The sequence below is a fragment of the Papaver somniferum genome, chromosome 9 (assembly GCF_003573695.1).
Source record: "Papaver somniferum cultivar HN1 chromosome 9, ASM357369v1, whole genome shotgun sequence".
NCBI classification, from domain to species: Eukaryota; Viridiplantae; Streptophyta; class Magnoliopsida; order Ranunculales; family Papaveraceae; genus Papaver; species Papaver somniferum.
The window spans coordinates 104,527,195-104,588,142 of NC_039366.1; the positions used below are offsets into that span (position 1 = coordinate 104,527,195).

At 37.2% G+C, this 60,948-nt stretch overlaps 2 long non-coding RNA genes across 3 annotated transcripts; one reads left to right on the forward strand and one right to left on the reverse strand.

The window, feature by feature from the left end:
- Positions 1 to 22,997: 22,997 nt before the first annotated feature.
- On the reverse strand, positions 22,998 to 24,176 carry LOC113308723. The gene is made up of 3 exons (XR_003340008.1): positions 24,027 to 24,176; positions 23,632 to 23,758; positions 22,998 to 23,488 (listed from the first exon to the last, which is right to left on the reverse strand). It is a non-coding gene; the product is annotated as an uncharacterized LOC113308723 (long non-coding RNA).
- A 24,080-nt stretch (positions 24,177 to 48,256) lies between these two features.
- LOC113308704 lies at positions 48,257 to 50,089 on the forward strand. Of its 2 annotated transcripts, none has more exons than XR_003339992.1 (4): positions 48,257 to 48,541; positions 48,841 to 49,191; positions 49,372 to 49,431; positions 50,068 to 50,089. It is a non-coding gene; the product is annotated as an uncharacterized LOC113308704 (long non-coding RNA). The 2 variants fall into 2 exon arrangements; XR_003339993.1 differs by having other exon boundaries at positions 50,039 to 50,083.
- Positions 50,090 to 60,948: the final 10,859 nt, after the last annotated feature.

Below are 60,948 nucleotides of genomic sequence, written 5' to 3' on the forward strand. Positions count from 1 at the left end.
GTGTTACCGAGGGAATATCTCCTACTCCGCTGGTGTTGGTGGTAGAGGACGTAGTTCCACGAGATGCATTGATAGTATTAATAGGTTGTACGGTAGCGCGACTGACAAAGACATCAACGCCGAGAGTGTTGTCAGTGCTAGTTCCATCGGAATTGGTTGCCGATCCAGACCTAAGATCCACCATTTTGAAATCAGGAAAATCAAATTTGGTATTGAAAAATTGACTTTATGACCGAGAGATTAATATCTCACTGTGGTCGCCAGTTGTTTTGGGGAAACAACTGATTCTGCTGGTTTTAGTAAATTTGGGTGTGCTGACGAGAAACGAATTCAAACCCTAAACAAATGCACTGCACGGGAGTACTTTAGATTCGAGAGATCAATCTGTAAGACTCTGGCCTAAACCAAAAAATGGTCGTTCCAGATTCAATTCGGTCACAAGGTGAAGGAGAAGGGTTGATCTTAGGGAGGGAAGCGAAGAAGGTGTTTGAGATCAGAGTGTTGAATTATGAAGGTGTGGTTGTTTATAACTTGCGTATCAGAAAAATGTTTTCTGGCTACTTGTGTTGATAAAACTTGTCCCCTCTGGAAATAGATTGAGAATCTATTTATACAAGTCATTGAGCACACCCTGATCTCTTAGGAAGTGAAGTAGTGGAGAAGTGGGTTTTTGTGCGGAAGATAGTGATTATTGTGTCTCTGTTATGAGGGATGACTGATCACACGTTCTCCCACTACTCTCATTACTGATAATCGTCTGTCTTTCCTGAAACGTTCTCGTAATAAACGCATTGCACGCCGCACGTTGTAAACCGCCAGACCAATACCCCACTAAGTATCCCCCGGTTTGTGACATGTTTGATGTCTCGAGTAAATGGGTCAAGTCGTGGTACTTGCCGCAAAGAATAGCATATGGCACTATTAGGTTAAACAACTAAGTTGTTTGTGATGCCGATATAAAATATCGTAGGTGTTCGATGTATGTAAAATATCGCTTTTAAGTAAGCAGCTCAAAACAATCGACGTGTTTGAAGCATTGTTGTTTTAGGGCCTATTAAATAAGCCGCGGATTGAGCGTCTTAAAATGGAAGCATGTCAGACCACCTTTGGGTGATCGTTTGACGGCCACCTGGATGAGCCACCACCTGTTCGATTGCTCCCTATGACAGAGTGGCGGTCGGTGATCATGAGGTACCTCATTGATCGCCTAATATTTAATCCAAACTGTCCGACCAGGCTGGCGAAGTTGGACGGACGAGATGGTTTGCGGCACATGTCTGCTGCCGTTGATATAATTTAGGATTTAGGGTCGTGCGGATGTCCTTACTTTGGCTAGTCGAATCCAAACATTGGGTGTTGATTCGAAAGGATCGTTTGGGCATGTATGGAGACAAGCCGTCGGCGTGCATGCCTACATCTCTTAGTCCATCAAAAATCGGATCTAGGACACTCGATTCGGCCGGCGAAGATGAGTGGTCACGATCGATTTACGTCAGAAATATATTACCGCAAAGCGTAAATTAGGGTTTTTGGACAGCCGCGACTACTCCAGTTCGATCGAGCAATTCGATGCTTCATTGACCTCCCACATGTAAGTCGATAGAACATAAATAGGGTTGGGCCGGTGGTGAACTCGTGTGCACTTCCTTGATCATATAAAACGCGATCTAATCCATCCAAACAGGCCGACTAAGTTGGATGGTCGTGATCGATTTAAGACGCTAACGTATTTCCGCGACCCAAATTAGGGTTTTAGAAGCATCACGCTTGCCATAATTTGGGCAAACGATTTATTGCCTCATGGTCTTGTCGTGGATAGACTGATCGAGTGGGGGGAAAGTTGGGTCGCCGATGTGTGTGCTAGCACTTCCCTATTCACTCGTGGAGTAAACCAAGTCGTCCAGCCAGGCTGGCAAAGTTGGACGGCTGTGACGCTTTTAAGACTATTTTAGATAGTCTATGCTCGTTCGAGATTCTTTCAATAGCGCGACCACCCTACTTAGGGTTGGTGTTTGACAACGCTGGGATGCGTTTAGGCAAAGTCCGGTTGGTTGGGACATTGGTGGGCCCACAGGCGGTCGATGCAGTAATTACCTAGTTCTGCCAGGAGTGGTCTAGGTTTGTTGAATTGCAAGGCCAAATTATGTGGTCGTGATCGTTTCTGAGACTGATATTAACAATATAGATTTTCCTTAAGGAATTCAAACGTGATCGAGATAACTTAAAAGCACGTCGATATGAGATTCCCTTTGTCAAAGAGTGATGTAGCCCGTGTGGGTATTTTCATGCAGATCTCAATATTGGTACTTCGGGTGATTCATGCTACTCTGCTGAGAGTGAACATACTTAATCGTCATGTCATGTCAATAACGAGAGTTCGGATGGGAACATAGCATAGGAAAATACCAGGCGAGTCATGCATTAATTAATAATGCTGGCATAAAATAGAATTCACATAATATTTGGGACTGCTACTATGCGCACCATTCTGAATGAATTTCATATATATACATATATATACATATATATACATATATATATATATATATATATATATACTGAGTTTGTTCAATACATGTGTAAGTAAAGAGGTTTGAGCACTCGTTACTTTCAAGTGGCTTTTATTCTTTTATAGGATCACCGTGATAAATGTAAAGTTTTACGATTTTGACCCTGAACTAAAAACCACAATCAACAGGGTTCTCTTGTGGTTAATTTAATTGAGTTTTCTAGATACAAATTCATGTAACTTTTTAATGTCCAAAGAAATCCTTCTTTTCTTGTAAAAGTAAGGTCACTCTTGTTGTTCTTTCGGGAATGACAATTTATGGGGGGGAGTTCTTATTTGAACTTGTGCTTAATTGCCAAATCTTTGTGGGGAGTGCGGCTGTGAAATATTGTAGGAGTTTTCTTGTATCTATATTAACTCCTTGATGAATGCATTTAGTTTCGACTATATGATTGCATCTAAACAAAGATGATATGTTCTCTTTTAGTCATGAAGAATCTCTATGAGAATTTCATTATGATCCCACTAGTTTTCGTACCTTCGCCAATTTATATTGATAAAAAGGGGGAGAATTAATGTGTAGTTCACACTACAAATACATATGGTTTACAGATCATTATGCAAGTGGGAGTGGTTTTCATGTGAGATGAAGTATTGACTAAGGGGGAGTGATACATATCACCATAGTATTGTTGTCAAAGTTGTGATACAATTGGACTTTGATGATGTGTAATAATACTATGACACTGTATGACAATAATTGAGAACAATTGTTTTCTTATTGTTATGGCTACGGATCTTCAACAACTAAGATGCTGAGTTGAACGCGTTCAGAATCACTGGAGTACTTGGAGTGACGAAAAATTCAAGGAATGTTGAAGAACCAAGGAAATCAAGCATTTGGATGAGAAGCTACAAATTTTATTTCTTTTGTAATCCATATGTATTGATAGTTTTGTCACTAAAATTGACAAAGGGGAGATTGTTAGAGCATTGCTCGGTCGAACTCGCAAGCGTTTCTATATCAAGCTTGTTTGTCAAGTTTAGTTGATCAAAACTATAAGTCTTGATTTCTAGTCTACTTATAGCTATGTCTCAGATTAGGATATAATGTGTAGTTGAGCTTTAGACTTCACGACGTTCATCGATTGAAGACGAAGATCTATTGAGGAGAGCTTGGAGGAACTTCATCAACAAAAGGTATGTAGATACTAAAACTTATCTATCAATCAGAAGTCTATTATATTCTATCTCCTAATGAGACTAAGTCTTATGGCTATATAGACTTTTATATTATACACATTTGATATTTCGGGATGAGTTCAACTCGGTTATCTATTTCTCGAAATATATGTTGGAAGCTTTTTGGTTTAGCTACGTTCATCATATTCTTGACAAGTTTAGTTGGAAACAATTTATTCGTTGGAAACTAAATAATAAGTCAAAAGATGATCATTAGAAAATCGCCTTGAAACTTCTTACATGATTTGTGTGAGACAATCATTTGATGTCGACTCAGAAGGTTTCGTATTGATCATTTAATCACTTGAAAATTACTTATAATCTAATAGTTTGTGTGAGACAGCTTGTGTACTTGTATGCTAACTGTTGCATGTTATTCCAAGTCCGGGAACTATGCATACCCGTATGCGTACTGGTTGGTTAATGAAAGTTCGGGAACTTAGTATGCATACCGGTATGCGTACTGGCATGAGGTTCAAGTTCCGAAAATTCAACTGAGTTTGGAAGGTATGCGTACCCGTTCGGATACTGGCGAACCCAAACTAAATCCAACTACTTAGGTATGTGTGCCCGTTTGCATACTTGAGTAGGTTATGTTCTAAAATCGGTTTGTTCATGAACTAATACATTTATATATTAAGGAATGTAATCTTTTGCAAACCGTGGCTATAAAGTTCATGGATAGATTCGAGTGAATCAAAATCGATTTTGCTTCAATTATATCTTGTATACTTCTATGAGAATATAAACAAATGAACAACTCTAGAACTAGTTTCATTTGACTCATTTGAACTAGTTATGGTTAAGATGAATATGGTTGATATGAAAGTGTTCATATGGCTAACTTTGGTTAATTATTGTTGAGCCAACAAGGTATACATGTTTAGGTACGGTTACTCATATCTAAATGAATTCACTTTTCATTTGTGTGTAACAAGCTAAGTTCGATCTAATGGTTGAAAGATATTAGCTTGAGTCTAATCAGGTTTTTATCTAACGGTGAATATGGAATGCTTTATTATCAAGGTAACATTGATTGCAAACCGTGATTTGAAGACTATATAAGGGATAAATCTAGCAACTGGGAAACCTAATCCCCACACCTCCTGTGTGATACTAGTTGCGACTAGAGTCAATTCTCCTTTAACCTTAGGTTTTTCCAAAACCCAATAGGTTAACGACTTGAAGACTTCATTGGGATTGTGAAGCCAAACCCAACTATTTCTCTGTAGTTGTGTGTTCTGATCTTGTTGTTTTCTATCAAGATTGAGTACTATCTTCTCGAAGATTTGCTCGAGATTTAATCTCCGATAGGCAAGATAAAAAGTAGTCACAAACATCTTCGTTTCATCGTTTGTGATTCCACAATATCTTGTTTCGCTACCATACAATTAAGATTATTGTGAGGTGATTGATATTACCAGGCTGCTATTCGGGAATATAAGTCAGGTGTATCAATTGGTTCCTGTTCACCTTGATTTATCAAAAGACGGAACAAAGCACATATGTATATCTGTGGGAGACAGATTTATTTATTCAATAGACTCTTATGTGTGAGACAGATTGGTTTATCAAGTCTTCGACTTTGGGTCATAGCTACTCTTAGTTGTGGGTGAGATCAGCTAAGGGAATCAAGTGCGCAGAATCTGACGTGGTTCTAGAGGCGTAAGGAACGCGACTGTACCTTGATCAGTGTGACATTGGTTAGGGCTCAACAACATTCCAGTCCGAAGTTAACTTGGAGTAGGCTAGTGTCTGCAGCGGATTAATACAGTGTGGTGTTCAAATCTGGACTAGGTCCCGGGGTTTTTCTGCATTTGCAGTTTCGTCGTTAACAAAATTTCTGGTGTCTGTGTTATTTCTTTTCCGCATTCAGTTTGTTTATATAATTGAAATATCACAGGTTGTGCGTAAGTTCAATCAATTGTGAATCCAACCTTTGGTTGTTGATTAAATTGATTGACACTTGGATGTTGGTTTTTGATACCGTCCAAGTTATTTCTTATATTCAATCGGGATCGCAAATTCCTATTTGTTTGATTGCAGATTGAATTGAGAAATAGAGATATAACTCTTGCATATACTTTTCTTAAGATTGAGTCTGATTGTCTAGTTGATTCTCTTGAAAGTATATTGGAGTTAGTCCATACAGATTGCTAAGCGAAACATTGGGTGTGATTGTTAGATCCCCGCTTTTTCATATCCCATAACACTATTTGCAATATATGAAACTAATAAAGATTAATGGGGAATTTTGTGTTTCCCCTCAAAATAAATAGTTATTTTGCATTACCCCATTTTAAAATTAATAATAGGTAAAACCCCCTTTCTGTTATAACTGCCGTCAGCACCAGTTAAAAGTGTACGTGTGATTCACGTGTGCGCCATAATGAAATACTAAACTTTGAAAATCCAATTCTATTTAAGCAGAAACACCCTACCAGATCTATCTCCTCTAGAATCAAAATCATCGACACCAATTTGAGGGTTCAGCCATTGAAACGATGATCAAACAGTAAGAAGAAATAATTGCACCGACAATTCAAAAAAGAAGAAAACAAACAGATAATTCATAATTGCATTCACATCTATTGTACGTGGTCTATAAATGGAAAAAGTAGTTTGTGTCCATTAATGACCTTAACCATTCAGGACCAACGTCATGCTATCCATTGGAACAATCAAACCAACTTAATTTGAAATAAGGAAAAAATGAACAGGGTGTTAGTCCTCAAGGGAGTTGGGTGTAGTTTTGTTTTTTCCCGTTAGTCGTGAGGGAGTTCGAGGGAGTCTCTCAAAATCCCCGTTAGTCGTGGGAGAGTATAGAAGAGTCTCCCAAACTCCCTAAAAAAACCCGTTAGTCGTGGGGGAGTTTGAAAGAAACTCTTAAACTCCCTGTTAGTGGTAAAAATTAGATTGATAGGGAGTTTGTTTTTTTTTGGGAGTTCTAGGGAGTTTATAGTGTATTTTTGCCTCACTCCAAATCTCTCAAAAAAGTAGAGATTTTGGGAGAGTCTCTCAAACTCCCTACACTCAACACACCAAACTCTCTCAAACTCCCTATACTCTCTTACACTCCCTCAAAATCCCCAAGATTCAAAATACATTAAACTCCCTCCAACTCACTCGTGGACTAACCCCTGGAAATGAATACAAGAATTTCATTTATACCCAAAAAAAACAAATCTAGAAATAACTAATACATTTGTTGATTATTTTAGAACTTCCCGTGACTTTCTTCTGATGGGTTTTCAAAACATAATCTTTTGTTATTCACTCACGATATGCAAAGATAAGAAAACCAAAATCCATTAATTTCGTAGGGTATTTCGGAGCGGCGATGTTTGTTCATTTAGAGGTGGCAGACAATTGGGTGATGGATGACTCGGTGGTGGTGCAGGCGTGAAGAAGATGACGTTTTTAGGGTTGATTTAGGATTTATGTTTTAGACCGTCGGATTATATTATAAAGCAGATCATTGCACACACGTGATTTCGCATGTGCACCATTAATTGGGTGCTAACGGCAGTTATAATGGAAAGGGGGTTTTACCTATTATCAATTCAAAAAGGGGGTAATACAAAATAGCTATTTATTTTGAGGGGGAAATGCAAAATCCCCCAATATTAATATTGCAAAATCATCTTCCAAATAACTTAGAATTTGAATAAATAAATCTAAAAACATTGCAAGATGAAAATCGTCGGCAATAGCTATGTGTAATCACAATATATGTTATTCCAAACCCTAGTTATCCTTCTTAAAACACAAGAATAAATTCTCATAAAAAGGTTTCCTTGAAAAAATAAAACTTTAGATATAATCAGCAACCAGAGATCGAATAGAAACAAGTTCATCAATTGCTTTCTTCAGTTCAATCTTCAGAAATTCAAGATTCTTTGTTGCAATTTCAAGTTGACCACGAACAACCTCAAAATCTTGAAGAAGATTCCCAACAATTTGAGATGACATCTGAACTGGAAGATCATTTTCATGATCAACTGCATGGTAGCAGGTTATGAAAATAGGGTTCTCTTGAAACTCAATAACTTTTCCCTCTTCAACTTTGTCTTCCTTTTTGCATCCATCCATTGTGCACACCATAATATCACAACAAATCTTGATGTCACGAAATGAGTATATATCAGAAGAAGGAATCCATGATATATATTTATACGAGATTTTCATATGGAAACCCTAGGGTTACTCGTTTACGTTCGGTAAGGGTTGGGTGCACGTACGTTCGCGGTTATGAACCATGTTCAAAACCAAGGAACCAATTGAGCCTATTGTTAGAAGTATGTTTTTGATATAAAAAACAAATTATAAAAACAGAACATCTTGGCTCAGAAATAGAGCACAAGGTAATTGTTGATTGTCAACAAATCAACTGTCATTAAGGAAAAACGAAGATTTTCAAAGTGAACAACAAAGAGAAATTTCTCAAGAGATATTGATAAATTGTATTACATCATGTAATAAATAACCAGTGCAAGGCTCAGCAGTAAGATGATCACTTTATTTTTAAACCAAAAAGAAGATACAACAAAGACCACATTGTCAAGAAGAAGAACTTCTTGAGAATTATGAGCATCCTCACACGGTCTCAAAGAGGATGCACATTTGTAAGTAGTTAAGTTGTGTTTTGACGAGCATATAGCTCATCAAGGGTATTGACATTTTCCCTTTTTTTTTTTGAATATTATCAGGAAAGTCAATAGAGTTAGTCTCAAGATAATTAACAAGAGGAGGACAAGAGATACTTGTAGTAGCTGCCTTTTTTGCATTCTTAATGCTGCACTTGAGCCTATTTATACTAGTCTTCAGTTCTGAAACACGATTATTGATATGAGTATATTCAGGAACGATTGACACTCTTGATCCAACACTTCCTTTAGTTGTGGAAAATGGGTTTGAAGAGTTTTCCTTACTCATTGGATCAAGAAGGCAGTCATTTTCCGTATAACACAATTCTTTTTACAATTTTAGAGAGCCTTTGTGTTATCATAACAGGCAAGACTTGGCTCATTACAACATTTTTCTTGTCTGAGAGTTGGACGTTTAAGACCAGTAATATGAGAAACCGGTTTGATTACTTCCTTAGACATCCAGATAAGAATGTTATGAAGTTTTTCATTCCGCAAGCGAAAACGACATCTTTTCTCAAGATGACCTTTGTTTCCGCAATATTAACATCTGAAGGGAACATTATTAATCTTTCTCATACGAGTAGGACGATGACTTCCTTTGTTTATTGAAGATTCTGTCGTAGAAGGTAATTTCCATTTTTTCCATTAGAGCAAGTTCTCTGCAGGAAGTTTCTATCAGTACAAACAAAATTAGTCTTACTACTGCTTGGAGCTTCTATTCCTTCATAGCCCAAACCTCGCGTATCACGATGTTTCTTACAAGCTCCCAGCATAGTGGATAATTTTGTTGAACTAAGATTAAACCTTTTTAAGTTTTCCTCCAGCATAATTACCTTGTTCCGAGCAGCAGAAAGCTCATCCTCCAATTGTTTCTCTCGTGAGAGAAAAACGTTTTTGTTTGTCTTTAAAACAACATTGTTGAGAGCTATATTTAGCTTCAGATTCAGCAAGTTCTTCTTTCAGCAAAAAGAGATTTCGGCGAAGATTTTCACATTCAGAATTCTTTGAACGCACATCTTCTTCTCGATCTTTAAGAAGGGATTGTAAGAGATTATATCCACAATCGTAACCTTTAAAGAGCTTTAACATTTTCTTGTTTTCTAGACAGAGAGGAGTCACAAACTCAACCAAGAAAGATGTTGACTTTTTTTTCTTTATGAGATGGTCAAAAAGCTTGATGTATTGCGAGACTTCCTCATCCACATCGTATCCATCATCTGAATCACTTTCATATTAAAGATCATCCAACTATTCATCTAGGTGTGCTTCCCAGTTATACACAGTTTCAGGTCATGTAGAAGATGTGATAGAATTCTCAGGAGGAAACAAAGCTTTGAACCAAGTCAGAACGTTTCTGAATTGGTGATGCGTTGTTTGAGATAGTGTCTCTGTCCATAGAGTCGGATTGCTATAAACACAGACTTATGAGGTCTTAAACATGTTTGCCTTCTCTGATACCAATTGAAAAAACGGGGATCTAACAACCACACCCAATATTTCGTTTAGGCAATCTGTACGGACTAACTCCAATATAATCCAAGAGAATCAACTAGACAGTCAGACTCAATCAAGGAAAATATATCCAAGAGTTATATCTCTGTTTCTCAATGTAATCAGCAAATCAAACGGATAGAAATTTGCGAGCCTGATTATTATGAGAAATAACTTGAATGGTACCAAAGACCAATGTTCAAGTGTCAATCAACAACCAAAGGTTGGATTTACCAATTGATTGAACTACGCACAACCAGTGATATTTAAATTATATAGAAAATATAATGTGGAAAGAAATAACACAGACACCAGAAGTTTTGTTAACGAGGAAACCGCAAATGCAGAAAAACCCCGGGACATAGTCCAGATTTGAACACCACACTCTATTAAGCCGCTACAGACACTAGCCTACTACAAGTTAACTTCAGACTGGAATGTAGTTGATCCCTAACCCAAGTCTCACACCGATTAAGGTACAGTCGCATTCCTTACGCCTCTGAATCCTAACAGGACTCTACGCACTTGATTTCCTTAGCTGATATCACCCAAAACTAAGAGTTACTACGACCCAAAGTCAAAGACTTGATAAACAAATCTATCTCCCACAGAAAAGTATATTGAATAGATAAATTTTTCTCCCACAGAAATACCTACGAAGTTTTTGTTCCGTGTTTTGATAAATCAAGGTGAACAGGAACCAATTGATAATTCGGTCTTATATTCCCAAAGAACATCCTATAAATATCAATCACCTCAGAATAACTTAACTATATGGTGTTAGAACAAGTTATTGTGGAATCACAAAGAATGAGACGAATAGCTTTGTGATTACTTTTTATCTCTTACCTATCGGAGATAAATCTCGAGCCAATCTTAGAGAAGATAGTACTCTGTACAATAGAACAAGTAAGATCAGAACACGCAACTATAGAGAAAATAGTTGGGTCTGGCTTCAGAATCCCGATGAAGTCTTTAAGTCGTTAGCCTATAATGGTTTTAGGAAAAACCTCGGTTAAAGCATAATCGACTCTAGTCGCAACTAGTATCACATAGGAGGTATGGGGATTAGGTTTCTCAGTTGCTAGAGTTCTCCCTTATACAGTCTTCAAATCAGGGTTTGATAACTTTGGAACAAAGCAATCAATATTCACAGTTAGATGAAACCTAATTCAAGATTCAAGCTCATATATTTCCACCGTTAGATGGTCTTTAGCTTGTTACACACAAATGAAATATACCTTCATTCAGATATGGGTAACCGTACCTAAACGTGTATATTGAGTTGGCTCAATAATAGTTAACCGAAGTTAGCCATATGAACACTTTTCTCTTAACCTTGTTCATCTTAACACTTCTAGATCAGTTGATAATCAAATGAATCTAATTGTATTACTCATAGAGTTGTTCAATTGTTTATATTCTCATAGAAGTATACAAGACACAATTGAAGGAAAATCGGACTGATTCAAAAGAATCAGTTCATGAACATTTTAGCCACGGTTTTCAAATATTGCATTCCTTAATTTATAAATGTATTTGTTCATGAGTATGAAATCATACTTAACCGATTTAAGAACTTGAACCACTTAAGTTTGCAAACGGGTACGCGAACTTAGGTTCCGGACATTGGTCACAAGTCGACAGTTTGTAAACGGGTACGCAAACTTTAACTTTGGACTGAACTCAGTTGAAACCGTTTGAAAACGGGTAGACAAACTGGTTCCCGGACTTCAACAGTTAAATCAGTTTGCGAACGGGTTAAGTACCCTGACTTAAACAGTTGAATAAGTTTGCGAATGGGTATACAAACTTCCGGTCCTGAATTCCGTCAGAACAGTTCATACAATAAGTACACAAACCGTAATGTATCCATACGGGTATGCATAGTTCCCGGACTTGGAATAACATGCAACATTTAGCATACAAGTACGCATACTGTGTTATATCCAATCATGGTTATTTGTTCTAAACTCCCATTTCAATCATTGAAACATTCTTAGAAAACGACAATAGCTGTCTCACACAAATTATTAGCTTATGAGCAATTTTCAAGTGAGCGAATGATCAATACGAAACATTCTGAGCCTACATCAAATGACTGTCTCACACAAATCATTTAAGATGTTACCAGGTGATTTTCACATGATCATCTTTTGACTTTCGTCAAGAATAATGATGAACGTGGTTAAAGCAAAAAGCTTACCAACACATATTTCGAGAAAGATATAAGCGAGTTAAACTCAGCTCAAAATATCAAATGTGTATAATGTAAAGTTTATATAGTTATACCACTTTTGTCTCAATAGGAGATAGAATAAAATAGACTTCTGAGTGATAAATGAGTTCAAGTCTCCACATACCTTTTGTTGATGAAGTTTCACAACTCCCCTTAGTAGTTCTTTGTCCTCAATCGATGAACGACGTGAAGCCTAAAGCTCAACTACACATTTTATCCTAATCCGAGACACAACTATAAGTAGACTAGAAATCACGACTTATAGTTTTGACAACTAAACTTGACAAACAAGCTTGAGATAGCAACGCTTGCGAGTTCTACCGAGCAGTGCTCTAACAATAGCTGATGCACTATTTCATGCATCACTGGCTCTTGAGTCTTTTCTAGGCATAGTGCATGCCTTGAGCTTACGCATAGGCCATTGTGGGCCTAAATCCACCTCTTTACTTAACTTAGGCATTGTTGAGAGTATGCACTTGTCTTGATCGTGCCAAGGGTGCATCAATCAAGCTCATGCCGTAGTTTTCTTAGGCTTATGCAAGCTCCGCTAACTTAAATATTGATGTAGCTTACTTCCTGGCCATGCCCAAGTCGCAATTGGTGCATGCCTACGTCGAATGCTTTGATAGGAAGTACGAGCATTCCCAGAATGGAATACAACTAGCCTCATCAGGTGTGGCCACAACCATCTCTTTAATCGCAATGTCAAGCCAGATGATATGAGGCGCCAACATGCCGCAATCATCTCTCAATTAGATGATATGAGCGAAAAAGTGCTGGACCGGAAATGCTAAAACTCACTGTGGATGGCTACGTACCCTTCCCTGCTCTAAAGGGATCAAGAACAGACAGTAGTTCATTCTCGAAGGGACATGCTACTGAAGCCAACTCGTTTGCAAGGCCGTGGCCAAGCAATAATGGTAATGGAGTAATCCGCATAAGATGTTTCGTCAAAATGCACAAAGGTTGCGCATTACTAAGTATGTGGCATGGCATAGTAATGCACATGCTTAATATGATTCATTGACAAGGCTACACAGCTTATGCCCTTCCGGCTAAGCTATGAATCTTACTTGGCGCATAGTCCGCATATGCACCTTCAACCAACTACCCTTCCCTATATATGTTTACTTGACATTTATACAACTTAGGGGAGTGGATTGACATTCACCAAGTACCATTTTTGAGGTGCTTGCTTCACTATTCATGGTCATTGCCATGTATTCCTGAATAAACGACAATGATTGCTATGTTTTTGTTCTGGCCCATAGGTCAACTGCATTATTGCGCAATGATTATGAAACATACACTCAGCCAGTCCGCTCTTGCCTGATGCACAACTGTTGTGCGATATTGTCCCTAGGCCACTAACCCGCATGATGCACTAAGATTGCGCTACAACGCTCAAAGCCATCTACCCAACTGGCCTAATGCACCATTTGATGCGAGATTTGGCCTTTGGCCAATATAGCTTACCCAACTGCGCCGTAATGCACCATGATTGGATTTAGGTCAATGCAGCTTGCTCTTGGTGCCCTTGTCCAATATCTCCAACATAATGCGCCACTCTTGGCACGATATTATCCGTTGACCAAATGCCTACGCGATGTGTCGTACTTGGCGCAATATTGTCCCTTTGTCAATATGCCTCTTACTACTCAACAGAAGCTTTGGATGAAGCTTCATCTCAGACCATGGCGCATCTTTTACCATGCGCCATGATAAAAAATACAGGGTGGTATAAATAAGCTAACAGTTGGTGAATCCGGCTCATGAACCTAGCACCCTGACTCGTGAACAAGCCCTATGGTTGACAAACCGTTGTACTAACTATCCTAGGTTATATTTTAGTAAATGCTCATTGACTTATTTTCATAATATGTTTAGCATTACTAGATTTCTCTTAAGCAACTCTTAGGCTGTAACGGACGTAAGTTACGGGAATCAAGTGCGGAGAGCCTTGCGAGATTCAAGAGGCGTAAGGAGCGCGACTGTAACTGAATATCTTGGAGGGTGGATTCGGTCTCAACTACATTCCATTCCGAAGTCTAATAGTAGGCTAGTGTCTGTAGCGACTTAATACAATATGGTGTTCAATCTGGACGAGGTCCCGGGGTTTTTCTGCTATTGCGGCTTCCTTGTTAACAAAATTTCTGGTGTCTTGTGTTTTTCCTTTTCTGCATTATATTGTTTATATTTATAATTGAATTTTCACAGGTTTGTAAGTATTCAACCTAAGTAGATACGTCTGCTTAATTGTAATCGATTATGAGACTTGTTTCTTGTAAATTTTTTATCTTGAAAGATAGTTAACAAGCTTAATCACGTGACAGAATTATGAATTAATTATTCGGATACGACTATATTGATTTGAGATCATCCAAGTACTCTGCTTAACAATCAGGTTGACAGACCCTGTGTCTATACGCATATATTGATTGAGTAGAGGTTGATATATAAACTATATATACATCTTGTCATGGATCATTAAGTTGGTCTACTTGCTGTTGAATTAAGTTTTGTCTATACAGGTTGTCGAACGAAAAAGTTGGTTGTATTTGGTATCCCCTGCATTTTAAATCATAAAGCTCTCTTGACTTAGCAACGCGCCATAATGATGTCTTGGCATCATATAGGCTTTACTAGTTAAGGTATGAAGCTTAAGGCACATCTCCACCATATGCACCTTCAACCAACTACCCCTCAATAGCTATCTATGTCTTAGTGACATTTCTACAACTAAAAGTTGAGAAACACTTTGACATTCACCGAGTACTAGATTCACTATTCATGGTCGTTGTCGAGGCCAAGTTTCGTGATGCTCCATGGTGGTGCATTATTGAGTTCTAGCCTGTACGCCAACTCGAAGGTTGCGCCATGATGGTGCAACATTGTTCTCGGTCATTCATGCACTTCGTAATACACATGATGGTGCGACATTACTCTCGGCCAGCCACCTACTGGCTGATGCACTATGATGGTGCAACATTGCACTTGGTCAGCCTTCAACTGGCATGGTGCACCATTACGGTGCAACTTCTTTCTTGGGATAACATGTCCTAACGTGCAACTAAAGCTTGAGATGAAGCTTCATCTCATGCAAATGACGCATATTTGAGCATGTGCCATGCGAAAAAGTGTGGGTGTTACATTATTCACCCCTTTAAAGATTTTCATTCTCGAAATTCAAAACAAAAACTATTATGGACAAACTCGTTAATTTGGATTTCCTGAGCATAATATCCCATACCATGATGCTCAGAAATCGCATCCGGTTTCTTCAACTTGTTACGAACAACAATTAATACCTTCTGAGCATCCGTCTCATACCGCATACCCAGGAATCCTAAGAGAGTCCACAACATTACCGAGAATATCGATTTGGATCTCCTAAGCAAGCATACTGTACCACCTACTCAGGACAGCCAAAAGGATATCTCAACACGGGATTCTAAGTGCACGTCCCTTACCGCCAGGCATCTACGAAGTTCATAGTTTGGAAAGGGTCGTCGAAATGATATGTAAAATCTTAGCGCAGTACTGTGAGAACCAAACTTTAATGCCAGAGTAGTCGGATGCAAGTCATTGTCATCTAGTTGTCAATGGTCTTCCGAATTGCCACTCGTAAGTGGAATTCTAGCCATCCTGACAACACACATCATTGGCTAGTTGATAATAAGTGGGTATGATCATTGTGTACCTACCGTTCCGAACGGTCTTCCGGGTCACAAACTATCTGGTGGGACGCCATTTAAGGCTTGGCAAACTCACAATGTTCTACTAAGTATAACGCATCCCGCGTAATAGTTGGCCTACTTTTCTAACTTATTGTTTCGGTTTGAAGGAAATTTTTGTAGTCTCATTACAAAATACTCACTAACGAGTCCATAGCTCACATGTTCTGGCGTTCTCTCGGAATTTGCTCTGGTCCCAACTGTGCAAGCATGCTTGCAAAGGCAAATGGGCGTGCATTTGTGTAGCTAGAAACAATCCTTTAAGGCCCAGACACTATCATCAGAGTGGCGCATCAGGGAGTTATGACTTGCGCTTTTGGCGTAATTTTTTTGTCCTTCATACAAGATTTTCACTAAAACTCAAAGGAGACTCGAGTGTTTTCCATTTTTCTAGTTTTCTTCTTCTTCTTAAAGGAAAAATGCTTTTTGCATGTTGTGATTGATAGGTTATATATGGCCGAGTTTTATCCAAACTTTTAAAGGGGTTATTATTTGTTGCTTTTGTGGTTCTATTGCTAGTAATTTCACAAATTTTCATCAACAGGCAAACTCAAGGTATGATAAAGGGATTTTTAATTTTTAATTTTTTTAATATTTTTGCTTTTGAATTAGGTTTTGAATTAATTTAGTGTGTTGAATATGATCTTGTATAATAGTTTGACGTTTTAATTGAGATTGTTGGTCGAATTGAATCTTTTAATGATGAAGCTAGGGGTTAATTAGGACACAAATTTGCTATGGAATTCAATATTTATATTGATTATAGTTGTGTTGATGATACTTAATATGGAAAGAGACAAATTTTCGTTATGAAGCTCATTTCAACATCATTAAGGTGATGGAAAGATTCAAGCCTTTTGTGAGGAGAGTTATTCCACCACATCTTAATCTAAATGCAAGCCAGTCTTCAACAAACCTTATCCGCCACCGATAACATAGAATAATACATCTAGGCACATTGAAATAGATTTTATGGGTATATCACTTTAAGCCCTCATGAGACAAAACTCGTCCACCAATATAGCCTGGTGGTTTAAAGGCATGTTGCACATGCTAAGTGCAATCGTTATTCCTACGAAAGTGAATTAATATTGAATTTAACAATATATGATTTATTTTAATGTAACAGAATCCAAACGGTATAGTATCTTGGGTTAAATTTTGAAATTAATAAAACTAGTTAAACCTCATAATTAAACTCAATGAATTCGGATGTTATCAATCAGAGCGTAAATTATATCGCACGAACGTAAATGGAATATATGATTGGGTGCCACAGCTTGACGACTTATGGTATGGTGCTATACGACTTATGGTTAGGTGATTATCCGCAAACTCAGAACAAATATTCGGTTTAACACCTAACCATTTCGTGCTAAAATAATTTTTGTTGTGCTAAACCATTTGGCGCCACAAAGTAGCATTTAAACAAACCGTTAACCCCCGCAAAAACGAAGGATCAGACAACGCTTTTTACGTTGAATCTTTGAATGTGAAAGACTTATAAGAGAAAGCCTTAAGGGCAGGGCCGGCCCTGAGGCAAGGCAAGCAAAGCCTTATTTCGGGGCAGCACGCTAGAAGGGGCGGCAAAACTCGGGATATTTAGAGGGTTTTACGTATAAGAAATCAAAAGTTGGTCTTATCTGGTTTTAGAAGTAAAAATTAGTATCGAATATGTAAGACTATGAAGGGGCACTATGTAACTAAATCATTAGCATAATGATCCCTACTATGAATTAAAAAATATCAGAAACAAAGTTTATTAGTAGCATAAATCGTTCCCTCTCTAAAACTCTTTCTTCTCCTTCCCTTCCCTGTTGTACCTGCCATGAGTGTGTCGATCACCATTAGTTGAATCGTGAGTTAAATTAGTGATGAAATAGATTATCCATTATGTATATCATGATACGCATTGTATTTAATCTTTGTTAGGATCGGGCATGACTGTTATTATTAGCACAAAGTGATCCGAACCACTTGGCAGTGTGTTAATTTACGAAATTTTGCCACTCAGTTTTAGTTCCCGTTTGTTTTTCTTTGATGTCTAACAATGTTTGTAATGTGTCGGAGAGATGACAGCATTTGGTGCCATAGTTTAAGAATGAAACGTCTAAAAGTGGCAAATTTATAGATTTTTATCAACCATGAACTAGCCTAGCTCGAACTCATGCTTCTTATATTATCCTCTATCTATTTTATTTTGTATAAGCTAATTATTTTATTTACTTTAGTCGTATGAATGAACACTGGTGTTGTTGATAGTATGAATGAGAGAAACAATTTGTTCAATTTCTTGAATTCTGCGATAAGACAAACTTAGTGCTTATCTTGTATAACATTACAATTCGTGCTTGCAAAACCTGTAACATTGCAATTTGCCCTTGTACAACCCATAAAGCTTATTATGATCGGCTGGGCAACAATTTTATCCTGGCTTCGGGGCAGCCAAGTTTCAGGGCCGGCCCTGCTTAAGGGTATGGGGAATAGTCAACAAATAAAGCCGGCTGGCATCAGATAGCCGTGCCGCCCGTGCGGTGTTGCGAAGTGGATGACCACCCAGCAACAAAATAGTGGCCCTTAATTTGTACACGTCTCCGTTGACAAAAATTGTTCTTCTCCATGTCCAATTGTAAACCCCAATTTGTCGTCATCAGTGAGACCATCCAAAAGCATACATCATTGCATGGAAACTTGAATTATTAATAAACCCTAAAAATGCTGAACATAAAAGTCCAAACCTTTGCACATTTCAAAATCTGGAAAGATATCATCACCTAAAAAAATCAGCATGGGTAGCTCGTTAAGGTGCTTACATTGCCCATCATCAACCAAGGGAGTTTTTATTCGTTATGAAAGAAAATGGTGATTTAAGTAATACAAGAAAAAGAGATTTTATCCGATTGTCCAAATTACTCGATATGCAATGCGGCTCGACTCGAATCATCGTTCTACCAGACTCGATGCAACTAGAAAACTACCGGCTTTACTTCCTTGTTTCATCCAGTTCTTCAAGATGAAACATTAAGTATTGGAAGGTTGCGTAGTCCAGATGGTATATGTTACCGAAACTTAAAAACAAAGAAGCTAAATCATGGGGTACTGATAGTCAAATGTGATTGATGAACAAATGATGACAGATCAGTTGAAGTTTCACAACTGAAAAAGGTCTTTAGCTGGAAACCAGTTCTGCAAACTATACAAAAACTTGTACTGTATCAGTTTGAGTAAATGCATGCATTAACTCTTTTCTATAACTGGTTAAATTTGTTGCGAGTTAGGGGGTGCAGCAGCTTCAGGTCTATAACTGGTTAAAAATGTTGCGAGTTAGGGGGTGCACCAGCTTCAGGAAACGCTGTTAACCAGTAACATCCGAGAGTTTCCATGTTCCAATAGGTAGAACTTTACATTACGGACGCTCATCGAGGTTTCAAGTCCCTACCGTAAATAAATTTACTTTTCCTGTGTGCATGAACTGAATTACCCAAAAGCTGTCTTTGAAATTTCGGTCTGGGCTTTGTCTTGATCGGGCCATGGTCACAAATATCTCTAGTATTACGGTAGGTTGCTTCTGTCATTGGGACCGGGGGTATCATCTTCCCTTCTTATCCAACCAAACACACGACACCAAAATAGCAAATATTGTTGTCTACTTGCCTTATTCCTGAACTATCTAAACAGCAAATCTGACAAATACACATGCGGTAGGATCCTTAATTCATTGGCAATGTCACCTTTGATACAATATTGATTTTTATTTGGCTGTTCTTTTTATATTGGTGCATCCTAATAAAAATCATTACAAACTAACTTCTAAGATTATGTTTTTCTATTACACATTACACTCCTCTGAAAAATGCCAGTTCACCATGTACTAACCCAATCTGAAAAATATTTTGATAGAAATGTAGAGCATAGTCAAAGAACATTCTACCAGAAAATTAACCTGTAGAGAATTTTCAAAAAAGTCAAACACCTGTAAGCAATTCCCTCATTAATCATTTGATGAATAGTCCTATCACCAAACTGTAGTGAAATACTCCACACAGTGTTTTCAAGACCTCCCTGCACAAGTACACATGACTACTTTTCGCGCATGAGAGCTATATTTGTGAAGCTTTAACTGTAAAATTGTTCATCTGGTGTAACTAGGCCAACGCCTCATAACAATGAAATACATCATTTAGACGTCACCTTGCAAAAACAACTTTATGTAAAAATAACTAAGGGTAACCTGACCCATTAAGTTCCACAAGAGACAGGAGAGTCGAGTGTTTATTGTTGAAGCCAGACAGGTATGTTGGAGTGAAAATGTGTACGATTCAAAGATCATTATCAGATGTTTGGATTGGATGGGAAATGTGCTAAAAAAGCCTGACATAGACAAGAAAAATCGCTGTAAGAAAATCACTGAGAACATTGTATTACCTTTGAGGTAATACTAATAGTAACCTGCTCTGACAACCCACCAAAATAGCTTATAACCATGCACCCAATGTTGGAAGAAATGAACAAAATTAAGTCAGCTCAATCACTCGCACCAGGGTACACCCACTATTAATGCTTTTTACACTCAGTGACTCACTATATTCAATGCTCACTCAACCCAGTACCTTATAGTCATAAACTACTCTCTCTCTCTCTGATCCACTGATCCATCTGATAATATTATCAATCACTTACTTGGATCTCTTTAGATTTCCAGGTCAGTAGAGTACTCTCTCTCACACACACTGACACACACTCTCTCTCTCTCATTCAACTGAGATCTTGATGATTAACATCTTCAGTTTTATTGCATATACACAGTGTACACAGTCACCAGTAGCCGTTAATTCAGTGCATTTCAATTTATATACTAGACAAGATACAATATTAACCCATTATCAAGAAAGTTAAGTTTCCTAACTATTAAACATTTCACTGAGGGTTTAATGAAGTAATGCATTTTTTTCTCCAAATCCTCGTGAACTTCGTTCATCATGTTAACCATTATTAAAGTTTATTGAATCTGTATTTTTATCACTTGAAAATTATTCAAACCTCTCTGCATGTGAAATGCTGTGCCTGTATCCACATGTGAATCTTCTTAGCGTTAGTCACCCACCAATAAACACAACACAAAAAATTAAGGGAATTGCGTAAACAGCTCACTATCAAAATTCAAGTAGCAAAGTAGGTATAACTTTCAAGTTAATAAAAAAAGATCCAGAGACATAGCTCCCGAAGTTATGCTAATTCATAATAACACTAAAAATAGTAAGGAAAATTTAGCTGAGTAGAACCATATTTAGCAAAAACCCATGAATCTGCAAAATAAAATATGAAAAATGAATAAAACCCATATCTAAAACCCTAAATTTGCCTACATTTCATCCTTTTCAAGTACATAAAATAACACAAAAAATTAGACATCAACCCACCAATGACAGCCTTGAAAATAACGATGGGAACTCAATTATTTATCAATTTATCCATCACCAAAAAGAGTAGAAAGTTTGTTTTTTTAACAAAATAAAAACATAGTAAAAAAATGAAGGAAAAAAAAATGAAATCCTGTAAACTGTACTTGCAACCCTAGAAATACACAAAAACTGATCACTTTAATAGTTCTTTTTTCAGTTCATAGTTAACCACAATCAAATAATTAATTAGAGCCGTCCTAATGGTATGAATAAGTATAATCAAGTGACAGTATGACATTTGTCACGTAATCCAAGGGTATAAAGAACCACCACTGGAATCCTTCTAAAGTGATCTTATGTAGTCATATTCCATTTCCACTACACATTTGATTCCCACCTGAGGAAATCCTCCACAGATGATATTATTTTCACAAATAGTTGGATGGGCGGCAAACAAGCAAGAAAAAACATAAAAACCCTAATAAAATATAAAAGCCCATAAGGGAACGTACGATTGGAGATCTAAAGATGATACTTGCAAGAGAAAAAAAATACAATTTGAATGATTTACACTTGGTAGAACACAAGTAAATTTGTTTTGGAACTTGTGTTTAACAGAGAAGAAAAACCAAGGCTGCTTGTATATAAAATAAGAACTCTTTAAGTGTCAAAAACTAAATCCTGGCCAACAAGAGGTTGGAAACTTACTGATGTTTTATTTTAATTTTGCATCTTTTAATAAATCATAAATTGACCAAAAGGGCAACAGAAACCTATTAGGACCAAAGAAATGTATACAGTTGCCGTTCACAATTGATAATGGAGATAAGATACTACTGAAAATGAACTGACCACTTTGATTTGAGAACTTACTTGGTATTAAAGCTTGAAGTTCCCTCCAGCAGATGGTGTAATGATGAAACCTTAGAGACAAAGATGATGTAGGAGTGTACAATCAAAGAAAATTGTATTATGAAGACAAATCTTCTAAACCCCAAGTTAAGATGTCAAACTTGCTTGAAGCAGTAAGATGTAATTGGAGGATTATGCTACTACAATATTGGAATCTATGTGAAACTAAAAGCATGATAAAAATCATTGCCAACAACCTAATGAAAGAGAAATAATTGAAAAGAAAACGATGAACGACGCAGAAAGAGGGAGCTCCCTTCAGTCCAAGCATAGAGGGGAAAGGATGAAATCTATCTCCCGCATCATTCACACAGTCACAGTAGTAAAACTAACTCCCTTCTACTTCGTGTTTGAATGAATGAGTCGGCAGATAATTCAACACCTTAATATCATCCATGAGTGGACTGAAGAGAGCTCTCTCAAACCATTTCTCAACTTCACTAAGCAACAGAATAAACATTAATGACACATGAAAAACAAGGTCAGATTTATTCCTCCACCAAAAATACAAAATAGGTGAAGAAGAAAAGAACATGTTAGTAGACACTGGTATCCAGAAACAGCAATATCACACCTCAATTGTAAACTAACATTATAGAGATTAACAAGTATATGTCCATCACAAATCTAAGGACTAAGAAATACTAGTACGAGCTTTTAGAGATTAAAGATCACACCTACTTTTAGTTTATCAATTACCATTGAATTTCTTTACCACGATCTTTATACAGATCCCCTATAAGTGAAACTTCGCACAATACACAGTGATTTCTGATAACAGATTGTTTAAAATTGACCTAACAGTAATCAATTCTTGAAAATAAGAGAAGCTTTTCTCATGCATTCAATGGAACTCTTACTTACATAACAAACAAACCAAAACTTTCTAGCTTAGTTGAGACAAAAATCAGGAACAAGCCCAAACTCATCCTAGACTTGAGACCACATATTTGTATGTTCAACAGAAAAGCTCGAAAAATGATAATCTACTAGCAAAAAGCTATATATTTTAACATGAAAAGAAACCATAACATACTTCAAACATCTACTATACAATCATTAGATTCAACTGGTCCCAAAACTAAATTTTAGAGATTCATCTGATCCCATAGATTTAGAGATTAGCTTGGCAGGAAATATAAACCTCAAGTGAACCCTAATCATTAAAACACATAAAATCATATCTTCCTCCCTGATCAAAGAGCAATAATGACTTCCGGTAAAGGGGAGAAGAAGGATGACCCTGTAATCGATCATATCAAATTACTATTTGGCAGCAAGCATTACCTCGTCTCCTAAGAGTTCTTCAACTGAAAAAAATAATCATTACAAGGCAAAGAAAAGATTCAAGATCAGGAACCAATTCTTCTGAATCAAATCCACCAACAGAAAAGATTCAGAAGAAAATATATATAGACATATTTAGTAAAATAAGTAGTAAAAGCTGATATACCTTTAAATTTTCAAATCGTATGTATGTATCTAATTATGGAAATCCTTAAGGTTGGAATGTTACTGCTGTTGATTTCCAACTTTAAAACCCTAATTTCCATAATAAGTCCTTCCTTTCAAATAATTACCTACATTATAGAAAGAACACGAAAAAACTGACGATGATATACAGAAGGAGAAAACTAACACACAGAGGACTTAATTATTTATTTTTTGAAAGAAAGACTTGCATAAATCACGGAAGAGAAGTTGGTTTTAGAGAAAGAGAGAGAAGACGATGAGTCGTCGTTTTCTACATGAGAGTCAGACAACTCCCCACAGAAAGCGACTACTACAGTGATAATAAGATCTCTACAAATCTATATATCTCTATACCATAGAGAGTGAGAGACCCACCATTAAAACGCTGCAACTTCTTCACTACCATTTCACCATGAGATAGAAAATACTCGTTCAGTATCTCTCGACTGTCTAAAAATGCTCAATCCATCTTCACACTCTCAAAGCAAATAAATACAACTCTCAGAGAACAAAAGGCAGGAGGGTGAATGGTTTTTTATCTCTAGAGTACTTTTTCATTGACGACTAAAAATATATTAATAATGATATTTTTGATGGATGGATTGATTGATGAGGAGGAGGTCTCTTTTTCTTGTTTCTCTCTCATCTCTGTGCTTTCTCCAGTCTCCAACCTCTACTGTCTACAATGGCAAACAAGATGCTGTACTAAGATCTTGCTTCAAGGTTTGACTCTATTTACATAAATGTCCCTCTCGTCTAACTACCCTCTTTTTTACTACTACTTCCTGGTCGGGGTCGTATCTCATACTACTATTCATTAGCAAAAATGAGCCAATTAGGCAATTACTGGCTTCTCTTTTACCTCCGTGGTATTTTTAAACAAAAACTAACAGCTTCTTCAGTTCTTTGTCCGGAAGATTTGAATGCAATCTCGGCGTGAGTGAGATGTTAGATCATTTGTTTTTCTAGTTTCGTGGTGTTTGACTCAAGGTCCAACTCGCCTAGTATATTTGTTTCGGAATTATTATAGTCCATTATAATCTTTTATCTTACTCGTTAAATATGTAGTACGTTATTTGATTCAAAAGTTTCTAAAAACCATGTTATTTCAATACATTTTGAATATGATGTAATAATAATCAAGAATCAAAATAAATTGATCAATTTCAGACGAGTCAATTAAGTTAAAAAAAATGAAAAAAAACAATATGTAATTAATAATAATATAACCAAAGATATATACATTATTCGTGGAGACAAAATCATAACTTGTTAATAGTCATCTAAAACGTTTTAGTGTCGGGTTTTGTTACCTCGTGCATCCTTGCAGTAGGTAAGCGTTAAATTATATGATAGATTAGAAGAAAAAAAAATCCATGAATATTTGAATTTTCTAATGCAATTCAAATGTAAATAAGCAATTATTTCTCATATTTGTTATTGTTGTTTACAATTTTCATGTCAGTGATTAGCCAATGTTTTAGCAGTTTCTATACACATATTAAAAAGCGGAGAGTGACAATTGTGTAATTCTCCAAAATCATTGTTATTTCTAATTGCTTCGAAAGAAAATTGATTACCCTTTAATATTTTCAAAAAAATTGTGTGATTTGAAAAATATACTCCTCCATTTCAAAAAGACAAACCTGATTAGTATTGTATGACGATTAAAAGTATGATTAATTTTGTCACTTATCATTATCTGCCTTTTAAATTTTTTATAAACCATGTATAATTATAAAAAACTATGTACATTCAAAACAATAAAAGTGTTTTTCATTATTTTTGTATACAAACATGGCTTCTTTTTGCCTAAACCTAAAGAAACAAACATTTCTATCTTTTCGAAATGATGGGAGGAAAATAGAAAATTTTCAACAAATTCGTTCGCTAAGAGTCTGGCCACTGTTATTGTTACTAATCGATGACCCATCATGGATTTTGGATCTTAATTACGGGAGTCTGGTTACCGTATTGTTAATTAAGTTTTGTATGTTCCTATTTGAAGTGAAAATCGAAGATATGGTAAGGATCAATGAAAATTTGAGGAAAGTTGTTAGTTTTGAGAAAATCAGCAATGTTAGGAGAAGCGAAATAACAACTCACGTAAATTTGGGCGGAAATATCATTAAAATGTTTATTTGTTTTAATAATGTCTTCCACGTAAGATCAATGACGACATTTTTTCATTCTAATTTTTTTAATTCCGTAGTGATAAGGAAAGTGGATGTATGGATAATGGCATACACGTGTACATACCATTTAAACTAGCTCAAAGAGAATTACTAAAAACTGAAGAAAAAAATAAGTTTCTTTCGACTTAACTTGAGGATACATCAGAGACCAACTACATCGCCACTAGAAGAAATAATTAAATCTTTAAATCTGATATATTTTTTATTACCTATTTTCTCTTTTTTATTAGACATTATTAAAATGCGATGTTATAAGTGATTTTGGTCGCGTTTCTAGTGTTATTATGAAAAAATATGTTTTGCCCGATAAGTCATATAACAATATAATTTGGCTCAAAAATTTAGGAATCATACAATTCAAATTTATCGTCTGGTACGTGGTTTGCCACTGTATTGCTTTCCCTGTTAATTGCAGCGAAGTGTGCAATATGAAACTGAGCCGATCTAGTAGATGTGTACACATATATCTCACTATCAGACACGTGTATATAAAAAGATACGTGGAAAGCATGCAGGCCAAAACATCAAAACATGATGCGCTACGAAACACTAAATAAACCCCGAGGAGTTACTTTATCTCATCCCCAAAAGAGAAGCTAAGATCAACGGTGGAGAGAAATTTAGCTGACACGGACGTGACAGGGGAAAAAGACACTTGTCTGACACGAGCAGACCCCTCAACTACCCACATTAAACACTCTGAGCAGTGTACGTGTCGATCAACCTGTGGAACGAGCGAGGATGCATCTGCGGGATCAAGGGGCAAACGCAGACCTCTGCGTGATAGACGCAAGGACACAAGAAGATAAGGTTCCAACGGCCTTCAGAGATGGGTCCCACATTCTAACCTTATAAATACCCCGTCTCCACCAAGAGGAAAGGGGATCGGAAAAATCAGGAAGGGAAGGAGAGAGAGAGAGAGATTGCAAGTGTAAGTTAATCATTTAGAAGAGAGAAACATGTAAACCCAAAAGTCATTCGACTATTCGTGTAACCGTGAAGAATATAGTAAAACAACAAACCCCGTGGACGTAGGCCTTAGTGCTGAACCACGTAAACCTTGGTCTTGTTTACATTTCAGCACTTTATATTTATTTAACCCCATGGATCTTTACTTATACGTTTTTCTTTCTTTGTTTGTACTTATATCCCGTGCGCAAACGCCTCGCATGGAGTTGTTAGATGAGGCTATGATAAACCCGAAGGTTTTGAGCCAAGGAATCAACACTAGGATATCATCATCACAAATCTCTTTAGATGATGATGATTGATTGTGAGCATTCGGATGCCTTCGTGGTTTGTGTGTTCACAATTTGGCGCTAGAACAACCTATCTATTACGTTGATAGAACAATACAAAGATAGAACAACTCATCCTATCTATTACAAAGATAGAACAACCTATCTATTACGTCAGCAAGACCCTCAATTCTGCGGAAAGAAACTATACTAAGATTGAACAACTTATCCTCGCATTGGTATGGGCTACCCAAAAACTGAGAACCTACTTCCTAACTCACCTCGTCAGGGTCCCATCCAAAGCACCATTGGAAGCACTCCTCAAAAGCACGGGAAAAGTGGGCCGAATAGCCAAATGGAACACCCATCTGGACCAATTCAACATCATTCATGAAATTCAACATTCTCGGAAGTCCCAAGTTCTGGCGGATTTCTTAGCAGACCTCCCCCTTGACAACGACGAAGAGATTAAGGGAATACCAGAAGCCGAGGAAGAAAACAAGGATCCAATGGATATCCTCGAACCTGCGAGTCAAAGACAATGGGAAGTCTTCGTCGACGGATCCAAAAATAAGGAAGGAGCAGGAATAGGCATTGTCATTATCACCCCAACTGGAGAAAGGATTATACAGGCACTTAGATTGGAATTCAAAGAGCATACCAACAACATTGTTGAATACGAAGCTGTCGTACATGCCCTCCGTATAATAATAGAGATGGGGGTAACCGATGTAAGGCTGACAAGTGATTCGCAGCTTGTCATACGGCAAATAGGGCTCGATTATAATGTGTACGATGACACCCTCTCAGCTTACATGGCCTTGGTCCAAACATTGGCATCACAAATCCCGAACATTAAGTTCCGGCACTTATGCAGAAGGGACCTCAGGCACGCGGATGCCCTAGCATATATATCATCCATGCTGAGGGATAAAAATGTCGAAGCTATTAAAATAGAAAGGGTATAGGAGCCTTCGATTGCATCTCAATTCTCCTTCGCTACCAATCAAGATACAGTGGAAGAAAATATCGAAGACCAGGTAGGAGAAGACATCCATAATGACTTTGACGAAGAGGATATCCTGTCAAGAGCAAATCAAGACGAAGACTTCAGCAACGAAGATGACTGGAGAGTGACGATCCATGCCTTTCTCGAAAAAGGAAGCTTACCTGCGGATCAGAAACAACCTAGGAAGATACTCTCCAAAGTGGGAAGATATGATCTTCGGGATGGGGTCCTGTACAAGAAATCCTTCCTTGGACCATTACTACGTTGCTTGTCCCGGAAAGAGGGGCATCGAATTCTAAATGATATCCATTATGGTGACGCGGGGAATCATAGCGGCATGAGATCACTAGCTGACAAAGCAAAAACGCAAGGATATTACTGGCCGACAATGATACAGGATGCCGCGAGGATGTCCCGACGATGTGAAGAATGTCAGCGCTTCGCAAAAAAGATCCACGCGCCGGCGACAATTTTAAACTCCGTCGATAGCCCGTGGCCATTTGCAAAATGGGGCGTAGACATCGTCGGGCCTTTCATCGAAGGATCAGGGAAAAGACGATTTTTGATAGTAGCCACGGACTACTTCAGTAAATGGGTGGAGACTAAGGCCTTGGCCAGGATCAGAGACGCGGATGTGTTTACTTTCATATTCCAGAACATCATTTGCAGATTTGGTATACCCGCTGAAATTGTATCTGATAATGGCAAGCAATTACAGGGGAAAAATATAGACATGCTCTTCGATACTTTCAAAATAAGAAAGAACAAGTCCACCCCCATATACCCTCAAAGCAACGGACAAGCGGAAGCTACCAACAAGACCCTCGCCCTTATACTCAAAAAACAATTAGACGAGCATAAGGGAAGATGGTGCGAACAACTGCACAATGTGTTATGGGCATACAGGACAACACGAAGATCCGCCACCGGGGAATCCCCGTTTCTTTTAACTTATGGAGCTGAAGCAGTCATCCCTACGGAAATCCTCATACCAACCACGAAGACCGAAGCTTGGGAGAAAAACCTCACAACAGATATGATGTTAGAAAGGTTGGACGACTTGGAAGGAAGAAGGGAAGTAGCATTACAAAAGATGGAAAATTATCAACGAAGACTAGCAAGGGAGTACAACAAAAAGGTAAAGCTTCGGAATTTTGTAGAGGGGCAGTATGTGTTGAGAACAATCCCACGGTATCAGCAAGAAAAAAAATGTGGAAAATTAGCACCTACGTGGGGAGGACCTTTTATAATACACGATGTTGCGGGTAACGGTTCCTACTACCTTCGTAATCTAAAAGGCGAGGTCCTCCGGCATCCTTGGAATGCTAAGTGGCTCAAACCATACTTCCCATAGGAGCAACGCAGACTTGAATCTGCTTGGAGTATACTAGAAGAAGAAGGGAGCCTGACCGCTCCACATGTTTCTATCTCTGGAAGAGGAATTGCAGGCCTCAACCTATCAATCAAACAAGCTTTCAAATTATCAAGTCAGCGGAATCTATCGACAATATTGGGGAAAGTAGTTAATCTACAATCTCTCAGGGCTCCCCCATCAGTGTCCATAAGTGTAAGACCAGGGGAAAGGCACCCAGCAGAAAGAGATACCCAACCAATCTTAAGGCAACGGGTCGACGGAATGGGTGTGTAAATATTTTAATCCCATATCCTAGAACGTTGCCCCGGCCCCCACCGTCTGGGAATCCTCTGGCCCAGGATTCGCCAGCGGGGTGACAGGTCTCAAGACGATCACGAAGGTACCTTCCTTCAGTATCGCACCCAAACACTTAAAAAAATTTGTTTTGTTTTTTCACAAATGCTTAAAATAAAAACAAACCAACATTACAGGTATATCAAGAAAATGATCCATTTCATAAAGGATGATTACAAAAAGTGAAAGGCCAATTCAAGGATACACATCAAAAAATATTCCTTTTACAGGATATTAGCAAAAAATATTCTTGTTACATGATTACAAAAAGGTAAGGATAATGATGCCGCGGTCTCTACAAAATGTTGCGGTCTCTGCCTAGATTGCTGCCCCATCGGCAGGATTATTCCGAAGACTTGAAGGGACGCTCCCACCAGAAGAGGGTCCCGAGGAGCCAGGCAAGGCAGAAGGAACTGGACGACGAGGATAGTTATTCACGAGACCATGCTCGTTCTTTAGGCCAAGTTCTATCCTCTCCAGCATCTTGTTCGTCTCCTCAGCCAATTGACAACGAGCCTTGTGCTTAATAAATGTTGTCCGTTGTTGGGCTTGGGATAATAACGAAGATAGTCGATTCACTTCTCTAGAAGCAGCACCAACGGCCTCCTCGCAGGTTGCCTCTAAATTCTTGAAATGATTGGTCTGTTCTTCCTGCTGCGCTAAGGAAGATTGAGCCTTTTCAAGTTTTTCATTTGTGACGCGAAGGTGTCCCTCGAGCTCTGAAAAGACAACACTACGAAGTTAGCGCAGAAAAAACACGGTCACACTCGATGAAATAGGATTATACCTTCGACACAAGCCGAAGCCACTTCATACTCATTAACAACCGCATCTCGCGCTTCATCAAGATGGTCATATTCCGCGGATAATTTCTTATAGTCTAGTTGAAGGTTGGTGAGAGTAAATTGACAGGCATTTAATTCTACCTGCTTCATCGAATCCATGTGACGAAGGTGGTCGACCTCTTTATTTATCTCTGAGACCCCTTTGCTAAGTCTGTACATACACACTTCAAGATTCCTCTCAGACTCAGCCTGACGAGCTACGTCGGCACGGGACGCGGCAAGAGCATTGCTGAGAGCGCAGACTTCGGCACGGGCATCATCTCTTTCTCTGACAAGACAGAGCATACTATCCTTAACCCCTGAAAGAGGAATGGATCGAGCCTTCTGTAATTCTTCTTCCAGCAGCTGAATCCTAGACTCCAGCAATGAAGTACGCTCACGGGCTTCCCGCAGACTATCACGTGTCCACAGCAGTGTGCCATTAAATAAAGCACGATCATGGTTGTACAGATTTTGCATGTCGACCATCTGAACATGCCTCGCGCGCCATACCTCAGCCCGAGCATCCCATTTCTTGGCTTCATTCTTAATTTTCTCAACAAGATCTCTAATACGAGATTTTTGCCGAGCTCTTTCGTTTCGAAGCCATATCATCTCGGGGACGCCACCCACTGGAGATAGGGTGGGGAGACTCAGACAGAACAACTAAGAAATAGAGGAATGACGACATACTGCGAGGGAAAAAGAACCAAACCTGTGAAAGTTGAAATTTGGCTGCGAGTTTGCTCTAACTCAGCGCGAACAGCAACAAGCTCGGAACGAAGACCGGCCTCTGCTTCACCCAGCTTCTCTTTCTCCTTGAGGCTTTTCTTCAGCTCTTCTATTTCCACCTCAGCCGCAGATAATTCCTTTTCTCTGTGACGAAGCTTAGCCTCGAGCTTCAGAGATTTCGCTTTGAAGAACTGATACAGCACGTGGTTACAATGCTCCCTCCTCATCATCTACACATCAAGACGACAAACATTATTTCACCGAAGCATTCGATCGTCACGAAGAAGTATGTACGAAAATTTACCTCCAAGACACGATGCTGCGGAAAGCCATATTGATACCCGTCGGCGATGACCATCATATCTGCAACGGAAGTAGGAGGCTCCGGCACAAGGGTAGCTTCGGGAACACTCAAATTTTTTCCCCAGGCTTCAGACACCCGCGCCTTAGAAGACATCTCCATCATGCGACGGGTATACGCAGTAGATTCCTTTTCCCCAGCAACAACAGGGGCGGGATGAGAGACAAATAGAAGATTCTTTTCCTTGAACCAATCCATTATGGCGTCCTCACCCTCAGACGTCGGCGACTGTGGAAGATTACCAGCAGGCGCATCAATGACCGATTTCCCCTTCTCTAACACGGCCCCTTCAGCACAAATGTCGGCATGCTCCTCCGCGCCACCATCTTCAAAAGTAGCGTCTCCATTACCATCACCACCAAGAACATCCCAATTATCATTGGGGGAAAGTAAAGAGAAGTCCTCGGTAAAATCGAGGGCATCGTCAAAGAACTCCCCTGTGGAGTACATCCGATCAAAAGAAAATTCTTGAGAGGCGGGAAGGGTATCCGCGACATCACCAGCAGGGACAGAAATGTCACCAATAACAACGTCATCAGCCACCACGGCTTTGTTTCTCCCTTCATCACCAACATGACCCACGAAGACCTCTTCTTCGACATTGATAGGGGAAGTACCAGTACGTTCCTCCCCATCTGTAATCTCCTCATCCTCAGCAAACTCTTCGTTCACTGGACTAGTAACTTCTTCTTGGGCCTCAGCCTCGCCCATCACAATGGTAGAAGACTGCTTCGGCTTAATCTTTTTCTTCTTCAACACCTGAAAACCAACACCACAAAAAGAATTATTTTTCACGAGTTGAATTTCTAAAAGGAGAAGCGCAGCTAGAATCCGCGTACCTGAGCAGTTGAGGTATCTTCGGTGGAAGTATAGCACCAGAACCTTCCTCCTCGTCTCCCTCTACGACGTCAAGGGCATAAGGAAAATTCATACCCGCAAAGTTCAAACGCCAGGGACAGAAATCTCCATAACGAGCAGGAGGAGACTCGCGTGGCTTGCTACTCTCGGTAGGCCGCCAACCGCGGGGACCAGGAATCCAACCGTAAGCCCATGGACCAACTATTTCGATAACGGTGGCGTGCCACTCGTAGTCATGGTCGCGCTTGATCCTCTCGCGCGCTGGGAAAGTTTCCGATGACTAGACCCCTCCGTGCCAGGAACATACTTCAGCTTGGCATCGCTGACCTCATTTAACAGACGAATCTCGCCCCGAGGAGCAGCGAGATTCCGAAGGCTGACACTCCACGGCTTGCGGTTCCTACTATTGACGTAATCACCGAAGGAGTTATTGAAATTCTCAGGAGTATACCATTCCTTCTCCGCGGGATTGGGACGTAGCAAGTCATCGACTCCCCCTTACTCCGCAGATAGCACTCCTTCAGGGCGCGGAGATAATTCCCCGATAGTTGGGATACGGAACGGCTGTGAGTATTGGTGGAAGAGCCTTCACGACTAGCAGCACGTCATAGTAGAAGGAATCACCTGATTTGTACAACGGCAGCATAAGACCAGCTTCGAACGCTCCAACCGTCGTTAACAAATGAAATTCATCGAACTCATACTTTGAGATAAGCTCATAAGTAATATCATCCTCAGGGGCATAGAAACGAACCCGAAGGCTTGAAGCTCATGCTTTTCCTTGAATATTTCGAGATCAATATGCTTGAAGGTTACTTTTTTCTTACTAACCGAACACTGCGTATCAAGGGGGCAGCCTCATCCTCCTCGGCGGGGCCGGATGAACTAATGAACGCTTCGGAAGCTTTTCTCTTCACGGAGGATTCTTTGAAGATTCAGCCCTCGGAACTACACCCTTCGTATTCTTCCCTTTAAAAGTTGGAGGGGACGGCAGATGATGCTCGGGCACTAACGAACGTAGAGGAGGAACATCAAAAGCAACAGCACGAGGCGGAGCCTGCGTACTCCTAATATCATCACGAGGACGAGACGCTGCGCGATCGAAGACTCTTCGGGACCCAGAAGGATTTGTCGGAGGAATCTCTTCCCTAGAAGACGAGGCCTTCGCTCCAGAAGAAACTCGACTCGACGAACATCATCTTGAGACTCTCTACGCGGAGGAGATCTCGATAGGCCAGAACCAGGAGTCTGATAAGTAAGCCGCGGACGGTCAGACATGGCTGCGAAAAGATTAAAATCAAGAACAAGTTACACACATTCAAAAACATTACCAAAGATCAAAAAACCACATCAATAGCAATACACACACGATAACGCAGAAACCCTAAAATTAGTATACATGCTCAAAATTCCATAAAATTCACACCCTCAAAAACTCAAATACAAGCAAAACAGTGGCCTCCTTGATTTAAGATGAAGAACAGGGGCAAACTAGTATGCAAGCATTAAAAGAAGTTCTTCATCACAAACAAGGAACAACAGTAGCAGAGAATTTACAAATCAACACAGCGTAAAACAGTGGAAACAAAGAAAAGAAAAACTTACCGGCAAAAACAGCAGCAGAAGAAACAAACAGTGGAAGCGGGCGTGATTAATGCTAAGGTGGAGAGAATTTAAGGTCACAGGTTCAATGAAGACTGACAGAGAATTTAAGGGCTGAAAAACAAAGAATGAAAACTGAGAGAATGTTTAGGAAGAATGAAATTAATTTTCTCTCTCTCCTTAATATACCTGAAAGAAAGAGAAGGAAATTAATGGAGGAATGGGAAACGTGCCCGTTACATAAGCATTTAATGCACGAATAAAAGACGTGCCCAAGTATCTAGGAGAAGTTATTAGGAGTGAGAAGAATATGCGACGATGGTTTTTCTTCAAGGCACCCATTAGACATTCAAGCCCGAAGAAAAGGGGCAAATTGTGTACACATATATCTCACTATCAGACACGTGTATATAAAAAGATACGTGGAAAGCATGCAGGCCAAAACATCAAAACATGATGCGCTACGAAACACCAAATAAACCCCGAGGAGTTACTTTATCTCATCCCCAAAAGAGAAGCTAAGATCAACGGTGGAGAGAAAGTTAGCTGACACGGACGTGACAGGGGCAAAAGACACTTGTCTGACACGAGCAGACCCTTCAACTACCCACATTAAACACTCTGAGCAGTGTACGTGTCGATCAACCTGTGGAACGAGCGAGGATGCATCTGCGGGATCAAGGGGCAAACGCAGACCTCTGCGTGATAGACGCAAGGACACAAGAAGATAAGGTTCCAACGGCCTTCAGAGATGGGTCCCACATTCTAACCTTATAAATACCCCGTCTCCACCAAGAGGAAAGGGGATCGGAAAAATCAGGAAGGGATGGAGAGAGAGAGAGAGAGATTGCAAGTGTAAGTTAATCATTTAGAAGAGAGAAACATGTAAACCCAAAAGTCATTCGACTATTCGTGTAACCGTGAAGAATATAGTAAAACAACAAACCCCGTGGACGTAGGCCTTAGTGCTGAACCACGTAAACCTTGGTCTTGTTTACATTTCAGCACTTTATATTTATTTAACCCCATGGATCTTTACTTATACGTTTTGCTTTCTTTGTTTGTACTTATATCCCGTGTGCAAACGCCTCGCATGGAGTTGTTAGATGAGGCTATGATAAACCCGAAGGTTTTGAGCCAAGGAATCAACACTAGGATATCATCATCACAAATCTCTTTAGATGATGATGATTGATTGTGAGCATTCGGATGCCTTCGTGGTTTGTGTGTTCACAGTAGATAACCTAAGTGAAACATTAAGAGTATGCCAAATTTCATCTTGCATTATTATAAATAATGCAATTAAATATAAGCATCTTGGAAATCAGTAAATAGTTTATTGAGGTAAATGGGGTTACGCGGGTTACCAAATTCGATAGGCTAACCCGTCTATTGCATGCGAATCAGCAGTTCTTTTTGTAAATTTTCGTGTAGGAAAAAAAAACTATGGATTGGGGAATGGTTCACCCAGTGGAAATCTGGTAGCCTTTCAAAAACTAGCCGGATAATTTTGACCGGGAAAAGATTACCTATCAAAGTATCAAAGTTACCGCTCATATGATTTGTTCACCAGACAATGCGGCTAGAGAAAATGTTAACAAATCGTTGTTACATCTCGTAAGGTGCATTTTCTTTTCAACATCCTCAAATCCTAATCGTTGGATCATCAAAAGATCCAAAACCCTAAATAAAATATGAAAAGCCCATGTGAGAAAAACATAATTGAGATCTATAGGTACTTACAAAGAGAAAAATAAAAACTGCAGTTCGTAAAACACAAGGAAAATTGGAACTTGTGTTTCAACGGATAAAGAAAACAAGGTTCTTTGTAAATGTAAAACCTCTTAAATGTCAAGGATGTATGGTGGTGCTACGTATCATTAGGATTAATTCTTTAAGCAGGTTTGCACGACATTAATGTACATGTTGGTTGGCTGTTGCTCTAGTAAAAAGTGACTCACTCTCTGATCTTTCATCAGATCATGCGTGCAGATTACCAAGGCTGGATCTTTTACTATGCCCTCACAAGTTGGATCCTATGTAGATTCTGAAAACAGTGAGTTACTCTTGGATGACCAATGATTTACCATCTTACCAGCGCACGAAATTGCCGCTGGCAGGTTTCAGAAACTCTGAATTTATTCAGATCCCTTCATACTCCTGTTGCAGTTGCCATATTATCATTTTTTTAAATTTAAATCATGTATGTTTTTTTTTTTGTTTTTTACCACGTCCTATACAGTAACATTAAAGTTGTATACCAGCGCGACCTTACTTTTCAACTATTTTGAGGAAAGTGAAAAATGGGTGTGGAAATTGGAGAAAAATGAAAAACGGATGTGGAAATTGGAATGGATGTATAAGTCATTCTCTTCTTGCCTACAGGGAAAGAATGTGCGAGTGTATCTTTCGGAGAAAGGCCACAGACCACAGATATAAACAGAAGGGCTTGTTCGGTTGTTCCTTTTCTTTCTATACGAGACTGCTATTTCATTGACCACTAAGATCTATCTATTATTAATATGTAATAATAATTTTTTGACAGATGGATTGATTGATGAGAGCTTGCTTTTTTGTTTCTCTCTCATTTCCCTACTGTCTCCAAACCCTGCTGTCTACTCTACAATGGCAAATAAGATTTTGTATCGAGATTTAAGATCTTGCTTCAACGATCAAGGTATGCAACTGTTTACACGTACGTACCTTGCCGGACCCATGATATTCGTTTCGAACGGACAAATATGGCTGCTATGCAAAATTACCAAAATGCATATGGGTTACATTTTTTTGTCCGAAAAGAACAGTCAAGGCTGCACTGAGTTATCTTCTGTACCCTATTATTGGGGCTTAGAGAGTAAGGTCTTTTGACTATTTTGAGGCTTAAATACTTTGGGGAGTCAAAAATTAGATGGGGGAGATTCAAGTGACTTAAAAGTCAAAAACACCCTTACTAAATTTCACTATTCATTAAAAAAAAAATCCTAAATCAATAATCTTTTTCTTCTCCTTCTCCTCTCACTCACAAATCATGATGATCATGATTTCATCATGATGAAGATCATTAAAAACAAACTAAATCCATTATCTTCTCCCCATCCTTCTCTTATCATTCATAAATTGTGATAAAGATGATGATCATAGTTTCATTGTGATGAGAGCGATGATCATAATGAAAACCAAAAACTATTAGAAAACCCACAATTTATTTTTGCTTTGAAATGGTTAAAAAATATGGTTCCCTGAATTTCAGGTGGAAAAAAAAAGTTTCTGAAGATATTTACGGCCGAGAGTTCTTAGATTCCCACCCGAAAGTACATGTTTCGACTTGGTTATCCCAACCGAAATAAGTTTTATGATTTTTTGGGGTTTTCAGAATCAGTTACGGCTGGGAAAACCCAGCCGAAACTGCAATTACGGCTAGGAAAACCCAGCCTTAACTGGTTCTAAAAACAAAAAAAATCAGAAATTTTATTTCGACCAGGAGTTCTTTATTTCCCCGCCGTAAATAAAAAATACGGCTGGGAACACTATCATTTCTCAACCGTTTTTCCTTTTTACGGTTGGGTCGACAAATTATCCTAGCCGTAATTGCACTTTCGGCTAGGTTATGAAACCGAAAAAAAGGTCGAAAAAAATTTCGGTCGGGAAAACCAAGCCGAAATTTGGACTCTCGGTTGGGTCGACAAACTATCCCAACCGTAATCTTGATTCACGGTTGGGAATCTAAGAACTCCCAGCCGTAAACGTTTTCAGAAGCTATTTTCTTTTTATCCAAAATTCATTGAATTTGATTTTTTAACCATTTAAAACAAAAATAAATGGTGGGTTTTCTTAGTTTTTTCCTTTTACGATGATCATCATCTTTATCATGCTTTGAATGAGAACAAAGTAGTTTTGGATTTTCTTTATGATCATCATCCTCATCATGATGAAATTATGCTCATCATCTTAATCATAATTTATGAATGAGAAGAGAAAGACAGGAGAAGATAATAGATTTTTAGTGTTTTTTTTCTTCTGATCTTCATCATGATGAAATCATGATCATCATCTTTGTTATGATTTGTCAATGAAAAGAGAAGGAGAAGGAGAAGATTATAGATTTTGAGGATTTAAGTTTGTTTTTTTTTCAATGAATATTGAAATTCAGGTAAGGGCATAATTGACATTAGGATTATAATGTGATAAGGGATAACTCATTTGCTATTTCATGATCCTAAAAAGCCCCCCAAAAAACCATGACTTTCTAAGACCCAATAATAGGCTTCTATCTTTTACTGGAATTTTTAGGAGCGACCTAAATAAAAATTTATGGGCGATTCTTCTGTTCCATCCAATGAAGATGGCTAAGGGGTGTCTTAATCGTTTATATTGTCCTTCATTTTTATAATAAATCTAAATCTACATCTTTTATTTTCATAATCATAACATTCATCTTCTCCTTCTTTATTCTACCAATTGATTTTTTTCATCGTTTTAATTTTGATTGAAATCAAATATCGCTGATTAAACAAATTTTAGGATGAATTGTTTAAAATTAAAATCGGAAATTCATTAACCTTAAAGTTGAAACTTAGAACATCAAAAAAGAAAATTCGAATTAAACAAACAAAACAGATAAATGATCGGAAGTTGTGATCCAAAATTAGGATTTGATTGCTTGAAATCAAATTGGTCGGAAATTTTCCTAAGATTTACAGTTGTAGAAACATAATCGGTAGGTACAAAGTTGATTTTATCCACCGATTATGGTTGATGTTCTTAAGAAATGAAGAACATCAACCATAATTAGTAAGTAAAATATATTGCTTATCTGCCGATTATTTTTGCATCAAAATATTCATTTTTTTTGTACCGAAATTTAAGCATAATCGGTAGATATCATCCACCCGTGTCTACCAATTGCAAATGTAAAGAAATTCGAAATTTTATGAGTTTTTGAAAAAATAGAATTTGGGGCTACTATCACAATCGGTAGATAATGACCATCACGAAACTACCGATTGTACAATCGGTAGATAATAAACATCAAGAAATTATCGGTTATGAAAATAGAGAAATTCGAAATTTTAATAGCTTTTGAAAAATTAGATTTTGGGGCTACTATTACAATCGGTAGATAATGAACATCACGAAACTACCGATTTGAAAGTAGAGAAATTCAAAATTTTATTAGCTTTTGAAAAAATAGAATTTGGGGCTACTATCACAATCGCTTTATAATGAACATCATGAAACTACCGATTGTGAAAATAGAGAAATTCAAAATTTTACTAGCTTTTGAAAAATTAGAATTTAAGGCTACTATCACAATCGGTAGATACTGAACATCACGAAACTACCGACTGTGAAAGTAGAGAAATTCAAAATTTTATTAGCTTTTGAAAAATTAGAATTTGGGGATACTATCACAATCGGTAGATAATAAACATCACGAAACTACCGATGGTGCTTCTCTATCTCCCGATTGTAAACTTAACTACCGATTGTTAAGGGTAGATTCACCATTATGAAAAATTTAAGATAAAGGGTGGGTGCATTTTATGTTTTGGTGACCCTATTTTATTTTATTAGTCCCCCTAATTCCTTTTAAGTCGTCCCTAAAAATACCAGGATCTTTTAATCAAAGGCTAAGTAAAGTTTTCTTTTTTTTCTTTTCTTTTAATGATAAAACATAAGGCAGGAGCTTTACAGGAATACAACATTAACAAGATAGGAATCTTTACAAACAGAATGTAAATTACGTAAGATGGAAAAATAGATATCAAACAAAGCTACACAACAACTACAACATGATTTAACAATCTGAAAATCAAATCTGCCTTTTTCATGCAAACATAAACATGCTAGAGTGAGTATACGATTCGGACAAGTATTGGAATTTAAAAGAACCCCACACTAACAAAAACAAGAGCAGACCTGAACCCCAAGTCTAACTGAAGACCCCATACCACCATCCTGAAGAGGATCTGAGGATGTGAATGATTTGAAAGCTTCACCTGAATCGTGATGTAAGTGGTGTGGATGTTGTTGTTGAGCGTAATGTAAGTGCGCATGGATTATAAAATCCATGTACAACAAAATAATCTTTACTACTAGATCCATTGGATTAGTAATCCCCGATACAATTTGGTAACCTATAGAATATTCTTGAACAAAAAAGAATTATTATGTAAACTTGGCATCCTATTTCTACCAACATAACGGTGATATTTAGAGAAATATGTAAACTTTCGAGTATCTCACAATCGGGTAATGAAACAGCACCCAAATGCTCTTTAGTGGAAAATGCATCAATTGATTTAAGTACCATTGAATCTTTAAAATGAAACCAGGACATAAGTCTTTAAAGCGTCATTTTCAACAATATTTTATTTTAACCAAAAAAAATATTAATAAAAGTAAAATAGGAAGAAGAGGGGAAATAAAACCAAAATCTCCTGAAGAGAGTAGTTAAAAAGAAAAAAAATGATTGGAAAAGCGAAAAAATATATTAATAAGATCATATAAAGTAATTCATCCGAAAATTCTTTTAAGGAGCTTGCAAGTGACTTCTCTGTTTTGGCTGAGTATTTATCTTCTTAGCATTACGCAAAATAGGTTTCTCCTATCATGTTCTCTAACGCCGGTGATGATGAAAATGTTGGACAGTGGACATATACATTATCATTTGTATGCATGGCTAGCATACTAAACATGTAAGTATTAAAACTAGTAACCATGTTTAGTTTCTGATATGAGATCCAGTTTCTGTTTCTTGTTGTTTGTGAATAAAGCTCACCTTCCTAGCGAGATCCTTTGAAGATCCCAATATTAATAGTATTACTACCACGAATAGTAGTAATAAGAGATCTTTCATTAACAAGTTTTTTAATTAATTTTTCAATGAATTACTTAGATCCTTCAAGTGTTATTTGTTTAACAATTACAAGTTGAGCACTACTGACATCGAGCTACCCTGTCTAATTGATATGTGTGGTTTCGCTTCTCGGAGAAGTCACAATATTCACCTCAATAGAAGCTTCATCTACAACAATGTATTAGCCACAAAATCCTTATTTTCATTTGTATCATCATTCGTTTTATTAAAATCAGTAAGATTTTGTTGCACTAAGAGCAATTGATATCCATTTCCGTTCTGACGTAAAACGTTACCAACATATTTATTATCGTCAACATCTTTTAGCAAATATTGTTGCGTGAATGCTTTTTTTTCCTTATCACCGAGTTTTTATTTTTGCTTTCCTCTTTTCATAAAAGTGGTTTTAGGTAGTGCGTTCTCCAAGACGATACCCAATGACTTTGCAGTGGGAACAATAGGCAAGTACTTTCTTGAAATCAAAGTAATCCATGAATGCAAACCATTTAGCTCTACCAAGACTTTGTCATGCATAGGCAGCGTGAAATCACACTACACAAAAATTGGCCATCAGAGACGAAAGCAATTGTCGCAAAATATTTCATTTTCGTTGCTAATACATTTTTCCGGCGAAATAATTTTGTCGCCAGGATTGTCGGGAATTGTGAGTCGCTGAAAGGTTTCAACGACGCTAATTTTATTTTTGTCGCTAAATGTGTATCAGCGACAAACCCATAATTGGTGGCTAAACATAAAAAAATTCCCGACCCAAAAATATGTTGCCGCAATTGAGAACTATTTGCGACCATATATTTTGTGTTGGCGACGAAATTTTTCGCAGCTCAAACCTCCTTTTTGCTTCCATATAAAATTACCAACATCATTGTACTATGATCGATTTATGTCCCAAAGCTAATTTTTATCTGACTTTTAATCTCAAATTTACGTATTATATATTAAATAATTAAAATGTACTTCAAGCACATTCAGATGGAGTCGATTGGAAAACAACAGATCAAATGTATGTTAATTAATTAAATCTCGTTTTGTTTACAAGATGGACATTACCAACGTATGGCAACAAAATATCAAAGAGAGAAGAACCTTACAGAGAGTTCTTTCTTTTACATACACTTTAACTACAACAAAAAAAGCTAATTCTAGGAGAAACAAAAAAATCCAATGGTATTTCAGTGATGTCAACCCGAATCTTCAACCTTCAACCCTAACCTTCAAATATCAGAGCAATCTAATTGTGAGACTCGTCAACTTTATCTCAGCCAGCGTTTTAGAGGTTTTTTTTTGTCTGCTTTGTATGTCACTCACCTGATGTGTGGAGTCGCCTATCCTTATTCTGTAAGTCATAAATACAAATTTAAAAATAAACTGGTGAGAATCCAATCATAAAAATTATATATGTTGTACATAACTTATAAATTATATAAATTATTAAGAAAAAAAATTATGGAAAGCAAAAAATATTGCTCTGTAACCAATAAGCAAACGTGAACGCAAACCATTGGTAGACCATGAAAAACAATATCTTTGAACCCATCTTCATCGAATCATCTTTCATTCGCCTCATATCTCTCTGAATCTATGATTCTAATCTTTCTTAAATCCTTGAAACACTAATCATTGACAATATCGATGATACCAATGTACTCAACTAGTAATATTATGAATCGAAAATGAGAAGGAAACTAAATTACTCATCCAAAACAATCAAAGCGGAGACAGTTTTGTTTAAGGGAGAGAGGCAGGAGAGGCCACTTGAGAACTAAAAAGATTATTATGGTTTTCTAATATATTTTCTATGAACAAACAACTATGATCGTAAGATTAAATGGAAGATAGTCCACATTTATGGATAAACTTTCACTTCAGTAACTATCTCCCGCACGTCTCTTCTTGATCCCCCACCTAATAACGTGGGTTCAGTTTCCATCCCAATAACCGCTTTATATCTGTTTTGCGATCATTTAATATTGTCGCCAAATTTTTGGTCGCCTTTGTAAAAATTTAGCTACAACATTTAATTTTGTCGCCTGTTTTGAATATTTAGCGACAAGTTTAGCTACGATTTTTAAGCATCATCGCATAAGCATTTTTTCTGCGACCAAAAATTCAATGGTCGATAATAGTTATCTTTAGCTACCGAATTCAATATGTCGCTTGGAATTTCATCGCTGATGGCATGTTTTCTTGTAGTGTCAATCTCAACCTGAACCCTTGTAAAGTGAAGTGATCACTAATTCTCTTAATAACAACATCATATACACGCACCACTGAAGCAATCTTGAAAAAACTTTTCTTCTTCCGTAATTTCTGCCTTATGTCACAAATTCCAACTTCATGAGACCATTGCTGGAAGTACACCAGGAACGGATTCAAAAAATAAGATCCCCCATTACGAATCTTGAGCATATTTTCTCGCGACGAGAAATTGAAACGATAGAAACCCTTTCCCATGGGGAAATACTCCAAGTCATACTCACGTGCCAAAAATGTGAGTTTAGCCCAAATATTAGAAGCACGATATGGAGCAGAACCCTTTGGAAAAACTAGACGACCTATGAGGTTGTTGCGACAATCTTCTGCTCGTTTGCGATGCTTGTCCTCCGAAATCTTGATCGAGAGAACATTGACTTTCACGCAGGGCGTACGCAATTGATAAGGAGAAAATTGCACATAAAGTACGTCTAAAATTGCAGATATATAAGATTTTCTGGTTTGCAAGCGTTGCAGTGTGAAGGGCATCGATAAGATGATGAAGATTGGGATAAAAAAGCATAGGATTTGAGTGAACGGTGGAGTTTTCCATGATTTCCAAGAAGTCCTAGTGCCCGATTTTCTCTCTCCTAATTTCATTTTTAGGTTACTGAAATTCATCGTTTTCAATGAGAGATGCTCATATTTTGTGTGTGTATATATATATAGTTATTATCTTTCTTTTTCAATTGATGTTAATATGACCAATTGTACGTATCAATGGGGGTAATAATATATCCTAAAATGATCCCCTAAGAGCAAGAGTTATGGGGTGAGAGTTCTCATTCAAAATGAATGAGATTGATCAAATTTGATCAATTTAGGTGTCATTATGGATAGTGGAGATGTCCACTTTCACTCAAAGTCTTTCATGCAGTCGTTGGATTGAAGGAGTGCCCAACAGCCTTCACTAGGAGGCTGAAGATGTGTCGCTCAGCCTAAACAGTTGAAGATGTGCCGCTTAGTCGATGGAGGCGGCTGAACATCAGTCGTTCAGACAAAAACACAATTGAAACGGCTGATCATTAGTCATCCGGTGGATTTTTTTCAACACGAACATATATGATCAGTTGCCCACATACAAAATTTTAAAAAATAAAAAATTTAACCATTGTCAATCAACGACTCTATTTTTCCAACGGTTATATATACCAACATTCTCTTCACCAATTTTCTTTCTTCTTCACAATTCTTCTATCCAACTTATAACTAAATTTCTTTCTTTCTCTACTCTTATTATATCTATGTCTACCTTAAAAAAAATATCTAAAAAGCAACAAGTTTTTTTTTTACTGCGGAGGAAGACATGGCATTGCGAAGCATATTTTTGGTGTTATTTGCCCCGACAATTGTATATTTATAATACTGGTTGATTATCTTTCATGATTCGTTGACACTTTGGAATAATGTTTATACATTTATAATTCGTTTTAGAATTATAAATTTGTGGAAATTATGAACCTCTTAGTAAGATATGAGGTGCATATAGTACATGTCTTTGAATGATACAAAATTTGAACACAGTAATCCGTGAATAATTCGTCAAACAGCTGACCAACATGAGGAGTGCTACCCCTACCGATTTGTGTTCCCGCAAAAGATTCCGATAGAGGATCGGATGGTTAGGGAAGCAATCTATGCATTGTGATCATTAACGGATGGAAGTGGGTCTGATGTATTTGTTTGTGGCGGGATTGTAGTCGGGATAATGGCTCGGTAAAACTAGCATTTTCGTGACTAACATCCAACATTACCACCAAAAAAACAACGTTTTGTCAACATAACAGCAAAAATAATTTTCTTTAAATAATTCTTCAAGATGAGTCCAGTGTTAGTATTACCATCTGGCATCAGATGCACTCATATTCCAACTTCTATGAATATTTTGCTCTATTTTTAATGGCACAAGGATGATGAGACCCTGAAGTAGGAACATGTATGGTGGGAACTTTTATTTGCTTTTGTTTTATTAATTAGTAAATCGGTCCTTTTGCTGACAAGGACGAGCTCCTATCTGTAGGCTATAACGCCAATACGATTGGAGGAATTAACATTTACGTTAAAAACTTCCCCGATGCAGTAGATGTTTAGACTAATAAGACAACCTCTAGACACATTATATACCCCACTATTGCCTTAAATGACATTAAACATATATCATGTGGTATTAATTTAACTGGACTATGAAATAGAAAAGATACAACTTTGACTTGTAGTGATAGGGAAAATAATAGAAAGGTGAGAAGTGAATTAAAAAAAAGACAATACCTATAGGTTTTAGGTTCTAATACAACCTAGGATCCTAATATATTATTTTAATCTTTCCTTTTCTATGTCTCCAGTTGACACGTTTATGCTAATTCTGTTTCAATCCTTTATGCTTGGAGGGGTTTCGTATCTTATAAGAGAGACTGGAATATACTCCCTGCCGTATCAGAACGTCTCGAAAATAAGTAATTTCATATGTTTTGATTTTGATTCATGTCGTTTGTCTATATTATTAAATAACGGGATAATTGATTTCAATTTTATTTTTAATCGTCGTACGTTTTATTCAAATTTATTTTAACACTAGAACAATTAATCAAATTTTACATTTTATAGTGTTACACCTTGCGGCGTTATGGAATTAACATGATCTATTATTACTCACATATGCCGGCCACCACCACAAAACCACGTGATACCATTTCCCCCCCCCCCCCCCCCCCCCCCACCGTTATCCAGTGTCGGAGCTAAGGATTGACTAAACTGGCTCTGTCCTTTTAAAATTCTAATAATTACATAAAAAATTTTAATTTCATTTCATAAGTAGTACTTAGCCCATCTATATTTAGGGTTTAGTTCAATGTCAATTTATGACTCCGCCACTGTTACCACCACTGAAGCCCACCCCTGTAGATTATTGAGCCTAATTCTTATTTTTAATCACAAACGACATGTATAGGGTTTAGATTGAACAAAATTAGTTCGTCAATTAATTTATTCTATTATATTTTTTTCCTGTGATATATTCTCTTTTCGTTACAATCAATTTTATTTCTAGAATACAAAACAAAGCTTGGCTAAGTTAGGCTAGACAAAGAACGACCGATATTTGTCTAGGAGGGATAAATCTACGGCCATGGTTTTTTCAACTAACCATTATAAATACTTTATTAATTAATGTCATATTAATTGCTTGAATGATTAATTAATTTTTCATGATAAATGTGCATTTAATGAATCTAATAAATACATATTTTTATTAATAAATAAGTTTATTAAAAACTATATATATATATATATATATATATTGATCGTTAGAGATTTTGGTGTTGGCGAGTTTCGATTCAGGTAACTGGTATCATCATTCAGGTTAAAAATTATATTAAATAATTTTTAATGGTGGTAATGAAAGGAGCAGTTGGTGGTGGAAACAGTGGCTGGTATTTGGAGGTGGTAACATTACTGGTGGTGGAAAAAATAGTGGGCGTGGTTGTTTTGCGCACGGTGGTGGATGTTAGTGAATAGTAGTGGACTATAATAGTTTTGTGTCTTTACAAAATGGACAACATTTTATTGTGATAGATGTAGTTGGCTGTTTTTGGCACAAGTGGTAAAGACAAAACAAAAATATTTTGAAGAGGATACTAAATCGTATAAGACAATATGATCATGACCGTCGGATGACCCAAATGGGATTCCAGCTATTTATAGTACCCGGTCGAATAAATCACGGCTTTTAGTATTAAATAAAATTGATTACGTTTCCAGAATACAAAACAAAATCTGGACAAATTAGGCTAGATAAAGAACGATCAAATTTATACTTGCAGAACATAAATATACCGCTATAAGTGATCATGTTTAATTAAAATTTAATAATAAATGTTTCTTTAATTAATCAAATAAATATATTTTTGTTGATACATAATAAATTTATTTGATATTTAACCATATCAGTAAGCATTAATGGTGGTTGTGATGGTGGGCAGTGGTGGGGATAATGGTGGTGGGTATTGGTGAGATTGGTGGAGTGGTGACGATGACGCGGTGGTGGAAGAAGTAGTGGTAGTAGGGTGAGAAAAGGGGTCCTAAGATAGGTAAATTAAGCACTAATGATGGTTTTGATGGTGGGTGGTGGTGGTGGATCGGCGGTGGGGATAATGGTGGTGGGTATTGGTGAGACTGGTGGAGTGGTGACGACAATGTGGTAGTGGAAGAAGTAGTGGTAGTATGGTGACAAAAGGTAACCTAAGATAGGTAAATTATTTAGTCACCCTTGGTTAATTTTTCTTTGTTTTGTTTTAATTTGATTTTAGTTTTCAAATTACTTTTTTTATTATTTTTTAAAATTAAAACAATTCTTAAAGGTCAGATTTTTCCGAAAAAGAAGATGTTGTGATTTTAAGATTTGCCGGGTAGGGGGCAGGAAGAAAAATGAAACCTATAAAAAAAATTGACCAAAGACAAGCCTACACGCAAATTAATTGTAATTGGTTCAATTTCTCACATCTCTCTTTATTCCCCTTTTTTTTCATGGTTTCCGTTTGTATCATTATTTCTCCCCTACTTCATGGGATTATGCAAGGTTACGCGTGAATTAATTGTAATCGATTCAGTTTTTCACATCTCTCTTTATTTCCCATTTTTGCCATGATTTCTGTTTTTGTCATTTCTCCCTAACTTCATGTAATTATGCATGCTTGAGAAATAGGTCATGATAACAGGTAAAGAGAAGAGAAAAGAAATGAATCAAGAATTAAGTATTATTATAAAATATGGGAATTATATAATTGTCCCTACTTTTCATTGGCTTCATAAATACCCTCACGACACAAGAAATATACCCCTCTCCATTCAAAGCCCATCAGGGGTCCATTAATCTTTTTTCTTCTTTCCACATTTACCCTTCTTCTTTTAACCATCGACTGTGCCTCTTTAAACATCCGAAGAAAACATTCAGATAAAACTAAATCCCTCCACCACCATCTCCACCGCTACCACCACCATCTCGATCGCCGCCATATCCAACAGCACCACCACCATCTCCATCGCCACCATCACCATCTTCTTCTTCACAATCAACAACAATCGGTTCCACTGGTATCCAAACGCCACCATCGTAGCCACAAAATCATTAATAAACGCAATCTGAATATATATATATTAGGTTTAACTTGATTCAATTTGAAGAAGAATTTACGAGATTCATAATTTGAAGAATTCATCTTCGTAAACGATTGAACAGGTAAGTGTATCACTATCCTTTAAACTCAATCGAAAGTTTAATTAATTGATTTTCAGATCTGAAATTTCTGAAACTTTAATTGATTGATTTTCTGATTCAATGGGTTTAGTTTCTCAATTAGAAGTTCATGTTCTCAATAGATACAACAAAAAAACTCGAATTTCAGATCCATTTGATACAACAAAAACTAGTTTTGAAGAAATGGTATTAGAAGATTATTTATTCTATCTTATATTGATACTGAGAAATTTGGATCTAAATTGATAGCAGTGGTGATAATGATGGTGATGTTTCTACAGGGATGGTCTCAACGACCTATGCATATTTAGTTCCGTAAAAATGAATGTACATAAATCTTGACGTTAGTGGCGGTGGTGTTAGTGATGGTGGTGGAGCGAGAAAGTATCATCAACATCAGGCCCCTAGATTCTACAATTGCACTCAGCTTACCTTGTGGCAGTACGTCATAGCATCAACAACAGGCGTAGCTTGTGGATTATCACTGAAAAGTTTAGGAGAGGAAAACACGTAAATAAGGAAAACAATTTGGTGACAAAAAATATGCTAAAGCAACAGTTGGAATGATGAATGATATACGAGCAAACTATAAATACAAGCATAATGGTGGCCTTACACAAGGTTTGAAGGAGGTAAAGTCTCATCACCAATTCACAACAGTAGTGACATTGGAAGAAGATGTTTTTACCTTTTGTATATGATGTTTGTTTGCATTTAAATACGACTTCTACAGATTCTTGTGTTGAGTCCTTCCACCCATTATTAGTTATATGGTTTTTTTCTTGTTTATGACCATTGCTATTTAATTTCAGATCATGGGGGAGACACTAATGTACTTGTTTCACCTTGATCATGAGGATGCCAAACATCAGGTAGACACTAATGTACTAGTAGTTTCTTCATGTTACAAGCATATTTTATGGTTTGTTAAATACTATACTTTCCCCTTAATATTTGTGTATCAACAATAGAAATTGATCTTGGTTTAGGGAGTCAACAACCAATGTTTGTGTATCAACAATGGAAAAATGGAATCAACAACCAATATTTGTGTATCAACAATAGAAATTGATCTTAGTTTAGGGAGTCAATAACCAATGTTTGTGTATCAACAATGGAAAAATGGAATCAACAACCAACATTTGTGTATCAACAATAGAAATTGATCTTAGTGTAAGGAGTCAACGACAAATATTTGTGTATCAACAATAGTAATTGACCTTAATTTAGGGAGTCAACAACCAATGTTTGTGTATCAACAATGGAAAAATGGAATCAACAACCAATATTTGTGTATCAACAACAAAAATTGATCTTAGTGTAAGGAGTCAACAACAAATATTTTTGTATCAACAATAGAAATTGACCTTAGTTTAGGAAGTCAACAACCAATGTTTGTGTATCAACAATAGAAAAATGGAATCAACAAACAAATTTGACAAATATTTTTGAACTTTTGATTTTTTGGGTCAACTTCAGTTGTTGACACCTAATATTGATGGCGGCAGTGGCGGTGGCGGCAACAACAACAATGGTGGTGGTGTGTGGCGGTGGTGGAATATTATTGGTGGTTGTATTTAGTAAGTGGTGGTGGTGGCAGAGTGGTGGTGGTGGTGGCAGAGTGGTGGTGGTGGCGGTGTTATTGGTGGTGGTGCAATGGTGCTACAGGTGGATGTGAAATAATAGAAAATTTTATTTTTTTAATGGATAAGATTTTTAAATGGAAAATAATATTGTAAGTGAGGGTATTAATGTAATCTATTTTTTAATGGATAAGGTATTTAAATGATAGGGGTATTTATATTGTTGTATAAGGGCATATTTATTGGGTGTCAAAATTAAGGGTATTTAATAAATTTACCCAAATAAAATTTAGGAAAATTAATAAACACAAATCTATGTAAATTGGGAACCCAACAATTTATATCAAAGAGAAAAGTTAAATTATAATGCTAATAGATTTTGCAAGATTAATCTAATTGGTTTTAAAGTAGCTTTAGGTGTTTTAGTTTTGTTACAAGTTCGGTGAATGACCTTTGATGATATTTTTTTTGAAGCAGTGAACGAAGTAATGTTCTACTGCCCATAGGATTTGCTCTAACTATTAACTATGTTTGTCCCAAAGGGTTGTATGACTTACATACACAATATTAAAAGATTCGAGGATAAGGACATGTTTATTAACCAACTCCTCAAAATGTTTAGACATGGATCGATCGGTTCGATTCTTCTCAGACAATTACGACATGTATGAATCGATGGATACATTTGAAACACATATCCTTGACCGTGACGTTACGGCACGGGTTGAGACCTAGTTCTAGAATACAAAACAAAGGTTGGCTAAGTTAGGCTAGAGAAAGAGTGGCCGAGATTTGTCTAGGAGGGATAAATCTACGGCCGTGGTTTTTTCAACTAACCATTATAAATACTTTATTAATTAGTGTCCTATTAATTGCTCATAATGAATGATTAATTAATTTTTCATGATAAATGTTCATTTAATGAGTCTAATAAATACATATTTTTATTAATAAATAAGTTTATTAAAAGCGATAAATCAAACAAAACTTTTGGTCGGTAGCCTAGCAACAAGCTGGGCTCCAACTCCTCTTTGAAAAGCAACACCTAATCTATGGAAAATAATACTACCAAAACCACTACTAGCGTTATTGCTAACTAAGCAATTCTTCAAACGCTTGAAAAAAACACAAAGTGTCTTCACCAAGCTCCCCTAGAGTAGAGAAAGCTAAAACACCCAGACCATATCCCAAAGAAGTACATTTGTCTAAATATTTAGTGTGCTTTCTTGAAACCGCGTTAGAAATAGCCTTTCCGGGGACAAAGGAGCGAATACCAGCACCCGTGAAGGGCGAGACACCAGTGACATCCATACACACATATTGACCATTTTCCCAGTTGAGAACAAGAATATCAGCATGCCTCAAGTCTTTACCATCATCTGACAAACCAAGAGAGACTTTCTTACGCGTAGGTACACCAGCTTTGTAACAAATATTGGCTATAACAAGATCATGTCGAAACTTCCTTACGCGCTTTTGGCCCAATGAAGCTCATGGTCCCCAAAGATGTCCATGGATTTGTTGCAACATGTACAGAGACCATTTTCAATAAACAAAGGGATGCCGATGAGATAACAAAGCACAGCTCGGAACTGTCTAGGCCCGATGCATTGATTAAGTCCGCTAATAGGTACCGCTAGTAAATAATCTTGAGCATGCTTGACAAGGTTACACTTCCACAAAATGGAATCTCTTGCAGACATAGAAAATTGGTATGGGATTTGCTTCTTAATTGCATCAAAATAAGTGACTGCCAGGGCGTGCATGGAAGGGGGGGCATTATCATAGACACAATAAGAAGGAGGTAATCCACATACCTGGACAAAATTCTGAAGAGACAACTGATAAGCAGAGCCTTTGTTTGTTGAATATAAATTACCAAGAAGTATCTTTTGCACTGAAGCTGTCTGGATCTGAGAAGCAAGGTAGCAGTAAGTACGAGTGTCATCCATGGTATAAATGCCAAGACCACCATCTTTGATAGGAAAGGTATCCAACCTCTGCTGTAAAGGACCAAAACCCGCACCATCGCCAATGATTAGTAATCTCAAATACTTAAGTAAATGATCATCGAAAAGATCAGTGGCTGGTTGCAAGGCTGCTAGATTGGTAGTACGCATTGCAAAATATAATCTAGATACACCAGTGCAATTGCGAAGTAACAACGTCTCACTTTGGGGTCCTTGAGTTTTTTGATTGCAGACATTATTTGAACATTCTTGTTCACCCTGGTCAACATCATATCACTAATAAAGTTCAAATCCAAACTCACTGGTCCACCTAAAAGTTTAACACCATTAGAGGGTCTACCAATGTCATGGGCAAAAACACCATCAGCCGTGCTTCTTGGATCAATAGAAGACCAAAAGACTTCCGTCTTCTTTACATTAAGATGTAGCCCCCTACTTGGTCTCTCAGTTTCTATTATGCTCAAGGCCTTGGATACCTCCAAAGTATCACCAATAATAGTACCGTCATCAAGCTACCAAGGGGTGAAGTGTCAAAGAAAACAGCAAGGGACCGAGGGGATCACCTCGTTGAACTTCAAGTGCAGACGACAAAATATATTGGTCATAATAGAGCTTAGCAGGTCGTAAGTAGCAAAATTCTACCCAGCGAGAAATACCTGGACAATGTAGACGAACTTCCTTGATGAGCTGAGATCTGCTCACCATATTAAAAGCATTAGAAAAGTCAATAAGCAATATTTACATTTTATCTGAGTGTCATTTCATCTCCAGTAAGCAGTTAACGGCATGTAAAATACTCTCCCCCAAATAGGCACCCCAACTCCAAATTGGTAGTCACCTAAGTAAGAAGTCATATCTTTTCCGACGGAGAAAGTAGCTACTTTCGAGACCAGTCTTCTCCAAACCGTACCCACAACAATAGGTCGAAAACCACCCCCGGGTTTAAGTAATGATGTTAGCAGCGCACTTCCAATGAACTCACCTAGAGCCTGGGAGAATTTTCCATCCAACCAAAGGTTGACAACCCCTGTGATCGAAGCGAGTAAATTTTCCGCCACTGCTGCTACAGCTTCCACTCATCACATCAACTAAATGTTGAGCACGAAGGCCATCACGGCCACACGACGTACCTTTTGGGAAGCTTTTGATAGCTCCTAACACAGCACGAGAGTCTATTGTGATTGGGTCTGCCATGATAGCATCAGTGGGAATGGCAGTGGAAGGCGCAGGAGGATGTTTGTCTTAAAAGTCAGGATAAGTCTTCTCATTGCATGGAGCCACCCCAAATGAGGAAAGTACCCCTATTGCTGCAGCAAAATGACCGCAAGCTATCTTCTTCCAACATGCCATCATATTGGCAGTCCCCTTCTTCTTCGAGTCTCTCTTCCTAGAACTCATACGAACAAGCTGATGCAACAATTTATTAACCAGGACAGAGCAACCACCGGGCTCCCTCCAAACTAAAATTTCATGGTTGATAGCAGCAACCTGCAATCTCTTCCGGTTGACTGACTTTTTTTCAGCTGAGCTTCTTGGTCTGAACAGATTCAATGTGCAAATTGGAAGAAGGATTAACTGCAGCCACGTTGTGAGGTTTCCTGGACTACCAATGATCCTGTCGAGACAAGTCTTCAGCTCCCTTGAAAAGGCGAGCCTACACTGGTGTGGGATGCTAGTTACAGTTGTAAACTACCTTTGAAGGACGGTATTTAATTAGAAAGTCTGTTGGAATCAAATCTACAACATCACCAATATTAATCGTAGAAGCACTATCATCCCCTCAAAAACATCACAGACTGCAATAGGAGTTTGAACAGTACTTACCTCACCAGGCTTATCGACACCGTGAATAAGAAATTATACAACTACACCGTTGAGCGGCCCTGCGACAACGTCCCCGTGAACAACACCTTCACGACCTTTGCATGGCATCTTCCAGGCATGTATATGCATACATCTACAGCACAGCCACATCTTCAACAAACCAAGAACCTTCTCCCAGGCATAGTATATATGCAAATTCTTAGCAATATGTTCTCTGCAGCTGGCCTTGTTATCTTCAGAGGAGAAGTGCCGATGATGTAGATGTTTCACCAATGAACCTTTGGCATATCCCCTACCATCAACGCCATCCTGACATCCATCAAATCCCTTATAAGGGCAGTGACAAAAGTCAATGCTAACAGCAGCTCCTTCTGCCGGTGAAGAAGAAGATGGGTGCAGAAACTCCTGGGAAGAGTGGGTTAATGTCGACTGTCGCCAGGAAGAGGAGGCTCTGGTGGAACTAGCCATGGAAGCCGGGAAAAAAAACCCTAAAAACGAAAAACGGCAAAGCAAAAAGCTGAAAAAGGAAAAGAAGAATGAAAACCCGTGGAAAAGAAATCAAAAGGAAATAAAAAACAAAACGAAATCGTGGAAAAACCATGATGAATCCGGTGAGTAGCGCTGGCTTTCAATCGCCAGAGAAAACGCCGGAGCAGGAGAACCATGACAAACGCCGGGTTAAGTCAAGTGGTGTCTTAAAAACTATATATATATTGATCGGTAAAGAATTTGGTGCTGGCGAGTTTCGAACTCAGGTAACTAGTAGCATTACCAAATGAATTTATCACTGTACTACAGTGACCCCGGTTAAAAATTATATTAATAATTTTTAATGGTGGTAGTGAAAGAAGCAGTGGGCGTTGGAAACAGTGGCGTGTATTTGTGAGTGGTGGAGGTGGTAACATTAAATGTTCATTTAATGAATCTAATAAATACATATTTTTATTAATAAATAAGTTTATTAAAAACTATATATATATATATTAATCGGTAAATAATTTGGTACTGGCGAGTTTCGAACTCAGGTAACTGGTATCATCATCCAATGACTTTATCATTGTACTACAGTGACCCCTGTTAAAAATTATATTAATAATTTTTAATGGTGGTAGTGAAAGAAGCAGTGGGTAGTGGAAACAATGGTGGGTATTTGTGAGTGGTGGAGGTGGTAACATTACTGGTGGTGGAAAAAATAGTGGGCGTGGCTGATTTTTACGTACGGTGGTGGATGTTAGTGAATAGTAGTGGACAATAATAGTTTTGTGTCTTTACAAAATGGGAAACATTTTATTGTGATAGATGTAGTTGGTTGTTTTTAGCACAACTGGTAAGGACAAAACACAAATATTTTGAGGAGAATACTAAATCATATAAGACAATACGATCATGACCGCTGGATCAACCAAATGGGATCCCAGCTATTTATAGTACCCAATCGAATAAATCACGGTTTTTAGTATTAAAATTGATTACATTTCCAGAATACAAAACAAAGTTTGGACAAGTTAGGCTAGATAAAGAACGATCAATTTATACTTGCAGAACATAAATCTATCATTATAAATGATCACCTCTAATTAAAATTTAATAATAAATGTTCAATTGATATTTAATAATAAATGTTCAATTGATATTTCATAATAAATGTTTCTTTAATTAATCAAATGAATATATTTTTGTTGATAATTTGATATTAACCATATCAATAAACATTAATGGTGTTTGTGACGGTAGGCAGTGGTGGGGATAATGGTGGTGGGTATTGGTGAGACTGGTGGAGTGGTGACGATAATGTGGTGGTGTAAGAAGTAATGGTAGTAGGGTGAGAAAAGGGGTCTTAAGATAGGTAAATTAAGAACTAATGGTGGTTTTGATGGTGGCTGGTGGTGGTGGATCGGCGGTGGGGATAATGGTGGTGGGTATTGGTGAAACTGGTGGAGTGGTGACGATAATGTGGTGGTGGAAGAAGTAGTGGTAGTAGGGTGAGAAAAGGGGTCCTAAGATAGGTAAATTAAGCACTGATGGTGGTTTTGATGTTGGGTGGTGGTGGTGGATCGACGGTGGGGATAATGGTGGTGGGTATTGGCGAGATTGGTGGAGTGGTGACGATAATGTGGTGGTGGAAGAAGTGGTAGTAGGGTGAGAAATGGTGTCCTAAGATATGTAAATTATTTAGTCACCCTTGGTTAATTTTTCTTTGTTTTGTTTTAATTTGATTTTAGTTTTCAAATTACTTTTTTTATTATTTTTTAAAATTAAAACAATTTTTAAAGGCAGATTTTTCCAGAACAGAAGATGTGATTTTGAGATTTTCCGAGTAGGGGGAAGGAAGAAAAATGAAACCTGTAAAAAAATTGACCAAGCACAAGGCTACACGTGAATTAATTGTAATCGGTTCAGTTTCTCACATCTCTCTTTATTCCCCTTTTTTGTCATGGTTTCTGTTTCTGTCATTATTTCTCCCCTACTTCATGGGATTATGCAAGGCTACGTGTGGATTAATTATAATTGATTCAGTTTCTCACATCTCTCTTTATTCTCCTTTTTTATCATGATTTCTGTTTTTGTCATTTCTCCCCAGCTTCGTGTAGTTATGCATGCTTGAAAAATAGTTCATGATAATATGTAAAGAGACAAAAAAAAAGAAATGGATCAAGAACTAAATATTATTATAAATTTTAGGAAAATGAATAAACACAAATCTATGTAAATTGGGAACCCAAAAATTTATATCAAAGAGAAAAATTAAATTCTAATGCTAACAGATTTTGCAAGATTAATCTAATTGATTTTAAAGTAATTTTAGGTGTTTTTAGTTTTGTTACAAGTTTGGTTAATGACCTTTGATGATATTTTTTGAAGTAGTGAACAAAATAATGTTCAAGTACCCATAGGATTTGCTCTAACGATTAACTATGTTTGTCCCAAAGGGTTGTATGACTTGCATACACAATATTAAAAGATTCGAGGATAAAAACATGTTTATTAACCAACTCCTCAAAACATTTAGACCTGGATCGATCGGTTCGATTCTTCTTAGACAATTACGACATGTATGAATCGATGGATACATTTGAAACACATATCCTTGCCCGTGCCGTTACGGTACGGGTTGAGACCTAGTAACTTTACAAAACGTGATTTATACGATATGGTACCAAAGATAGTAGGGGTACCACTTAGGGATCCAAAGGTCATGAAAAAGTTGTCCTATATGATTTGATATCATCCTTCAAATATATGGTACATTCCTTTATCAATCGTGCTAAAATAAACAATCACATTTTTCACAATACAATGTTATTCTTGTTGTAACGACACATAACTAATATTATCAGCCACTACTCACCAACACCCACCGTTACTACTTCTCACCACCACCATCAGGGACGAGCTAGGATTTTGAAGAAGGAGGAGCAAAAATTCTTGGGAAGTTGGATACGGATGCAAAATAGACTTGATAACCCATATTATGATAAAAAAAATATCAAAAATAATTAAAAATGAGCTTGGCTCCGCCCCTGACCACCACTAATGTTTCCGCCTCCATCATTTTCTAAGAACCGACACTGCTTACACCACCCACTACCCTTACTAATATATATTGATTTTATTTTTATTTTTATGAAAATTGTTAATTAATAGAAATACATATTTATTAAATCAATTAGGGGAACATCTATAGTGAAAAAATAATAGATCATTTATTATGAGTAATTAGTGAAACACTAATTAATAAAACGCTTTATGATGAAAATAATTAATAAATCACTTATTATGAGCAATTAGTGAAACACTAATTAACAAAGATTTTATAATATTTAAGTTGAACAAATCACTACCGTAGATTTGTCTTCCCTTATAGACAAATCTCGGCCATTCTTCATGTAGCCTAGTTTAGCCAGAGTTTTTTTTGTACTTGATGTATACCAGGGTCAACAAAACCGGTTTGTCCTTTGTGAGACAAATGTGTGGACCTACGAATTACCCTCAAGATTCGCAGGGAATTCCTTGTTTGTAAGAGTGTAAGAGGATGCATACGAAAGCGAATAGGACATTATATCTAAATCCGAAAATTTCATACACTATCCAATTTCGATTCGAAATTCGAGCAGATGTAGTATTTTTCATTCTGAATTCATATATGAACTTTTATCCGGATGATTATTGAAATCATAAGAAAATAAACAATATAAACTTTGTATTTTTGTAACAAAATTAATATTACATAATAAAAATTAATTATGATAAACATAATTATATATAATTTTTTAGTAAAAGTAATAAATTCTTAAACAAATAATATATGACATATACTTTTCTAGGTTTAAAATATATGTATATTCATGTTTAAACTTTCGCATGCGAATATTTCCAGTACGGATACCTTCATATCCGAATTCGTATCGGGGATAATAATTCGGATATCCGAATCCAAAATTATTTTCGAATAATATTTGACATTTTGAATGCAAACTCGAACGAATTTCGGAATTTTCGGACATTCATTGACACCCTTACTCGTGTGGTCCGTGGGTCTCATAAGTCTGTCTCTGACGAGATAAACCAGTGTGACTAATCCACCATATACCTAGAATCTTCGATATGCACATGCAGGGTATGATATGGATACCACGACGTGGAAAGGGATTCGTCAGTTCTCAAAAAATAATTATACGAGATGGGATATTATATTTATTAAAAGTATATTTTTATTATTAGAATTGATTCAAAACTCATATCATATCATATTTTTAAGCATAATAATTTAAGCAGAAAATATTTTATTCAAAAAAAAAACACTTAAAATATAATCATGTAAAGACTACTCATTAATTTTAAAGATAAAAATTATCTATCCTCGCACACTCATTATGAATAAGTCATCAGATTTTGTTATTGATTTAATAATGTCAGCAAAATGTGATATGCGTCATTCACATGTGTGACGGTGACAGTTATTTATAGTTAGTGAAAATAAGAGGATACCAAATACACCAACAACTTTTTGGTTTTGATAGCAGTGTGAACATATGTAGTACTTTCAACAATCAAAATATGAGGAAAAGTAAAAAGCATACGCACCCAGGAATTTTGTTAACGAGGAAAACTACAACTGCAGAAAAACCACAGAACCTCGTCCAGATTTGAACACGGAACTGTATTAAGTCTCTACAGACACTAACCAAGCAATCCAGCTGCAGTCATGCTACTTACGTCTCTTGAACCTCGCAAGGCTCCACGCAATTGATTCAATTATTTGACGTCCTTTACAACCTAAGAATTGCTTCATCTTAAGTGAAAACTTTTGATACCAATTTGTCTCTAACAGATAAGCGTATTTGGTTTCTCTTTAGATAAAGTTTTTGCAATAGACAAAGCTAGCAAACCTCACAAATACGGAACACTTACAATCAGTTAGCTGAGAATCCTGGATTGTTAACCTCCTCTCCAGAACAACCTTAAATCGATCAATTAAGAAAAGTTTTGGATATCTATCTTGAGGAGTCACAAAGTCTGAGACGAAGAAAACTTCGCGATTTTTATCTATTTCGTTCCTAAAAGAGATTACTAAAACCTCGATAACAGAATGAACATGAACCGGATACATGAACTATCAAGGTAAAGATAGTCGTACCTGGCTTCACAAATTCCTAAGTGAAGTCTTTAAGTCGTAGACCTAATAATGTGTCTCACAGGAAACATATGTCAATAGAGGACCACTCTAGCAAACAACTAGGACACCGAAGTTTCAGGGATTAAATTTTCTGGTTATTTGAGTTTCTGATTAAATTTTCCGGTTATAGATTTTCAAGACCGGGGGTTGCTTAGAATTCAAGAAAACATATTCTATGTTTAGAGGAAACTCTTGTTAGGTATTCATGTGAGTATGTGAGAAATATGTCTTGAAATTACATAAAAGAATATACACTATGGTCTGATACCAGAACCGTGTATAATGATAGTTTTGTGAATCTAACATGGACAACAAGCTTGAGATAGAAAAACTTGCGAGTTCGACCGAGCAATGCTTTAACATTTTTTCCTACTTGTTTAAGGGGCAATCATGTTGACTAAGTTTGTTTCCCGTTTTCTCTATATAAACGTGTTATGTCTCTTATCTGATCTCGTCATGAGTATCAAAGCCTTGTCCACCAACTTAAAGCTCTTGAGATGGTATCAAAGCTATAAAAAATCCTAATTTCAGAAAACTCTTTTAGTCTTCATCTTATTTGTAAAATTTCACATTTCTTTGCTAAATATCTTCTCATTTCATCCTTTAATGGCTAATGAAATATCAAATCCACCTTCAAATCTATTAATACTTAGCATTTCTCCTCATGAGATTTATTCAACAAATTTTGTGTGATGGAAGTCTCAAACCCTTTCTCTACTACAAAGCTTCAATTCTTACAAATATATTGATGGTTGTAGTCCAGAACCACCTGGAATTTGTTCATGATCATGCTACTCTAGCTCCAATATAAAATTCGACGTATATGCAGTGGACTCAACAAGACCAACTTTTTTTTCATGGCTTCTCTCGTGTTTATCTGATGAAACTCATCATTTATTCTTGGATGTACCACATCTCTAAATGTATGACAAACTTTAGAAAATAATTACAATTTTATAGTCAAATATCGCCTAATGCAGTTAAAAAATGGTCTCCAATGTCTAAATAAGGGATCTGACACAAGCTTACATGAGTCATGCCAAATCCATCCCTCATGAAATTACACAGAGTTGAAGATTATCCCGAGCTTGAACGTATTTTTGTGTTATGGTTGTTAGGCCAAGTTTATTCCCCCAATGCTAGATCAGTGACATTAATTGGTTTTCTCAACTCTATAGAAGATTTAGCTAAAGCGCCAAATTATGATTGGGGTTCTGCAATTTTAGCTGAGTTGTACATAAGTCTCAGTGAATGCTGAGTAAGGATAAAGATAGCTTGAATGGATTTTGGATCGTATTGGAGGTAAGAAACACAATCACTTTCTATTATTTGATT